Source organism: Theropithecus gelada, chromosome 9 (genome assembly GCF_003255815.1).
Source record: "Theropithecus gelada isolate Dixy chromosome 9, Tgel_1.0, whole genome shotgun sequence".
Lineage (NCBI taxonomy): Eukaryota > Metazoa > Chordata > Mammalia > Primates > Cercopithecidae > Theropithecus > Theropithecus gelada.
Genome location: NC_037677.1, coordinates 54,229,803 through 54,301,598, shown reverse-complemented (window position 1 = coordinate 54,301,598; position 71,796 = coordinate 54,229,803). Strand labels below are relative to the sequence as shown.

General features: G+C 43.7%; 1 protein-coding gene, 1 long non-coding RNA gene and 1 pseudogene across 14 annotated transcripts; 1 reads left to right on the top strand and 2 right to left on the bottom strand.

Annotated features, from left to right (window-relative positions):
- Positions 1-5,481: 5,481 nt before the first annotated feature.
- On the bottom strand, positions 5,482-6,273 carry LOC112631834 (annotated as a pseudogene). Its single transcript, XR_003121207.1, has one exon. The product of XR_003121207.1 is annotated as a nuclear nucleic acid-binding protein C1D pseudogene (transcript).
- Positions 6,274-14,138: 7,865 nt separating this feature from the next.
- On the bottom strand, positions 14,139-39,461 carry LOC112631532. Of its 2 annotated transcripts, none has more exons than XR_003121146.1 (5): positions 39,006-39,461; positions 27,394-27,545; positions 22,194-22,278; positions 18,735-18,924; positions 14,139-14,553 (listed from the first exon to the last, which is right to left on the bottom strand). It is a non-coding gene; the product is annotated as an uncharacterized LOC112631532 (long non-coding RNA). The 2 variants fall into 2 exon arrangements; XR_003121145.1 differs by having other exon boundaries at positions 14,253-14,553; positions 27,422-27,545.
- Positions 38,714-53,188, top strand: TMEM254 (transmembrane protein 254). 11 transcript variants are annotated; one of them, XM_025396830.1, is made up of 6 exons: positions 38,932-39,065; positions 42,125-42,228; positions 42,429-42,488; positions 46,821-46,848; positions 50,670-50,721; positions 51,402-53,188. In XM_025396830.1, the coding sequence occupies exons 1-5, from the start codon at positions 38,976-38,978 to the stop codon at positions 50,700-50,702; spliced, it is 315 nt and encodes a 104-aa protein (XP_025252615.1). In that variant the 5' UTR covers positions 38,932-38,975; the 3' UTR covers positions 50,703-50,721; positions 51,402-53,188. The 11 variants fall into 11 exon arrangements, 7 of the variants coding, with proteins under 7 accessions (XP_025252615.1, XP_025252616.1, XP_025252611.1 ...); XR_003121144.1 differs by lacking the exons at positions 46,821-46,848; positions 50,670-50,721 and adding an exon at positions 41,924-42,025 and having other exon boundaries at positions 38,714-39,065; XM_025396831.1 differs by lacking the exon at positions 46,821-46,848.
- Positions 53,189-71,796: the final 18,608 nt, after the last annotated feature.

Here is a 71,796-nt window from a genome sequence, read left to right as displayed (position 1 = left end):
TTCTACTTAATCCCGTCATTGAATATTTAACACCATTATAAAAGGATTTTGAAGTAATTAGATTAAGGGTAAGTTGAATTTTAAGTAGAAGTACAGATTCTACTAGGTAATTTTGCGTCTATCATGATACTTTTCCAAATATGACTTTGGTTCTGTACTCTCTAGTTTATACATATTTAAGCATTTTCTTCTCTGTGTTCAGGTTCTTTTATCTCTTAATTATTTTGGCTTGGCCATGTTATTTAACAAAAGGAAGTCGGGCACGGTGGCTCACGCCTGTAATCCCAGCACTTTGGGAGGCCAAAGCGGGTGGATCATCCTGGCTAACACAGTGAAACCCCGTCTCTACTAAAAATACAAAAATTAGCCGGGCGTGGCGGCGTGTGCTTGTAATCCCAGCTGCTGGGGAGGCTGAGGCAGGATAATGGCGTGAACCCGGGAGGTGGAGCTTGCAGTGAGCTGAGATTGCGCCACTGCACTCCAGCCTGGGCGGCAGAGCAAGCGAGACACTTTCTCAAAAAAAAAAAAAAAAAAAAAAAGGAGAGTCTTGCCTTACTTTGTACTTTTCACGTTTGCCTCAGCTTTTCCTGAAATATATTTTATTCCATCATCAATGTGGTGGTCTGGCCATGTGTGAAGTTAGCTAGTCTAAGCTCTGCTGTTTATCAATCAAACATGAATGCAGGTGTTGCTATAAATGCATTTTGCACGTGTGATTAATATATAAAATCAATTGGCTTTACCTAAAACAGATTATTCGGCCGGGCGCGGTGGCTCACGCCTGTAATCCCAGCACTTTGGGAGGCCGAGGCGGGCGGATCACAAGGTCAGGAGATTGAGACCACGGTGAAACCCCGTCTCTACTAAAAATACAAAAAAAAATTAGCCGGGTGCGGTGGCGGGCGCCTGTAGTCCCAGTTACTCAGGAGGCTGAGGCAGGAGAATGGCGTGAACCCAGGAGGCGGAGCTTGCAGTGAGCCGAGATCGCGCCACTGCACTCCAGCCTGGGCAACAGATCCAGACTCCCTCTCAAAAAAAAAAAAAAAAAAAAACAGATTATTCAATATAATGTGGGTGGCACTGGAGAACAACTTTAGCTCCTGCCTGAGAGTGTCAGCTCACCTTTCCCTACAAATTTCCTTCCTGCCTAGTCAGTCCCCACAATTGTGTAAGTCAATTTCCTTGAAAACTGATTCTGTTTCTCTGGTCGAATTTTGACTGACAGATATTGGTACTGTTAGTGGCTGTATAACAAAGAATATTATAGATGAGTTTTCTGAATTGATTCTGGGTTTCTAATAAACTTTATTGAAATAATCAGTTGGAAAAAAGGCCTTCAAAGCAGAACTGAGTCTTCCATAAAAAAAATTCTGCCTGTGAACAACAGCATCAGCTCTCGCCCAACCTTTCCTATGGACTTTGGACTTTCTCAAGTGATCGTCCACAATCACATAAGCCAGTTCCTTGCAACACATCTCTAAATATATACTAGTTCTTTTTCTTGGTTGATACGCTGATGGATACTGTCAGGCCTCTGAGCCCAAGCTAAGCCATTGAATCCCCTGTGACTTGCACGGATATGCTCAGATGGCCTGAAGTAACTGACGAATCACAAAAGAAGTGAAAATGCCCTGCTCCGCCTTAACTGATGACACTCCACCACAGAAGTGAAAATGGCCGGTCCTTGCCTTAAGCGATGACATTACCTTGTGAAAGTCCTGGCCGGGCGCGGTGGCTCAAGCCTGTAATCCCAGCACTTTGGGAGGCCGAGACGGGTGGATCACGAGGTCAGGAGATCGAGACCATCCTGGCTAACACGGTGAAACCCCGTCTCTACTAAGAAATACAAAAAACTAGCCGGGCGAGGTGGCGGGCGCCTGTAGTCCCAGCTACTCGGGAGGCTGAGGCTGGAGAATGGCGTGAACCCGGGAGGCGGAGCTTGCAGTGAGCTGAGATCCGGCCACTGCACTCTAGCCTGGGCTACAGAGCGAGACTCCGTCTCAAAAAAAAAAAAAAGAAAGTCCTTTTCCTGGCTCATCCTGGCTCAAAAAGCTCCCCCACCGAGCACCTTGTGACTCCCACTCCTGACCACCAGAGAACAACCCCCCTTTGACTATAATTTTCCTTTACCTACCCAAATCCTATAAAACGGCCCCACCCTTATCTCCCTTCGCTGACTCTCTTTTCGGACTCAGCCTGCCTGCACCCAGGTGATTAAAAAGCTTTATTGCTCACACAAAGCCTGTTTGGTGGTCTCTTCACACGGACTCGCATGACAGATATAATCATCCCATTGCTTATTTTGGTAAAATGACATAATACGAAACCTTATATGGGTAGATTTGTCCCTGGAGATAGGCCATGGGTGATACATGGCCTGTGTCCTAGAATCCTAGAAAGATGGCAGACGGGCTGGGCACGGTGGCTCATGCCTGTAATTCCAGCAGTTTGGGAGGCCGAGGTGGGTGAATCACTTGAGATCAGGAGTTTGAGACCAGCCTAGCCAACATGACAAAACCCATCTCTACTAAAAATACAAAAATTAGCCTGGTGTGGTGGCACATGCCTGTAGTTCCGACTACTCAGGAGGCTGAGGCAGAGAATCACTTGAACCTGGGAGGTAGAGGTCGCAGTGAGCCAAGGTAGAACCACTGCACTCCAGGCTGGACAACAGAGACTCCGTCTCAACCAAAAAAATAAAAGAAAATAAAAAAGAAAGATGGCAGACAATCTTATGCCACTGTAAAATTTTGGTAAATCTATGTCAGTTGTGAATACCTGGAAGGCAGAAGTGAGGAAAATAATGAAAGCAGAATATCACTATCATGACTCACCTGCTCTTAGCTGGTACTGTACATAGGGTACATATTATACATAGGGTATATGAAGAAAGAAATGAGTTCAGAAAGAAATACTTTGCTTAAGAGGGCGAAGGAAATGGAACAGAAAGGTAAGGTAAACCTACAGATATTTTTTTCTCATTTTAAATAAGGAAATTAAAAAAAAAATTAGAGACCCACATCCTAACAACAACCATATATATATATATACTCAAACCTGGGTTATGGCCATCACACCATTGGTTTAAAGCAAAAAGAGGCAACACGGACAACTACAAGCCACTGGAGGGTGCTTCTTCCGCGAAGAGGAACCAAAGTATTGAGGAAGCCTTCACATTTCAAACATCTCTTGAGAAAACACCAAGGGTCAATGGAGAGGCCACGCAAACACCATGGTTTTAGAGGAAGGAAGCTCACAGCCTACTTGGAGTTGCTGGGTGCCAGGAACAGTTCCTGGACCTGGACCAGATCTAAGGAGCTGGTGATGAAAGAACTTCAGGCATCACGTTCCCTGCATGGACCCCTGTGATCCTAGCTACAGGAGCTCCCACGATCCCCATAAACACTTGGACTTCCAGGGAGAGCCGCCTGGAGAACAAGCAGAGGCACAGCTTGAATCTGGGCAAAGCCCAGGCTTCGCTGTGCTGTGCCATGGTAGCAAAACACAACCATAAACGCTGATTTCCGAAGACGCTTTGTCTTGCACTGAGCATGGGACCGAGGTGCATCTGAACCACACTCCCCCTACCACCTCACTCCCACTGCCTCCCAGCACCTCCCAAGACTGCCCACCTGGCCAGTCTCACAGAAGGATGCCCACAGCACACCTCCACTGCACTGCACAGAGAAGAGTGCTGTGCAGGTCCATGTGCCAGCATGGGAGCTGAGTGCCCCCCCCCCTTTGCAAGACTGGACCGGGAAGGGCAGGGCCTGATAGCCAAGGCTTCTCCCCCATGGGGTCTCATGGCTGAGAATACCTGGAATGGCTCAGCAACCTGGATGCAGACAGCTTAGAGCAAGCCTAGCCAGTTGGGCCTGCTGCCAGTGTGGATGCCAGAAGAGACGCACCAGGTCAGGAGAGCATGAGCTGGGCAGGCCTCATGGCCACCTGCAGGACCGAAAACCCCAGGGCACAGGTACCATAACAGTTGTACACCACTGGTGCCACTGCATTGCCTAACTGCCCGCAGACATACCCCACAACCCACTTGACTCCAGCAAGCACAGGGGACCAGAGAGAGGTCACTGGGGAGTTGCGGATCCCTTGGTGTCATAACCCTCAGTGCAGTCCACTCAAGGTTGGGGGAGTGCAGCCCACCAAAGGCCCCTTTGGAAGAAAAGAAACATGGCCGCAGCACTACTCACTGAAGGAGTCACAATAAGAGCCTGGGAATGGACGTGGAGAGGGTGTCATCTCTTGCCTCTCCCCTCCCCTCCCCACTGCACTGTTGCAGATGAGGCAGGAGCACTTCCACCTGGGACCCAGTAAGCCTGTGATGAAAGAGGCTGCTCCAGCCAGGCGTGGGGGCTCATCCCTGCAATCCCAGCACTTTGGGAGGCTGAGGTGGGCAGATCACCTGAGGTCAGGAGTTCGACACCAGCCTGACCAACATGGAGAAACCCCATCTCTACTAAAAATACAAAATTTGCTGGGCGTGGTGGTGCACGCCTGTAATCCCAGCTACTCAGGAGGCTGAAGCAGGAGAATTGCTTGAACCCAGGAGGCGGAGGTTGCAGTGAGCCAAGATGGCCCCATTGCACTCCAGCCTGGGCAACAAGAGCGAAACTCGGTCTCAAACAAACGAGAAAACTAAAAATAGAATTACCATTTAACCCAGCAATCCCACTACTAGATATATGTCCAAAGGAAAATAAATCATTCTACCAAAAAGACACCTGCATTTGAATGCTTATCACAGCACTATTCACAATAGTAAAGACATGAAACCAACCTAGGTACCCATCAGTGGTGTACCGGACAAAGAAAATGTGGTATATATACACCATGGAATACTACACAGCCATAAAAGGAATGAAATCATAGACTTTGCAGCAACATGGATGCAGCTAGAAACCATTATTCTAAGCAAATTAATGCAAAAAAAGAAAACCAAGTATTGCACGTTTTCACTTATAACTCAGAGTTAAACAATGGGTACACACAGACATAAAGATGAGAACAAAAGACACTGGGGACTCCAAAAGAGGAGGAAGAAGGGAGCGGGGAAGGGTTGAAAAACTATCTATAGGATACTAGGTTCACTTTTGAGTGACAGGATCAATAAAAGCCCAAACCTCAGCACCACACAATATATCCATGTAACTAACCTGCACATGAAACTCTGAATCTAAAATAAAAAAACAAAATAAAATAAAGCAATGACTGGATTAAAACTTCTACCAAGAGATCATTTATGTTGTCTACACTACTACAGAGGAAAAATAGTGTGTGCTTTTGCTACAACTGATAAACTCAAAATAATTAAGAGAAAGAAGAAATAGACAATGAATTGGGGAATAACTGTATCTGGAGTTACGTGCAATCAACTACATTAATTGGCCTTTATTGAGTATTTTATATGTGTCTGTGGATGGTATAAGTGTGTTATTTCATTTAAAATAGTACAAATATTTACAAAGAACATTTCACTTAAATTTCACAGTTGCTTAGAAAATGGTACTTGCAAGACTGACCTATATAAAGAAATAAGAGTCTCATCAAAAGACATGGTAAATTGTCAATATAAAATATATCACAATGTTAAAACCCTCACAGTGCAAATCAATAAAGATAACACCCTTTGGAGAGGAAAGTATTTAGCTTTACAAATTTACTGTAAATTTACATATTAATTCAATAAGGACTACATTTAAACCTTGCACTACCACAGAATTATTTTGTGGGAAAAAAAAAGATGTACTTTTTGAATATGTGTACATAAAAAACAAAAAGTTAACTTTTACTTTTTCCTTTATTGGCAACTTTTGATGCATTTTTCGGTTTTGGTTCCCAGAGGGCATTTTTTACAAATCTTGAAGCTGCACCTCTGTCCAGCTTGCCTGCCTTTTTCTTGTCTGTCATTTCCTTGACTCTGTTCATATATACTCTGATTCTTTCCAATTCCTGCTTTACTGGATGTTCCTTAGGATTCACTCCTTGAGTTGCCAGATAAACCCAAAACATTGAATTTAATGTGTATGCAGAAACCAAATCCACTTTTGCTTGTTCAAGTGGGTCCAACTTCTGCAACAACTCATTTCTAGAAACAGACATCATGTTCTCCAGCATCTCATCCACAGCATCAATGGAATTCCCAAACGCTGACAAATATTCGTGAATTTCTACTGGATAGTCCTCATTAATTTCTTCAGCTGCCATTATGGCTGATTCACGGCCTTCGACTCCAGTCTCCTAGAAAGTGGTCCGGCAACGATGACGTCAACGATGCGCCGGATCTGGAACTGAGGCTTTTAAAGTATTTCTCTACATTCCCAGAAATACATTTATTATAATTGCATCTTATGGCCCTTTTTTCAACAGAAGTAAAATTCCTGGAACATTAGAAGAGCACAAAATTTATTTTTTAAATGAAATATTCTAAGACGCTTGTCATTCTCTCAGGCTCAAAGCCTAAAGAGGTACACCAGTAAGACACGATTCATTATAACATCCAAGATCATGGGGAGATGTTTGCTCAGGTGCTCACATGATGTGCAGAAACAGAGGGAGACACAATTGAACTAAATAAAGTCACAGGCTGGGCGCAGTAGCTCATGCCTGTGATCCCAAGACTTTAGCAGGCCAAGGCAGCAGATTGGTTGAACCTAGGAGTTCTACATATACTATATACTATGTAATATATATGTTATATATATACTATATATATGTATATATTATATATTATGGTATGTGTGTGTGTGTGTATAGATATATATATAATGTAATCCCAGCTACTCGGGAGGCTGAGGCAGGAGAATTGCTGGAACCCAGGAGGTGGAGGTTGCAGTGAGCCAAAATCGTACCACTGCACTCTAACCTGGGAGACAGAGCAAGACTCCATCTCAGAAAAATATATACACATTTTTATATAAATATATATAAATGTTGTATAGAAGTATATATATTTTAAATATAAACATAAATATATAAAAAATATATTTATATATAAATAATCAATGTATATTTATATATAAATATATATAAATAATATGTACATATAAGTATATAAATATTTATATATAAAAATTTATAAATATATATATGATCCGGATTAAATAAAGATGTTTCCCAATTGGTTCAGAGGTCCTTTTAGAATCAAGGGAATGGCCGGGCGCAGCAGCTCATGCCTGTAATCCCAGCACTTTGGGAGGCCGAGGCAGGTGGATCACGAGGTCAGGAGATCCAGACCATCTTGGCTAACACAGTGAAATCCCATCTCTACTAAAAATACAAAAAAAATAGCCCGGCGTGGTGGCGGGTGCCTGTAGTCCCAGCTACTCGGGAGGCTGAGGCAGGAGAATGGCGTGAACCCGGGAGGCGGAGCTTGCAGTGAGCTGAGATCCGGCCACTGCACTCCAGCCTGGGCGACAGAGCAAGACTCCATCTCAAAAAAAAAAAAAGAATCAAGGGAAATGTCCCTATTATATGCCAAATCACTACTTAAAGTTTATCTGTTGGGGCATGGTGTCTCATACCTATAATCCCAGCACTTTGGGAAGTTGAGGAGGGAGGATCCCTTGAGCCCAGGAGTTCGAGACCAGCCTTGGCAACACAGCAAGACCCCATCTCTACAAAAAATAGGACAGCTAGCTGGTGTGGTGGTGGGCACCTGTAGTCTCAGCTACTCAGGAGGCTGAAGTGAGAAGACCACGTGAGGCTGAGAGTCAGGGCTGCAGTAATTATAGGCATGAGCCACTGCAACCGACCTTTTTTTTTTTTTTTATCATGTAATACATCCATGTAATGAAATTTATTTCTTACGTGCTGGAGGCTGGGAAGTCCACAGTCCACGGGCTGCAGCTGGTTGGCTTCTGGTAAGGGCCTCATCCTGCATCATAACATGGTGGACAGCATCACAAGGAGAGAGGAGAGGTTTTCAGGAGAGAGAGCCAACCAGGCTTTTATAACAGTACCAGTCTCGTGATAATTCACTCCCTATTATTCCTACTCAGCCGTTAACTCACTCATTTAGGAATGGATTAATACAATCATGAAGGCAGAGACTTCATGATCCAATTATCTCTTAAAGGACCCACCTCTTAATACTGTTACTTTGCAGATTAAGTTTCAGCATGGATTTCAGAGAGGACAAACAAATCACAGCACCATTTTTGTCAATTACACCTTGGTAAGAATTTCACAATTGTACTTAATCTTTTCAGAGAGTAAAGTGTTTGATTTTGCAATTAGATTTTGACTATGGGATATAATGCACAAAGAAATAAACTTTTGTAGAAACCATAATTGTTTCTTTTTCTTCCCCCTATGAGTCTAGGTATTTATAAAACTCAACTCGACTTTTTAAAAAATTATAGAATGGACATGCAAATAGGCAGATATTCCTCCATGAGACTCAGCCTCTCCTATTCTTTTTTTTTTTTTTTTGAGACTGAGTCTTGCTCTGTTGCCCAGGCTGGAGTGCAGTGGCATGACCTCGGCTCACTGCAACCTACACTTCCCAGGTTCAAGCAATCCTCCTGCTTCAGCCTACCAAGTAGCTGGGATTACAGGCACAAGCCACCACGTCCAGCTAATTTTTTTGGTATTTTTAGTAGAGATGGGGTTTCACCATGTTGGTCAGGCTGGTCTCAAACTCCTGACCTCAAATGATTCGCCCATTCGGCCTCCCAAAGTGGCTTCTCCTGTTCTTGAGGACATCAACACATCTACAGCTGACATTTCAACTATTGTGATGGGTTACCAAGGGCATGAAGTGATAGAAGAGCTAAGATCCAGATGGAACACTGTAAGTTGATAGAAACACCAGTGAAATTTCCTATAGGAATTTCTTTTGGCCACATCATATCTGAGCTAAGAACTATAACCCACTTTTCAAGAAAGTGAATATTTTATTCACCTGAAAGCTCTGCATACCTGGACTCCACGTGGACAGGGGAGGCTGCAGAGGGGCAGGCTAGTTCCTTTAAGGAGACACCATGAGATGACCAGGGACTATCCAAACTATCTAAATCCCCACAGCAGGCTCCCCACTGCGCCTGGACTGCCACCTGCCACCCTCCTATTTCTCTCCAACCTTGGTTTGCAGCCGGAGCTGGCTGGAGAGTGGAGGGACTACACTGTGAGCCCTCAATACTCTGTGTGGGGTACAAAGGCCTTTGTTTGAGACCAAACACAAATTATCCACTCCTCTTAGCAAGAGACCATGAAGTCTGTGAAAGAAAAAGAAAAAGGCTTTTTTTTTTTTTTTCCTTTTTCTGAGACCAGGTCTCACACTGTCACCTAGCCTGGAGTGCAGCAGCACGTTCTTGGTTCACTGCAACCTCTGCTCCTGAGCTCAAGCAATTCTCCAGCCTCAGCCTCCTGAGCAGCTGAGATTATAGACATGGACCACCGAACCAGGCTAATTTTTATATTTTTTGTAGAAATGGGGTTTTGCCATGTTGTCCAGACTGGTCTCGAATTATCTAGCTCAAGTGATCTGCCTGCCTTAGCCTTCCAAAGTGCTGGGATTACAGGCATGACCCACTGTGCCCGGCCTAAAGGCCTTATTTTCTATAAAAATAAATAAATAAAAAATCTATGGATCGGGGAGACACAGGCTCCAGTGTAAGACAAAAATTGAGCTCCAAATGACAAAAAGAGGTCCTGGCTTCATTAGGGAAAGGTCCTGCCCTAGACCTCAACATGGTCTGTACATGCAAATGAAAGATTGAAACTGGTTCAGACCCGACTGGTTGAAAATAACTGCATCTCAGTTGGGTAGTTTCTAAGCCCAAAGCCAGTGGTCTCTGTAGGGTGCCCCTTTCAGGCAGCTGGCAGGAGATTTCCAGCCATGTGTCTCGGCTCTGGTTTCAGGAGCCATCTTAGCTCAGAGGTGCAAACGTTGTGTTTGTCTGGAGCTGCCCTCTCCTGGAAAGAGGAATGCATGACTGCTCTTCCCTCGCCCCACCATGGCCACTTGGCTCCCATCATCTTAATCTGTGTGTCTCTTTCAGCCACAAGAGGTGCATCTCCTCTGGAGAGCTTGGGGTCGTCTTTAGAGCTTCATTTCACACTCCCAACTTGCACAAAGTCCCAATTGCCCCTGCCAGGGAATGAAGCCCAACATTCCCACCAGAACCAGGCTCAGACCTTTCTCTCCAGAGCTAAAATACAATCTCAAGTAATGACAAGCCAATCCCAATTCTGCCTCTAGGCACTACCTCCCCATTATTGGCTCCAAAGACAGTGCCACCTTCTGAAACCACCTTTGCAAAATTATAACAGTAATTTTAGTCCGACATAATTGACTCCATCTTGTTTTTAACCTCCAAGCTATCCCTGGTCATTCCTGGACATAGACCAAGCTGCTGACTTTGGGAGAAATGTAGTTTATGGGTTTTTTGATTTGATTATTTTATTATTATTGTTATTTTGAGATGGAGTTTCGCTCTGTCGCCCAGACCAGAGTGCAGTGCACTCAGCTCAGCTCACTACAACCTCCACCTCCCAGGTTCAAGCAATTCTCCTTCCTCAGCCTCCCGAGTAGCTGGGACTATAGGCACGTGCCACCACGTCTGGCTAATTTTTGTATTTTTAGTAGAGACAGGGATTCACCATATTGGCCAGGCTGGTCTCGAACTCCTGACTTCGTGATCCACCCACCTCGGCCTTCGAAAGTGCTGGGATTACAGGCTTGAGCCACTGTGCCCGGCCCTATAGTTGTTTTTTAAAATTGGCCTTTTTAAAACAGGCCGAGTGTTTGTCCAGGCACAGTGGCTCACACCTGTAATCCCAGCACTTTGGGAGGCCGAGGCAGGCAGATCACCTGAGGTCAGGAGTTCCAGACCAGCCTGAGCAACATGGAGAAACCCCATCTCTTCTAAAAGTACAAAATCAGCCGGGCATGGTGGTACATGCCTGTAACCCCAGCTACTCGGGAGGCTGAGGCAGGAGAATTGCTTGAACCCGGGAGATGGAGGTTGCAGTGAGCCAAGACTGTGCCACTGTAATCCAGCCTGGGCAACAAGAGTGAAACTCCATCTTAAAAAAAAAAAAAAAGGCCGGGCGCGGTGGCTCAAGCCTGTAATCCCAGCACTTTGGGAGGCCGAGACGGGCGGATCACGAGGTCAGGAGATCGAGACCATCCTGGCTAACACGGTGAAACCCCGTCTCTACTAAAAAATACAAAAACTAGCCGGGCGAAGTGGCGGGCGCCTGTGGTCCCAGCTACTCGGGAGGCTGAGGCAGGAGAATGGCGTGAACCCGGGAGGCGGAGCTTGCAGTGAGCTGAGATCCGGCCACCGCACTCCAGCCTGGGCGACAGAGCCAGACTCAGTCTCAAAAAAAAAAAAAAAAAAAAAAAAAAAAAAATTGGCTTTTTGAGATGTTTTTTCAGGCTTTTGCATTTCTAACAATTGAATGGGCCTACCTGGACCCGTAACACATCCAGTCCTGTGGCCCCTACCCAGAAGCAGACTCAGCCCAGGAGGACCATTTTCCCACACTCCTATGATTCCATCCCTAATCAGCAGCACCCATACCCCTAGCCCCCTGCCCACCAAACTATCTTTGAAAAACCCCTAACCTTTGACACTTGGGAGAGATTGATTTGAGTAATAGTCTTATCTCCTGTGCGGTGTGGCTAGGTTCACAAAATTCAACTCTTTACCGCAATGCTGTGATCTCAGTGAATTGATTTTGTCTGAGCCATGGGCAGGAAGACCCCATGGGGTAATTACACTTCTTTCTCCTAAGGCTTCCTCCATGTGCCTGATAACTATAGGGTCCAGTTCTATGTCTGGACATGACGTAGAACTGTGATCCAGTCCTGGACACTTCTGGTCCCCAGTTCTCAGGTCCCTGGGATCCTTCCCCTTGGGCATAGATGTCATTGCAGAGAGTCTCCAAAACCCCTAGACTCCATCCCCTCAATCGCACTCTGGCTGCCAAACCGCCTCCAGTTTTGCTTGGATGCTTCTTGTTGCAGGTTGAGGCAGAGAGAGGAGAGGAGTGAGTTGCACAGCATCCAGGGCTTCCCAGGAGTATGCAGATATCACTTGACAGAGCCCTACCAGGATGGGGCAAGATCTACTGCTCAAGACTGAGCCACAAGCCTCCTCTGGGTGCCCCTACCTGGGACCCCACCCCAGCAGAAGCCCTGCTGTCAGCACCATTGTTTGGCCTGCAGAGTGACTGCCCATGAAGAAATTTTATGACCTCCATACTACCTGAGCATCAATTTCAAACACTGATTCTCTGAAAAGAGAAACCTCTAGCAATCTAACAAAGAATAAAGCAAAAGGTGCAAATAAAAACATTAAAATAGTACACTACTACATGTACTCTAGGAATGAGTATTATGAGGATATTTCAAACGGCTTTATGGCAGTAAATTTGAAAATCTTCATGAAATAGGCATATTCTTGTTAAAATTTAACTTCCCAAAACGACTCGTGCAAAAATAAACTATTGTGATTTATAATCATTTAAACTATGGAATCAGTACTCAAAAATCTTCCCATCAAGAAAATGTCAGACCAGCCTGGAAAATTCAACCAAATGTTTAATAAAGGAATAAATGTCATTTTCCACAAGATTTTAAAAATTAGTATTCTCTAAAGTATAGTGTATAGACAGGGTAAATAAAGAGAGGGTACCATAACTGATTCATACTAAAGCTAACATGGGGCCGGGCGTGCTGGTTCATGCCTCTAATCCCAACAGTTTGGGAGGCCAAGGCAGGTGGATCACCTGAGGCCAGGAGTTCAAGATCAGCCTGGCCAACATGGCGAAACCCCATCTCTGCTAAAAATACAAAAGTTAGCCAGGCCTGGTGGCGGGAGCCTGTAATCCCAGCTACTCGGGAGGCTGAGGCATGAGAATCGCTTGAATACAGGAGCTGGAGGTTGCCGTGAGCCGAGATTGCACCACTGCACTCCAGCCTGGGCAACAGAGCAAGACTCTGTCTCAAAATAAATAAATAAATAAGTAAAATAAAGCTAACATGGCCCAAACCCCTAAAGACAGTATGTGCAAAATCTCATTCAGAAACACAGATATAAAAATTTTAATCAAAATATGAGCAACCCTAACCCAGCAATACATTAGAAGGATATATCATGTTACAGTGGGTTTTTCCAAGAATTTTTTCAGGTCATGTGATTTCAGTGGATTTTTCTTATATTCTTTTTTTGAGATGGAGTCTTAAGTTCTTAGGTTCACGCCATTCTCCTGCCTCAACCGCCCGAGTAGCTGGGACTACAGGTGCCCACCACCATGCCCAGCTAATTTTTGTATTATTTTTAGTAGAGATGAGGTTTCACCATGTTGGCCAGGCTGGTCTCAAACTCCTGACCTCAAGTGATTCACCCCCCTTGGCCTCTCAAAATGCTGGGAATACAGGAGTGAGCCACCAGGCCTGGCCTTATATTCTTTAATAGAAAAAAATCCACTGAAATCACATGACAGGAAAAAAATCATGATTCTAGCAATCACTGAAAAAAGCACTTAACTCAAAACCTATACAAAGGGGAGATACAAAGCTGCACTAGGAACCAAAGGGGCTCTTCTGGCAGAAATTTATTAATATAAGCTAAAGATCACGTCGAATTTAGGAAATTCAGACAATGACGCCATCTCTCATTGTTCTGATTCCATATAGAGTGTTACTGGCAGTTTTCAGCTAATGCAGTAAAGTAAAAAAGATGAAGGAATAGGATTGTATAGAAATACTGCCATCTTTGGTAGCTGAGGTAATTAGGTATATATGAAACCTGACAAATCAAAGTTCTAGAATTTTTATTCACATTTACAAGGTATGTTTCATAACATTAAAGAAAAAAATTTTTCTTCATTATCCAAAAGTAACTCTTAGTAATTTAGTGAATGTAAACCCTGTTCATGTTTTTGTATTTTTTCCATATGTGACTGGATATATATATGGAAGAATAATCATTACTTGCTGCTTTATCCTTTATTTTCATGATTATCGTATTATCAAACTATTCAATAACTTGATTTTTTATAAACAGTATGTCCCAGAACACTCACACAATTACACAGATCAAGCCTTTTCTTTCTTTTTAAGCTGCCTGTATCCCTGCATATACCACGAACACAGTGCAAAGGGGAAGGCCTTGCATGCTGGCTTTTCCCCATCTCAGGCTTGTCCATTTCAGAATACTGAGGAGGAGATGCAGAAGGATGAGGAAATAATGCCGATCTACATTGAGAAGGGCCATTATCTGTGTCACCTGGATACTCTAAATCACAGCTTAGTTTCCTTTTAATTCATAAGGCTACAGAGTTATTTGCGCCATCATGTTAATTGGGAATCCCCTGTGTCTCCACGGAAGAGTGGCCAGTTCCACCAGTAGAACTTCCTGGGCACAAGAAGTTCTGCTCAGGGTCATCATTGGGAGATTCCACCTGGTTTCCCTGGATTCTTGTAAATGGGTGGCCTTTGGCAAAGGAATCATGCAGTTTCCCGGCAGCAAACATTGTATGTCTCTCTCTAGGTGGTAGTCTGGCTCTTTTATTTTGAAACCAGTTCTGAAGAGAAAGAATAGTTTGTTAATTCAATCTGTTTGTTAAGTTATATCGTACAATGCATTTCCACAATGTAGGAGAATTTTACAGTTAAGCTTAGTCTCAGGATGATCACTGGCTTGTTTCCTGACTTGAATAAGACACAAATAATGAAAGCAATCCTTTGTGGGGCCACACATTATGGGGGTTATAAATTGTGCACAATTCCAAAATCTCAACTGCCTCATAGTTGCAGTGGCCCTTTTGTACATGCAAACCCGGACCTTTCAAAATCTCCCAGCAACCTGTTTGCAATCCTCCGCATTTGGAAAGAACAGACTTCCAGCCTTTCCCTAACTTACTTATTTTACTCAAGCTGACCTACCAGGAAAAACTTACGATTCAATATCCTCTAAATTATACTCTTAAATTCACTGTATTCAAATGCTATACATAGAACAAGCAAGAGTTGGCCAGGCACAGTGGCTCACGCCTGTAATCCCAGCTCTTTGGGAGGCGGAGGTGGGTGGATCACAAGATCAGGAGTTCAAGACCAGCCTGGCCAACATGGTGAGACCCCGTCTCCACTAAAAAAAAATATAAAAAGTAGCTGGGCATAGTGGCGTGTGCCTGTAATCCCAGCTACTCGGGAGGCTGAGGCAGGAGACTTGCTTGAACCCAGGAAGCAGAGGTTGCAGTGAGCCGAGATTGTGCCACTGCACTCTGGCATGGGTGGCAGAGCAAGACTCTGTCTCAAAAAAAAAAAAAAAAAAAGAACAAGCAAGAGTTTGTAATAACTTGGACAAGGCATTTTATATGTGACTCTAAGCATTCCATTTAACACCTCTAGTCTTCATTCTTTTCCCTTCCCCATAAAGAGAGGATAATTATACATGCCAACCCTAATCCCTAGGGGTTTGGGGAAGGGAGAAATGATCAACATTGTTTTAGACTCTCCATCCTAATAAGCTCTGGTTGTGGTAGGGCGCCTAGAGCCCTACCATACAGGTAAGGATGCATGGGGGTCTTTTAATATTTGATCCCTCCTGGAACCCCTCTGTCTGCAAGTTCAGAATTGCTTTAGGTTAATAGCACTTAAAGTTAGAAAGATCTCTGATCCAAACCTATAATGACTGCTTAAAACAAAGTTGTGTGCCAGGCGTGGTGGCTCATGCCTGTAATCCCAGCACTTTGGGAGGCTGAGGCGGGCAGATCACCTGAGGTCAGGAGTTTGAGACCAGCCTGGCCAACATGGGGAAACCCCATCTCTACTAAAAATACAAAAATTAGCTGGGCATCATGGCACACACCTGTAATCTCAGCTATTCAGGAGGTGGGGGAGGAGAATCCCTTGAACCCGGGAGGCAGAAGCTGCAGTGAGCTGAGATTGTGCCGCTGCACTCCAGCCTGGGCAACAGAGTGAGACTCCACCTCAAAATAAATAGATAAGAAATAAATAAAATTGCGACCATGCACAATAAACCTGGCACCTCCAAACATACTCATTTTCTTCTCACAACACCATCACAACATAATTATACATATTTTACGGAAAGATAAGGTACAAGTCAACTTGCGCCTCTAGAAGTCAGACGTTATACAGCCATTAGGAGGTAGATCTCATGAGGACCCAACCAAAAGACAAGAGCTCACTGTCTCATGACAGAGCCTCCTGTGGCCCTCCCCTCAACCAGGCTTGCTTCCTGATTACGTCATAGGCACTTTCCTTAAGCACATGCAGGTCAGTTCAATTCAGTGTAATTTGACCAGCCATTATCTATGAACTTCCTTTTAGGAATCTATCCGTTTGACAAGTAGGAAGGATAAAAAATAATTAAAAAGCAGTTTTGACCATGAGCAACCCAACTGTCACAAAGTTAGAAATGTAAATAAATGAACAGTATAAGAACGTTTACTTAAATGTTTGACCAAGTCCAGGAGAAATGGCTTATGCTGTAATCCCAGCACTTTGGGAGGCTGAGGCGGGAGGATTCCTTGAAACCAGGAGTTTGAACCCAGGCTAGGCCATATGGCAAAACCCCATTTCTACATTTAAAAAAAAAAAAAAAATAGCCAGGCATCATGGCCTGTGGTCCCAACCACTCAGGAGGCTGAGGTGGGATCACTTAAGCCCAGGGAGTCGATGCTGCAATGAGCCATGATTGCACCACTGCACTCCAGCCTGGGCAAGAGTGAGACCCTGTCTCTTAAAAAAAAAAAAAAAAAAAAAAAAATCGACCAGTCTTTCCATTTCTATCCTGGTTATTTATTTGGATTTTCTACTTATTTGCAGGAAAGCATTGGTTTGAATTTCCCTTGAAATGTTTTCAGTTCACGGAACAGAGTGAGATGGAGTCTCACTCTGTCACCCAGGCTGAAGTGCAGTGGCACCATCTCAGCTCACTGCAACCTCTGCCTCCCAGGTTCAAGCGATTCTCCTGCCTCAGCTTCCTGAATAACTGGGATTACAGGTGTCTGCCACCACTTCTAGCTAATTTTTGTATTTTTGTAGAGATGGGGTTTCACCATGTTGGCCAGGCTGGTCTCGAACTCCTAACCTCAGGTGATCCACCCACCTTGGCCTCCCAAAGTGCTGGGATTACAGGCCTGAGCCACCATGCCTGGCCTACTTCACAAAATTTTTATAAAAATTTCATTATGCAATATTTGCCTACACTTTTATTTTATTCTCCAAAGCTGCTTATATTCTTTGTTTTCACTAACACAATTTTGTCCATCTGTCAAGCAACTAATATATTCAATAGTCAATGGATAATCACAGAAGAGAAATATGAAAGTCTCCTTAAATGTGTATATATAATCTATCAGGGGATTAGAGAAAAGATTGTGTATGTAAATAATATAAATTCAAATACAATAAGATGTTGTGCTTTAACAATTTACAACAATCATACCAGAAAATCCCCAAACAAAATACTGGTTCATGCAATAAATGTGTATGAAGCAACTGCTGATGCTGTGGGGTTCTATGCCAAGTCCCGCGACACTATCAAGCCAATTTATTCCTCCTGCACTTCAGACTTGCATGCTGAACTTTTTACTTACTCTTTGAAGTAAGTAAACCTCTTGGAGGTTTAATTGGCACACCAAACTTAACATGTCCAAAGTAAAACTCCAAATGTCTGACACAAAACTGCTCTTCTCCCAAGCTCCCCTGTTAGTTAAAGGCATCTCCAATCTTCCATTTCCTCAAGCTAAAACTTTGGAGCTATCCTTACCTCTGGCCTGCTCACTGCATCCCCAATAGCTCGGCAAACTATAAGCAGCTCCACCTTTAAAAATTAAAGGTCTTCCCAGTTCTCTAATTCCACAGCCAGCACCCTTGTCAAAACCATCACTGTCTCTATCCTGGAGAATTACAATAATAGCTTTTTCTTTTTTTTGAAACAGAGTATCGCTCTGTTGTCCAGGCTGGAGTGCAGTGGCCTGATGTTGACTCATTGCAACCTCCACCTCCTCTACCTCGGCCTCCCAAGTAGCTGGGATTACAGGCACGTGCCATCACACCCGGCTAATTTTTATATTTTTGGTAGAGGCAGGGTTTCACCATGTTGGCCAGGCTGGTCTGGAACTCTTGACCTCAGGTGATCCACTCACTGTGGCCTCCCAAGGTGCTGGGATTATAGGTGTGAGCCACCACAGCCAGCCTACAATAGCTTAACTGGACACTCGTCCCAAATTTGCCTCACAATAGTCTATTTTTCCATAAAATGCATACATAATATATTCACACCCACACTGAGATGAAAAACAACAACAACAAAAAAAAAGCTCTTTTTTTTTTTTTTTTGAGAATCTCACTCTGTGGCCCAGGCTGGAGTACAGTGGTGCGATGGCCCACTGCAACCTCTGCCTCCGAGGTTCAAGGGATTCTCCTGCCTCTGCCTCCCAAGTAGCTGGGATTACCGGCACATGCCAACATGCCTGGCTAATTTTTGTATTTTTGGTAGAGACGGGGTTTTGCCATGTTGGCCAGGCTGGTCTTGAACTCCTGGCCTCAAGTGATCTGCCTGCCTCAGCCTCCCAACATGCTGGGATTACAGGCGTGAGCCACTGCACCCTGCCTAAAAAAATCACTTTGTGCTACGTGATAAAATGCTATTAAACTTTTTCATGCTTCTTTACATTTTCCATATTAACTATAAAAAGATATACTCATGCAAAGCTTTTAATATTTTACTTACATCAATTACAAACACGGGACAAGAGATTGTCCAGCCAGTTTTTCCCTGGTTGTAAAATTAGGATAAGGATTCTGTGCAAATGACTGCTGAAGCACACTCAGCTTATCCTTGGTAAATTTATGCCATGGTTTTACACTTCCTCTTCCCCGTCTTCTTGTTCTTCCTTCATTATGACTGTCAATGGGAGATCCTGAAAAATGTACAAACAGAAAGAGAAACGCATTGGAGAATACTAGTAGTGTCCAGAGTGCGGGAAAAAAAAGGTCAGTCATTGGCTATTTCATAAAACTTTTTTAAAGTGGAGCCCAATCTCATACCCGTACATAACAATAAAATTACTAATGAGATTAGCCAAGTGTAGTGGCTCAAGCCTGTAATCTCCTTGACTCAGGAGGCTGAGATGGGAGGATTGTTTGAGGCCAGGAGTTCAAGATCAGCTTAGGCAAGATAGCAAGACCCCATCTCTAAAAAATAAAAACTTAGCCAGGCATAGTGGTGCATGCCTGCAATCCCAGCTACTTGGTAGGCTAAGAGGCGAAAGGATTGTTTGAGCCCAGAAGTTCAAGACTGCAGTGAGTCATGATTGTGCCACTGTACTCCAGCCTGGGCATCAGAGCAAGGCCCTGTCAAAAAAAAAAAAAAAATAGGCCGGGCGCGGTGGCTCAAGCCTGTAATCCCAGCACTTTGGGAGGCTGAGACGGGCGGATCACAAGGTCAGGAGATCGAGACCATCCTGGCTAACACGGTGAAACCCCGTCTCTACTAAAAAATACAAAAAACTAGCCGGGCGAGGTGGCGGGCGCCTGTGGTCCCAGCTACTCGGGAGGCTGAGGCAGGAGAATGGCGTGAACCCGGGAGGCGGAGCTTGCAGTGAGCTGAGATCCGGCCACTGCACTCCAGCCTGGGCGACAGAGCCAGACTCAGTCTCAAAAAAAAAAAAAAAAAAATAGTTAAAATAAAAAATTTTAAAAGTTAGCTGGGCATGGTGGCACATACCTGTTAACCTAGCTGCTTGGGAGGCTGAGATGGGAGGATCATTTGAGCAAGCCCAGGAGGTCAAGGCTGCAGTGAGCCATGATCACACCACTGCACTCCATCCAGCCTGGGTGACAGAGTGAGACCCTGTCTCAAAAAAAAAAATTTTTTTTAATTAAGATACAAAGTTATCCTGTGTTCCTAGATTAGAAGAACTAATATTGTTAAGATGTCTATACTACCCAAAGTGATCTACAGCTTTAATGCAATTCCTATTTTTAAAATCCCAAAGACATGTTTTGCAGAATAGAAAATTTAATCCCAAAAGGTATATGGAATCTCAAGGTATCCTAAATAGACAAAACAATCTTTAAAAAGGAGAACACAGTTGAAGGTCTCACACCTCCTGATTCCAAAGCTTACTACAAAGCTACAGTGAAACAATGTGGTACTAGTGGAAGTACAAGTGTATATATATTCTGTAGATATTTTCTTGAGGTTACCATTGCAATTACTGTTTGGTACTAGCACAAAGGCAGGCATGTAGAACAGTGGGATAGACTAGACAGCTCAGAAATAAATCCTCACAAACATGGTCAAATGATTCACAAGGGTGTCAAGACCATTCACTGGGGAAAGGACATTCTTTTCAACAAACAGTGCTGGGGAAACTGGGTATCTACATGCAATATAATCAGGTTGTACCCTAACCTTACACCATACACAAAAGTTAACTCAAAATGGCTCAAAGACCTAAACGCAAGAGCTAAAAGTATAAAATTCTAAAAGAAAGCAGAAGGGAAAAGCAACCTGACTTTGGATTTGGCATGAGTTCTTGGATATGACACCAAAAACGCAAATAACAAGAGAATAGGACTGCACCAAAATTGAAAACTTCTGTGCAAAGGATGCAATGAACAGAGTGAAAAGGCAGTCTGTGGAATGGAAGTAAATATTTGCAAATCATGTCTCACAAGGGGTTAATATAAAGACATATCAAGAAACTACAACCCAACAACAAACAAAAAAAACCCTGATTTTAAAATGGGCAAAGGACTCGAACAGATATTCCTCCAAAGAAGGTATATGAATGGCCCTTAAGCACATAAAAAATGTTCATCATCACTAATCATTAGGGAAATGAAAAAAAAAAAGTCAAATCCACAGTGATACATCATCTCACCCCATTAGCATAGGATGGCTCATGTCAAAAAAAAAAAAAAGAGAGAAAACACACACACACACAAAACCAGTAAGTGTTCTCAAGGATGTAAAGAAATTGGAGTCCCTGAACCCTGGAAATGTAAAATGGTGTGGCCATATAAGGCACAGTGGCTCATGCTTGTATTGTAATCCCAGCACTTTGGGAGGCCGAGGTGGGCAAAACACCTGAGGTCAGGAGTTCAGGACCAGCCTGGCCAACATGGCGAAATCCCGTCTCTACTAAAAATACGCCACTGCATTCCAACCTGGGTGACAGAGTGAGACTCTGTCTAAAAAAAAAAAAAGAAAAGAAAAACAGTCTGATGGTTTCTCAAACAATTAAATGTTATTATATGATTGAGCAATTCCACTTTTGGGTAAATACCCACAATAATTGAAAGCATGGATTTGAACAGCGATGTATACACCTGTGTTCGTAGCAGCGTATTGTTTCCAATAGCCATGACTCAATATAAAATGTTCCCAACATTTCTCAAAAGCAAATGTGCACATCTAACACTCATAGCCTCTGGAGCCTGCCTACCTGTATTGTTGGGTTTTTTTGTTTTGTTTTGTTTTTTGAGATGATGTCTCCCTCTGTCGTCCAGGCTGGAGTGCAGTGGCAGGATCTTGGCTCACTGCAAGCTCTGCCTCCCCGGGTTCACTTCATTCTCCTGCCTCAGCCTCCCGAGTAGCTGGGACTACAGGTGCCCGCCACCATGCCCAGCTAACTTTTTTCTTTGTATTTTTTAGTAGAGACAAGCTTTCACCGTGTTAGCCAGGATGGTCTTGATCTCCTGACCTTGTGATCCACCCGCCTCGGCCTCCCAAAGTGCTGGGATTACAGGTGTGACCCACCGTGCCCGGCCCTCTACCTGTGTTTAAATCCTGGCTCTGAGGCTGACAGGCCAGTGTAGCACTGACTGTCACTGGCTGGCCCTCCTGGGCCACTCTCCTTGTCTCTGGCTGCTCTCCAGGCCCTGGGATGGAGGCCATTCCTATGGCATCTTCTTGGAGGACTTCATGTTCTGAAGGCATCACAGCTGAACCATGATTGCTTCCAGGGCTCTTTGATGCAGATTCTCACCTCTGTAACATAGTGATGGGCCCAGTGGACTTTGGGGCCCACTGTATATAGTTGGGGCAGCTTTGACTTCGGTTATTACTCATAAAACACAATGTATTAAGGTACAAGGCACCACTAGAACTAACCGGAGCCTTCTCTCAACTAGGGTTCATCTAGAAAAATAAAGCCAGAATCCCCATACTTTGCAAGTGCACCTTCCCAGAAAACAGGAGTGTCACTTTTCCATATCCCAGGTTTGAAAAGCTCCAAATTATTTCTGAATTTCATGGAATATCAAATCTGTGAACTAAAGGGAAAAAAATGCCCAGGGCCATTTCTACAATTCTTCCAGTATAGCTCTTTTGCTTTGAGGACGTTTTTGTCTTCAGTATTTATACTGTTAACATTTAACCATACAGGAAAGTAGAGGGAAGCGTATAATTAGCCTGATGATCTTATCACTGAAATGTAATATATAGCAATACATGGCCAATTTTATCCCCTTGACACCTCACCCTCAATATTTTGAAGTGAATCTCAGATATGTCATTCACCCAAAAATACACGTCCATATGTATCTCTAAAATATAAAGTCTCTTTTAATGCCATCATGGGTTAAGATTTAAATACCTGAGCCTCTAGTAAAGTCCTATCCCCAATTCTACCGTACAGCAACCACACACAATTACTTTGATGACATGAGCTGTTCCCACTCTATAAGCTAGCACTTTTAAAAGATGAAAGGCCAAGCACGGTGGCTCATGCTTGTAATCCCAGCACTTTGCAAGGCCGAGGTGAGCAGATTGCTTTGAGTTCAGGAGTTTGAGACCAGCCTGGGCAACATAGCAAAACCCTGTCTCTACAAAAAATACAAAAATTAGCCAGGTGTGATGGCGCACGCCTGTGGTCCCAGCTACTTGGGAGGTTGAGGCTGGAGAATATAGCTTTGAGTCCAGGAGACAGAGGTTGCAGTGAGCCAAGATTCCCCAACCCCAGCCTGGGTGACAGAGTAAGACGCTGTCTCAAAAAAAAAAAAAAAAAATGTCCAAACATCTATTAATACAAAACACTAATGCATCAGCTAAGGAGCCTCTTGCAAAAGAAACACGCTTTGGTCTCCACCAAAGAAACTCACCATTGGAAGTTAAGATGAATCTCTAGTCCAAGTTCTGAAAGATAGAGTGATTAACTCTGCAGCAGCAATCATCAAACATAACCGTGAGACGCCCTCCCTACACATACCCTAGACACAGCCCTGCCCCAGACACAGCCCCCCCTAGGCACAGCCCCGCCCCAGGCACACCTAACTTTTCAAATCCCATTCACTCAATGAGCGCCCAGTGAAAACAATTTGCTTATTTAATCCCTACAACACCCTTATAAAGTGCATACTGTCAGATCTCTGAGCCCAAGCCAAGCCATGGCATCCCCTGTGACTTGCACTTTTACGCCCAGATGGCCTGAAGTAACTGAAGAATCACAAAAGAAGTGAAAATGCGCCGCTCCGCCTTAACTGATGACATTTCACCACAAAAGAAGTGAAAATGGCCGGGCGCGGTGGCTCAAGCCTGTAATCCCAGCACTTTGGGAGGCCGAGACGGGCGGATCACGAGTTCAGGAGATCGAGACCATCCTGGCTAACACGGTGAAACCCCATCTCTACTAAAATACAAAAAAAATTAGCCGGGCGAGGTGGCGGGCGCCTGTACTCCCAGCTACTCGGGAGGCTGAGGCAGGAGAATGGCGTGAACCCGGGAGGCAGGGCTTGCAGTGAGCTGAGATCCGGCCACTGCACTCCAGCCTGGGCAACAGAGCCAGACTCCGTCTCAAAAAAAAAAAAAAAAAAAAAAAAAAAGAAGTGAAAATGGCCAGTCCTTGCCTTAAGTAATGACATTACCTAGTGAAAGTCCTTTTCTGGGTTCATTCTGGCTCAAAAAGTTCCCCCACTGAGTACCTTGTGACTCCCACTCCTTCCCACCAGAGAACAACCCCTCTTTGACTGTAATTTTCCTTTACCTACCCAAATCCTATAAAACGGCTCCACCCTTATCTCCCTTGGCTGACTCTCTTTTCGGACTCAGCCTGCCTGCACCCAGGTGATTAAAAAGCTTTATTGCTCACACAAAGCCTGTTTGGTGGTCTCTTCACATGGACACGCATGACATATACTATTTTAATCCTACTTAGACTTGACAACAGCAGGGGCAGAGAGGTTTAGACCACAGAGTGAGCCTCTGACCCAGGCAGTCTGACCTTGAACCTCGTGCCTGTGGCCATCACTTTCATGTTTATAGACTGCACGTTCTGTGAGGATGGAAGTCTGGTCAGGCTCACAGAAGGTCCAAATCACCTGATATATCATTGCTTACAGAATACTGAGATTGGAGGCAGGAGTGACCATAGATTAACACTGAATAAGGACATTAAAAGATATAAAATGAATGTTTTATGAACATTAGACCATTTGCTAATTCATCCTATTCTAAAAACCACCCTATGAAATAGCCAAAACCTCCATATTACAGACAAGGAAACTGTGGGCTTTTCTGTTTTTTTCACAACTCTAGGACATTGTACGTTCCCAAATGTGTGGGGTAAGGTAATAACACTTGAAGGGTTTTTTGTCCTCTAGGTTTGGAAAATGCAGCTCATGCTCGACAACTGTTTTATATTAATCCCTCTTAATTCAGAGTGATACATATATTCTTCGTTCTACTTAAACGAATTGCTACAATTTATGAAAACTCATTACATGGCCGGCCCAAAGAACAGATTTTTCAGACATTCTCTTACCTAAATCTTACAGTGCCTTACGAGGATATATATTATTAGAAAGATGACTACGGAAGCACAAAGAGATTAGCTAATTTACCTGAGGTCAAACTAAGAAGAGGAAAATAACTAGCAGGAATCAAAGCAGATGAAAATAAAGTTTTAATTGGGCAAGGTAATGGCAGACTTGCAGGAAGGAAAGAGTCCCAAATGATTTCAGTTTCTCAGTTCATTCCAGGGTGGATCGTGCCTCTGCAATGAAAAATAAGAAAAAGCAAGAGGAACAACTCATGGTTTTCTTCATTTCCGTGGTTAACATAATCTCCTTTCATCCTGGGACTTCAGCAGGTCCTTTGGAGCAGTGCCAGATGCTTTGGGGTAGTTGAAGGAATATTTCGGTAGCTGGAAGTCTTGGAGAATATCAACGACTGAGAGAGCAGAGCAAACCAAAATTGGATTGGGCCTATGCTGATTTCTTTGGCTTTTTTGTCTTCCTAGTAATTCGTGCCCGCTTTGTGGTTGATTTGTTGTTGTTTATTTTTTGAGACCGAGTCTCGTTCTGTCGCCCAGGCTGGAGTACAGTGGAGAGATCTCAGCAAACTGCTACCTCCGCCTCCCAGGCTCAAGCGATTCTCCTGCTTCAGCCTCCTGAGTCGCTGGGATTACAAGCATGCGCTACCTCACCCGGCTAATTTTTGTATTTTTTTTTTAAAGACCGGGTTTCGCCACTTTGCGGAGGCTGGTCTCAAACTCCTGAGCTCAGGTGATTCGCCCGCCTTGGCTTCCCAAGCGCTGGGATTACAGGCCTGAGCCACCAAGCCCGGCCCACGCTTTATTTTACTCTCAGTACCTTGAACTCACACTAGGTGGCGACCTTCCCCCTCCCCGTCACTTATCAAGCTGCTTCCGAAAAACATTTTTACAAGGGACCTTCACTTTCTTGCTTTTCATTCTTTTCTCAACTCCAATCTCTCTGTTCTCACTGCATTGTTTAGACATCACTGGTAAAAATTAACAAGCCAACTCCTAATTTGCCCGATCTTACGGTTAATCTTCCTCCCTACCTCATTGAACACTGTTGGCCAATCTTTGTTTTCCTTGAAAACTCCCCTACTTCAGATTTTGTTTTTTCTTTTGAGACGGAGTCTTGCTCTGTTGTCCAGGCTGGAGTGCAATGGCGTCATCTCGGCTCACTGCAACCTCCTCCTTCCGGGTTCAAGGGATTCTCCTACCTCAGCCTCACGAGTAGCTGGGATTACAGGCATCTGCCACCACACCCAACTAATTTTTGCTTTTTTAGTAGAGACAGGGCTTCACCATGTTGGCCAGGCTGGTCTCAAACTCCTGACCTCAGGTGATGCGCCCGCCTCAGCCTCCCAAAGTGCTGGGATTACAGGCATGAGCCACAGTGCCTGGCCCAGATTCTTTTTTTTTTTTTTTTTTTTTTTTGAGACGGAGTCTCGCTCTGTCGCCCAGGGTGGAGTGCAGTGGCCAGATCTCAGCTCACTGCAAGCTCCGCCTCCCGGGTTCACGCCATTCTCCTGCCCCAGCCTCCGAAGTAGCTGGGACTACAGGCGTCCGCCACCACGCCCGGCTAGTTTTTTGTATTTTTTTAGTAGAGACGGGGTTTCACCGTGTTAGCCAGGATGGTCTCGATCTCCTGACCTCGTGATCCGCCCGTCTCGGCCTCCCAAAGTGCTGGGATTACAGGCTTGAGCCACCGCGCCCGGCCCCAGATTCTTTATTAAGTTCGGTTTCAGTGGATGCCCGCTGAGTCCTTCATCCTTTTTCAAAATACCTCATAACAGTAAGGGCCCAGTTTGTACTGAGTGCTGTGTATTGAGACCTGCAATGCAGCTGTGAATAGCACAAATGGAGTCTCCGAAAATCAACATTCTGGTGAATTTTTAAAAATACGTAACTCCCAGACCAGGCACGGTGGCTTATGCCTGTAATCCCAGCATTTTGGGAGGCCGAAGCGGGCGGATCACGAGGTCAGGAGTTCGAGACCATCCTGGCCAACACGGTGAAACCCCTTCTCTACTAAAAATGCAAAAATTAGCCAGGGGTGGTGGTGGGTGCCTGTAATCCCAGCTACTTGGGAGGCTGAGGCAGGAGAATCGCTTGAATCTGGGAGGGGGCCGTTGCAGTAAGCCAAGATCACACCATTGCACTCCAGCTGGGGCCACAAGAGCAAGACTCTAAAACAACAACAACAACAACAATAAAACAAAAAACACATAACTCCCAATTATCACTTGCAAAGAAAAGTCAGAACTTATTAGAATGACTGGCAGGGAGTTTCGTGACCATTCAGGCCGGGAGTGGTGGCTCACACATGTAATCCCAGAACTTTGGGAGGCCAAGACAGGTGGATCACTTCAGGTCAAGAGTTCGAGACCAACCTGGTCAACATGGTGAAACCCTGTCTCTACTAAAAATACAAAAATTAGCCAGGCATGGTGGCACGTGCCTGTAATCCCAGCTACTCGGGAGGCTGAGGCATGATAATCACTTGAACCTGGGAAGTGGAGGTTGCAGGGAGCTGAGATAGTGCCACTGCACTCCAGCCTGGGTGACAGAGCAAGACTCTGTTCCCCCAAAAAAATATTTTTAAAAAAAATTTTTTAAAAATTATACTACCATTCAGCTTCGCCTTTGAGACTCTTACCACCTGCGAAATCTTTGTTCTAAATGTTCTAACCAGCCTTGTCCATCTCCAGGTTCTGAGATACTCTCAGCCCTCCTGGCTTCATCTATCTACTTCAGGTGCCGCAGAAGAGTTCCAAATGACTCTGGAAGAAAAACACTTTGACCAAAAGAAAATTATCAACATGGCAATTTGATTTAAATGGTTATCTGGTTAAAATGAAAAAGACATCATTAACAGGTGAGTTTAAGATTCAGTGTTCTATAAAATGATTTTGTTTTCCTTAAGTGTTTTTTGTTTGTTTGTTTGTTTGTTTTCAGGGTTGGGGGCAGGAAATTCCCAGATTTTGGGGACATTTTCTCCATTTTTGGATATAATGAATTTATTATTTATTTCCCCTATTGCTTTTGGAATGTTAAAAGTTCATTTAACTTAAATGTCCAAAAGCATGTTTAGTCCTTGGTTTCCTTATTTCAAAAATGCAGCATTTGCCTTCTTCATGACCAAAAGTGAACATGTTTGATAAAGCTCTTTAACATTACTATTAAGGCATGACACAACCAGCGAATTTAGCAAACCAGTGATTCAGCAAATTGGCTTTCAACACGCTGTTTTGTTGATGATTTTATGTCAATTGCCTATTCAATGAACTTATATTTTCTCAAACTAAATTTCAGCTACTCGTCTGCCTCTTTCATATCACAAAACTTATTTCACTAAATTCTTACGAAAGTAAGAATAACTAACATTTATTACATTTTTACTTTGCACCATTTTTAAACTAACCACTAGCCAGGCCTGGTGGCTCACCTGTAATCCCAGCACTTTGGGAGGCTGAGGCAGGCAGATCGCTTGAGACCAGGAGTTTGAGATCAGCCTGGCCAACATGGCAAAACCCCGTATCTACCCAAAATACAAAAATTAGCCCGGCATAGTGGCACATGCCAGTAATTCCAGCTATTCGGGAGATTGAGGCACGGGAATCACTTGAGCCTGGGAGACAGAAGTTGCAGTGAGCTGAGATCATGCCACTCCCCCAGCCTGGGCAACAGAGTGGGACTCTGTCTTAAAAACAGTAAATAAGCTAACCGCTTTCCAAACATATAAATATATTTTTAAAAAGTGTCATATAGGTCAGATTTCTGCACAAAACCTAATTATCATCACTATCATTATTTGAAGATTTTTAGGAAGGGCAAACACACCCTGGACTCCTCCCTTCTACCACAACACCCTGGTGGACTATCCCTGCCCCCTCATTCATTAATTCAATGCCCTGAGAACATTTCTGTTTGCAATCTTTGAACACAGAATCTCATAAGTGCAAAATAGAAACCTGTATTAAAACATTATTATGCTGCCTCTAGTAAATCCTTATTGATTATTCCGTTGTCTGTCATATGAACTACAGTATGCTCAACCTGAATTTGTCTTGTTCACAGTTGTGTTGACGAAAAGAGTCAAACTCTGTAAAATATTTGAAGAGATTTATTCTGAGCCAAATATGAGTGACCATGGCCTGTGACACAGCCCTGAGGAGGTCCTGAGAACTTATGCCCAAGGTGGTCGGGGTGCAGCTTAGTTTTATACATTTTAGGGAGACATGATACTTCAATCAAGTATATTTAATAAATATGGCCAGGCGCTGTGCCTTATGTCTGTAATCTTGGCACTTTGGGGAGGCCAAGGTTTGCTTAAGACCAGGAGTTCAAGACCAGCCTGGCCAACATGGCAAAACCCTGTCTCTCCTAAAAATACAAAAATTAGCTGGGCATGGTGGCATGCATCTGTGATCCCAGCTACTCAGGAGGCTGAGGCACGAGAATTGATTGAACCCAGGAGGCGGAGGGTGCAATGAGCCAAGACTGCGCCACTGCACTCCAACCTGGGCGACAGAGTAAGATTCTGGTCAAAAAAAAAGAAAGAAAGAAAAGAAAAAAGAAAAAGAAGAAAATACATTGGTTTGGTCCAGAAAGGTGAGACAATTTGAAGCTGCAGGTGGCTGGGGGGGAGGGGGGAGGGGGGCGCTTCCAGCTTATAGATAGATTTAAAATTTTCCTGGTTAACAATTGGTTGAGTTTATCTAAAAACCTGGGATCAACAGAAAGGAATGCCTAGGTTAAGACAAAGGATTGTGGAGACCCACATTCTTATTTACAGAGGAAGCCTTAGGTAGTAGGTTTCAGAGAGAATAGCTTGTAAAATGTTTTTTATCAGACTTAAAGTCTGTGTTGATGTTAATGGCAGAGATGTACAGTGAGGCATGTCTCACTGCCACTTCCCATCATGGTCTGAAACAGTCTCGCAGGTTAAATTTCAAAAAAGCCATGGCTGAGGAGGAAGTACATTCAGATGGTTGGAGGGCCTTAGAATTTTATTTTTGGTTTACAGTCTCCCCCTTCTGGCCAATATTTACCAGGGGAAACATCAAAGGCCATCAAATCTTTTTTTTTTTTTTTTTTTTTTTGAGACGGAGTTTCACTCTTGTTGCCCAGGCTGGAGTGCAGTGGCATGATCTCTGGCTCACCGCAACTTCCACCTGCTGAGTTCCAGCAATTCTCCTGCCTCAGCCTCCCGAGCAGCTGGGATTACAGGCATGTGCCACCACACCCGGCTAATTTTGTATTTTAGTAGAGACGGGGTTTCTCCATGTTGGTCAGGCTGATCTTGAACTCCCAACCTCAGGTGATCTGCTCGCCTCGGCCTCCCAAAGTGCTGAGATTACAGGCGTGAGCCACTGCGCCGGCTGCCATCAAATCTTTGTTTTGTCTCATAGCATTGCCAGGGTGGCATGGCTGCCTGCCCCCCATCCATCCTGTCCCTTGGTGGGACTTCCTATGGCTGAGGGCCTTAAGAGTCAAAAGACTGCACAAGCGCGGTGGCTCACACCTGTAATCCCAGCACTTTGGAAGGATGAGGTGGGCAGATCACCTGAGGTCGGGAATTCAACACCAGCCTGACCAACATGGAGAAACCCCGTCTCTACTTGAAATACAAAATAAGCTGGGCGTGGTGGTGCATACCTGTAATCCCAACTACTTGGGAAGCTGAGGCAGGAGAATCGCTTGAACTCAGGAGGCAGAGGTTGCGGTGGGCCGAGATTGTGCCATTGCATTCCAGCCTGGGCAACAGGAGTGAAACTCTGTCTCAAAAAAAAAAAGGTCAAAAGACTTATAGCCAATTAATTGTTCTAGGCCAGATAGGAAGGATGTGGACAGGCATTCATTACCTCTTAAATTATTATTTTAAGTAAAACGCCAACAAACAAAAAACCAAAAGGCAAAGTTACAACACTGACTTATTTCAACTTCTATATGTTGAGCTACTGTAAGCTTGGTTTTATATACTTATAGCAATTAGCCATATATAACATTGGCATTGTTCTGAAAGAAATATTTTAAATATGTGTGTGTGTGTGTGTGTGTGTGTATATATATATATGAGAGACAGAGAGATTTATGTTCTCAACTCATAAGTGGGATAATTATACCCAGGAGGCTTTGTTATAAGGTATCTTTATCCTGTTAGTAAATATTTTCCTTTAATTTTACAGGAAGCAAAAAATTATTGGCCAGGTGCGGTGGCTCATGCCTGTAATCCCAAAACTTTGGGAGGCCAAAGTGGGTGGATCATCTGAGGTCAGGAGTTTCAGACCAGCCTGACCAACATGGTGAAACCCCATCTCTACTAAAAATACAAAATTAGCCGGGTGAGGTGGTGCATGCCTGTAATCCCAGCTACTTAGGAGGCTAAGCCAAGATCACGCCATTGCACTCCAGCCCAGGTGACAGTGCAAGACTCTGTCTCAAAACAAACAAACAAACAAAAATTATTTGTGGTTGGGGTGGATGCAACAGTGACACATAATAGTTTAGAAGGCAAAGTTCCTTGTTTTACCAGCTGTTTAGGCATCTTTGTACCCCTCCTTGATTTGGAGGGTTTGACCTTGACCTAATTTTAGCCCTCAAAACCGGCTCTTACAGTCTCATGTGCCCAATTCTTCCACAACCCTGGGTCTAGAGGAAGGGTGCTTGTACAGTTTTAGCAGCAGGGCATTTGCAGTGAAAAACACACTGGGGTCCAGTGAGATGCCAAATGAGGGAGATTCACACCTCTGGTTTTCAGAATACCATGATTTTGGTTTCCTTGGAAATAAAACAAGGAGAAATAAATAACGCTCATAGTTTCTGTCAGGCCTCTGAGCCCAAGCTAAGCCATCATATCCCCTGTGACCTGTACAGATACATCAGATGGCCTGAAGCAATTGAAGTTCCACAAAAGAAGTGAAAATAGCCTTAACTGATGACATTCCACCATTGTGATTTGTTTCTGCCCCACCCTAACTGATCAATGTACTTTGTAATCTCCCCCACCCTTAAGAAGGTTCTTTGGGCCGGGCGCGGTGGCTCAAGCCTGTAATCCCAGCACTTTGGGAGGCCAAGACGGGCGGATCACGAGGTCAGGAGATCGAGACCATCCTGGCTAACAGGGTGAAACCCTGTCTCTACTAAATACAAAAAGAAACTAGCTAGGCGAGGTGGCGGGCGCCTGTAGTCCCAGCTACTTGGGAGGCTGAGGCAGGAGAATGGCGTAAACCCGGGAGGCGGAGCTTGCAGTGAGCTGAGATCCAGCCACTGCACTCCAGCCTGGGCGACAGAGTGAGACTCCGTCTCAGGAAAAAAAAAAAAAAAAAAAAAGGTTCTTTGTAATTCTCCCCACCCTTGAGAATGTACTTTGTGAGATCCACCCCCTGCCTGCAAAAACACTGCTCCTAACTCCACCGCCTATCCCGAAACCTATAAGAACTAATGATAACCCCACCATCCTTTGCTGACTCTTTTCAGACTCAGCCCGCCTGCACCCAGGTGAAATAAACAGCCATGTTGCTCACACAGAGCCTGTTTGGTGGTCTCTTCACACAGATGCGTGAGACAGTTTCACAATCAAAAGAGTATTTGTGTGTCAGAACAGAAAAAGAAACTTACTCCATTAGGACACCAGCTAAAAATATGAAGAAAAATTATCATCTGGTATTCTCTAGAGGATTATTGTAGCCAATAAATAATAATTCAGTCTGAACTCAAAAAAGCAAGGCGTTAGGCCTGAAATCTAGTATTAACTGTTACACTTTTCCTTTGAAACAATTTATCCAGCCTCTTTTTTCTATTAAGAATTTACAGTACAACCAAATTTGTGTGCAAAGTAAGTTTTAGGCTTCCTATACTAGCCTGATTATTTGCATAAAATGCAGCAACAGTTGATTGGCCATATAGGCTCCTTTTAAGTTCGCTTTGATGGAAATTTATTTAAAAATATGCTACTTTGGGCACACTGTTTCACACCTGTAATCCCAGCACTTTGGGAGGCCAAGGTGGGTGGATCGCGAGGTCAGGAGTTCGAGACCAGCCTGGCCAATATGGTAAAACCCCGTCTCTGCTAAAAATACAAAAATTATTCGGGCATGGTGGCGCACACCTGTAAGCTCAGCTACTCAGGAGGCTGAGGCAGGAGAATCGCTCGAATCCGGGAGGCAGAGGTTGTGGTTGCTGAGCTGAGATTGCACCACTGCACTCCAGCCCAGGTGACAGAGCAAGACTCTGTCTCAAAAAAAAAAAAGCTACTTTAGTTAAAGTCTTGGTAAGAAAATGAGTGTCTTCAGTTGTTCTGTTTCAAAAGACTTACTGAACTTATCCAAATAACTACACTGTAATAAAATTACAATCCAAATTTTGAAGAACCTAGATAGAAAGGTAAATTTGCTTACAAAAACATACTTCTCCCGGCCAGGGGCAGTGGCTCACGCCTGTAATCCCAGCAGTTTGGGAGACTGAGGCAGGAGGATTGCTTGAGTACCGCCTGAGCAACATGGCAAAACCCCATCTCTACAGAAAATATAAAAATTATGCCGGGTGTGCTAATTTTTGTATTTTTGGTAAAGACAGGGTTTCACAATTTTGGCCAGGATGGTCTCGATCTCTTGACTTCATGATTCGCCCGCCTCAGCCTCCCAAAGTCCTGGGATTACAGGAGTGAGCCACTGCACCCGGCCGGTCTTCAGAAATATTTCTTGACTATTTGAGTGAATGATTCCTTGGTTTCCCTACCTAAAAAATGTAGCATTTTCCTTCTCCATTCTTATTATACTGTTTCAATGATGTTTCCTCTTCTCCTTCCTTGCTTCCAATTTTACCTCCATTCAATGTACACAAGATATTTTCACTCCACTGATTAAAATAAACAGACCAGGCGTGGTGGCTCATGCCTGTAATCCCAGCATTTTGGGAGGCCAAGGTGGGAAGATAGCTTGAGCCCAGGAGTTCAAAACCAGCATGGGCTACATAGTGAGACTCCATCTCTATTAATAATAATAATAATAATAATAGTTAGCTCAGCACGGTGGCCCAAGCCTGACCTGTAGTCCCAGTAGTTTGTGAGGCTGAGGCAGGAGGATCACTTGAGTCCAGGAGTTCAAGACCAGCTGGGCAACATAGAGAGACCCCATGTCTACAAATAATACATTAATTAAATAAACAATTTTGCTGACTCACCTTGGCTAAGGGATCAAATCAAAACCCCTCAGTTTGATAACAAATGCCATTCATGATCAGGACTCCGTCTTTGCAGCCTCAACTTCCTTCACTCAATTTCTTCACGTTGTTTTTTTCTAGCAACAAAAATCTTCTCCTAATTCCCTGGACACACATTATTCTATTCATATTTCTGTAAATTTGTTTAGGTTGCCCTTCCCCCATCCTATAATCCTGGGAAGGTGTGGGAGTTTTTGCTGTATCTCAGCACATGTCCATCCTATAGCCATCTCATCATAACTCCCCAAGGAGGACTACTTATTAATACCTCTGCATCTCCCAATACTGCATTACTTGTGTATTTGTGTTTGGGAATGGGGAATATTATTTTAAATATTTTTTCTGGAATAGATAACTAATTGCCACAAAGTAATTTGCTGAATAATCCATTATTCCTTCCTTAATATGAAATGTTACCTTTATTATCAAATAAACGCTTGGATATGTATATACCAGATCCATGTCTGGAGTCTGCATTATTTTTTCATTGATCCATTTGTTGATTTCTGCATGTCAAATGCCAAATTTTTAAAATTATTACAGCTCTTTACAATGTGTCTGGATATCTAGTAGGTCAATCTTATGGGGAAAAACAATGTTATTTTTGCTTTATTTTACGTATCCCATAGGGCCATTAAAATTGAACCATCCTTTCATTTTTCTTGGCCTCAAGTTTTCTCTTCTGAAGATGTCCAATTCATATCCTTTAATCATTTGTCAATTACATATATTGGAGAATTCCTTCTTCCAGGTCTTTCAACTTTATTTACGGTGTCATTCATATGAATGAAGCTTTTTGTTTGGATGCAGTTAAATTTTCAATCTTTCTTTCTATGGCTTTTAATTTTAATAACATGCTAAAAGGTTACTTTCCCCTCTCTCAAAAGCTGTAAAACTATTCTCCCAGACTTTCTTCATTGTTTTTCATATGTAGGTCATTAATCCATCTAGAGAGGGGAAAAAAATGTCCAGGGATATTTCTCTGCTGATTCAGATGGGATGGCAGTGGAGGGTGCCTGGACATTAGAGAATTCAGTCACCCCTGCCATGTGTGAAGGGTGACTTTAATGAAGAAAGGAATCCCTTCTGAACATCCAGTGGACTGTAGGTTCTTCATGAATTGACATAAACTACTCACATCTGATTAAAGATCTTCTGGTACTGTCTTCTGGATTCCTTATCTGTGCATGAGGCGCTAACAGTAGATGTTTAGTGCTGTTGGTGGCCAGGTACGGCCTCTAACTATAATCCCAGCACTTTGGGAGGCTGAGGTGGAAGGATTACTTAAGCCTGGGAGTTTGAGATCTGCCTGGGCAACATAGTGAAACCCCGTCTCTATTTAAAAAAAAAAAAATAGTGTGGAGTTGGAAGACACAGGACACTAAGTAACAAGCTGGGCTTCAAGCAGGGTTGTAGAAGACATGAAACTAAAACCTGGCTCCATGTAGTCTGCTGACCCAAGCCATTTTGCCTCTCCCAACATTTATTGTAGCATGAATTATTTCTCCAGTATCTCCCTCATTGCAGATTTAATACCTAAATAGAAATAATGAAAAACAGTAGCCTAAAATTAAGGAAGTTCTTGAAAAGTTTTGGTAGGGTAGGCTGGGCATGGTGGCTCACACCTGTAATCCCAGCACTTGGGGAAGCCAAGGCGGGCGGATAACCTGAGGTCAGGAGTTTGAGACCAGCCTGGTCAACATGGTGAAACCCCATCTCTATTAAAAATACAAAAAATTAGATAGGCGTGGTGGTGCTCGACTGTAGTCCCAGCTACTAGAGATGATATGGCAGGAGAATCACTTAAACCCAGAAGGCCAAGGTTGCAGTGAGTTGAGACTGCACCACTGCACTACAATCTGAGCAATAGAGTGAGACTCTGTCTCAAAAAAAAAAAAAAAAAAAAATTTGGTATGGTAAAGGCTTGATCAGAACTGTACTTGAAAAAGATCCTGTCATGGCCGGGCGCGGTGGCTCAAGCCTGTAATCCCAGCACTTTGGGAGGCCGAGGCGGGTGGATCACAAGGTCAGGAGATCGAGACCATCCTGGCTAACATGGTGAAACCCCGTCTCTACTAAAAATACAAAAAACTAGCCGGGCGTGGTGGCGGGCGCCTGTAGTCCCAGCTACTCGGAGGCTGAGGCAGGAGAATGGCGTGAACCTGAGAGGCGGAGCTTGCAGTGAGCGGAGATCGCGCCACTGCACTCCAGCCTAGGTGACACAGCGCGAGACTCTGTCTCAAAAAAAAAAAAAAAAAAAAGATCCTGTCATTTGTCAGACAGATTCAATAAAGGGACTGCATGTGGGCTGAAGTGGCAGGAAATAGGAAGGAGTGACTGACTCATTGAGACAGTGGGGATTAAACCATGATTTAATCTAGAAGGATTAGATATTGTATTACCCAATCAGTAGAACTCTTGACAGCTGATTAGTCTGCAATCTTTGTATGATATGGGGGAAGTCAAAGCAAGGAATCTGGGTACAAGGTAGAAGGAAAGTGCCGTTAACATAGACAGGGTAGGCCAAGAGAGTTGGCTCATGCCTGTAATCCCAGCACTTTGGGAGGCCAAGGTGGGCAGATCACCTCAGGTCAGGAGTTCAAGACCAGCCTGGCCAACATGGTGAAACCCCGTCTCTACAATTAGCCAGGCAAGATGGCACACACCTGTAATCCAAGCTACTCAGGAGGCTGAGACAGGCGAATCATTTGAACCCGGGAGACGGAGGTTGCAGTGAGCCAAGATCACAACACTGCACTCCAGCCTGGGCAACAAGAGCAAAACTCCGTCTCAAAAAAAAAAAAAAAACATAGGGTAGCCTTGGTGAGGATGGACTCTGGATAATGATAATGGACTTCTTGTCTTTGAGGTGTAATCCTTGGTAAAGGTGACCAACTGGGAAGAGGTAAGGGCTGAAGAGATTGTTTTAGTCATCTGAAGGTGAAAATTGAATCTGAAAGGTACTGAAAACACAAAGAAGATAATAAACAAAACTTATTCTAGGAGAGAAGAAATAAAAGAAAAGCTGAGAAAACAAGGAGTTATTCAGAGGGAGGAGAAGAATAAAGAGGGTAGTGTGATCAAGGACGATAAGGACTAAGAAAACAGCAATTGTTACTGTTAATCTTTATATTCAAGGGCACTGTGGTCTACCTGGGAAACGGATTTCCTCACATATTCTGAAATTCATTCTTTAAGACTTTATATCCCAAGATACTTAGGTAAAAAATGAGGAAAGAGAACCTTGGCTGGTTTCAGAGTGCCCTCTCTGGAACTGGAACGCTCAGCTGCCACTTGGTTTCCAGTATTCCTCACCTACTTGGGCATGACGGGACCCTGTGCTGTTTCTTCTTCTTTGAAATAAGGACAATAGTTTACTGCCTAGGATTGTTTTAAGAATTAAATGAATTAATTCTTGTATAGTACTTAGAACAATGCCTTGAACATAGTAGGTGTTCAATAAATACCAGCTATAGTATAGTAACTTTTTTTTTAAGAGAGTCTCACTCTATAGCCCAAGCCGAAGTGCAGTGACGGATCTTGGCTCACTGCAACCTCTGCCTCCAGGGCTCAAGCAATTCTCGTGCCTCAGCCTCCCAAGTAGTTGGGACTACAGGCACGCGCCACCACCCCCGGCTAATTTTTTGTATTTTAGTAGAGATGGGGTTTCACTATATTCCCCAGGGTGGTCTCAAACTTCTGAGCGATCCATCCATCTTTGGCTTCCAAAAGTGCCAGGATTATAGGTGTGAGCCACCGCGCTCGGCCAGTAACCCATTTTTAAGGCCCAGGTGAAACAGTCTTTCTCTCACGTTTCATCAGACACTTCAGCTCCATATGCCTCCCACAGTTCATTGATGATACAACAGTTCGCACAGGGCCTGGCACACATCCTAAAGGCTCAGCAGTATTGATATTGACCCACACTTACAAAGCACTGTGGGCCAGACACTGCTGTGCTTTCTTTACAGGTATCAACTCATTTCACCCACCCTAAAAACCCCGAGGTTCCAGAAACTGGCATATCCTCATTTTACAGATACAGAAACTAAGACACAGCCGGGCTAATTAAACTAAGCTTACACAAAAAGTCAAGACAGAGCCAGGACTTAAATCTAGGCAGCCTGTTTCACAGTCCCTGCTCATAACCATGGTGCCGTATAGTTCCAAACATCTTAACTAATGAGGACAGCATTGTTTCTCAACATGCACAGCACAGAAAACCTCAAAACTTAGACTCTCAGTAAAACACCATCTATTCTTTTTTTTCTTCTTTTCTTTTTTTTGGAGACAGGGTCTTGCTCTGTTGCCCAGGCTGGAGTGCAGTGACGTGATCTCGGCCCACTGCAACCTTCACCTCCCAGGTTCAAGAGGAGGTGCAGCCTCTGGAGTGGCTGGGACTATTGGTGCACGGCACCGCTACCACCTAATTTTTTGTGTTTTTAGTAGAGACGGGATTTCACCATGTTGGCCACGCCGGTCTCAAACTCCTGACCTAAAGTGATCCACCAGCCTCGGCCTCCCAAAGTGCTGGAATTTATTCCAACATATCATTCATTCATTCATTGCTGGAATTTATTCCAACACCTCATTCATTCATTCATTCGAGACAGAATCTCGCTGTGGTGCCCAGGCTGGTCTCAAACTCCGGGGTTCAAGCGATCCTTCCGCCTCAGCCTCCCAACGTGCTGAGATTACAGGGACATATCACCGCGCCGGCCCCAATATCTTTATCTCAAACCCAGAAAAGTGACAGAGGAGAGTCTCCCCTACAAGATGATGACCAGCCCTCCAGACCTGAGCCCAGGTGGGATTCCAAGGCCCCCGTACTGGGGCCAGACAGAGAGACTCGCTCTCAAGAGAGTTCCGAAACCGCACCACCTTCTCCCTGCGGGGATGGCGGGAGGAGCGCGGGCCCGCCCCGGCCCTGCCTCCTCTCTCGCGCTGGACGGAGTCCAGACGCGCGCTCCCGGGGAGGTGTTGCAGCCATGGCGCCGGCAGCCGGCGCGGCGGCCTACTTTCAGCGAGGAAGTCTGTTCTGGTTCACAGTCATCACCCTCAGCTTTGGCTACTACACAGTAAGGGCAGCCGCTGGAGGGCTACGGTCTGGCGAGGGAGCAAGCGCTCGGTTCACCCCAGGACCTAGGCCCACAGGCGAGGAGCCGGGGGAAGTCGTGCAAGCACAATCCCTACTCCCGCGCGCTCGGAACGCCAGACTCCGGAATGAGACGCAGGCATATCGGTCCGCCAGGGTCTTGGGCCGGCGCCCAGCGCCCTGAGAAACCGGCTAGTCAGGCTTTTCTTATATGGGGGCGGGGACGGCTGGAGAGTTCCCGGTTAACTCTGTGTCTGGGTTTTTCAAGAGGATGGTGAAGTCGGAGGCTAGCAATGCCGCTACCGCCTATTTCCGTCCAGCCAAACCCTTGCCCTCTCTGGTCACAGTCCTGGGGCTGGGGTACTTCGCGGTGAGGCGTAGGGCGGGGCGGGCGTCTGTTTTGGCCCACCGGGCCCTCGTAGGGCGAGGGGCGCTGTGGGAACGAGGCCTGTGCGCACGCGCCTCTGACGGTTGTCTAGGTTACTCATGTAAGCGGAAGTTTGGTGGGCTGTTAGGATGGTTTCTGCTTTGCGGTGTTCCTGTCTTTGGGGCCTCACCTCTGCACGGTTACTAACGGGTTTTCCGAGCTTAAGCCTCTCACGAAGCGGGAAGTCAAGTTGACCGACTGCCATAGGCCTGCCAAGTCAGAATAGGGCTTCCGAAGCAGAATGTTTGAGCCAATAGGAATTGTTTGGAAAACGAGGATAAACCTAAAGGATGGGTAGGATTTAAGTGTTAAGGGGGTATAAAGAGGATATCACTGTTGTGACATAGGTGTGGAAGCAAGAAGAAAGCTGTACCTAGAAAAAGAGCGACGTTTGTTTGGCTGAGAAATAATCTGTTTAAAGGATAACGAGAAAGATGCGTGGAAAAGTAGGTTGGGGGCTAAGGTGGTAATTTTGTCTTTTTGTTTGAGACGGAGGCTGGGTCTGTCACCCAGGCTGAAGTGCAGTGGCGCGATCTCGGCTCGCTGCAACCTCTGCCTCCCAGGTTTAAGTGATTCTCATGCCTCAACCTGTAGCTGGGATTACACCACGCCCGGCTAATTTTTTGTATTTTTAATGGAGACGGGGTTTCACCACGTTGGTCAGGCTAGTCTCGAACTTCTAACCTCAAGTGATAAGGCGGTAAAATTTTGAAGGAAGGCGAAGCTATTTGGATATACCAGTAGATCCTGGAGATTGGGAATGGGAGATTATGTCCACGGTGTTGCTTGTTGGTGTCAAATCTGACCGACTCTGTCTTGATTTCATCATGTGTACAATGGAGGCGTTGAATTGAAAGTTTTCAAAGGTGCATTTCTATTCTACGATTTTGTGTCTGTGACTAGTTAGAATATAGTTGGAGGAAAGCTTTGGGGACTTCAAATTGGGATCTTGTGGAGCTGGCAGATGCTCCCCTTCCCCTTGGTTTGGGAGGATGCAGTGATATTTGTGCATTATTTAAATTTCAGATGTGAAACAACATCGTGAAAGAGATAGTACTGCTCTTTACAAAGATTTGAATGGGACAATACATTTTGAAACTGTTGGCAGTCATTCTCAGAAAAGTCTAAGCTGGCAGAAGTTACAATACAGAGGCTGAGAAAAAGTTAAGATTACGAAAAATTTATGTAATTAAGCAGTTGCTATTAATAAATAAGTGAGATAAACCTTATCTCACTTATTTTCCATCTCAGTGCAGTGGATCATTCTCAGTTTTAGAGGTACAAAAAGGGAAAGCCAAGAAAGGAATTCTAAATTAAACAGAGGTTTGGCTGGAGCCAGTTTCTGCAGTAAAGACATTAGCCAAAGCACATAAACTCAAACTTTGCTAATATCTTTTATAAAATAATGGTTTTGGTGGAATGTATTAATAGGAGTCAGCCAGGCATGGTGGTTCTGTAATCCCAGCACTTCGGGAGGCCAAGGTGGGCAGATTGCATGAGCCCAGGAGTCCAGGAGTTCGAGACCAACCTGGGCAACATGGCAAAACCTCATCTCTACAAAAAAAAAAAATTAGCCGTGGGCGGTGGTTCACGCCTGTAATCCCAGCACTTTGGGAAGCTGAGGAGGGCAGATCACCTGACGTCGGGAGTTGGAGACCAGCCTGGCCAACATGGTGAAACTCCGTCTGTACTAAAAATACAAAAATTAGCCAGGCGTGGTGGCATGCACCTGTAGTCCCAGCTACTCTGGAGGCTGAAGCAGGAGAATCACGTGAACCCGGGAGGCAGAGGTTGCAGAGAGCCAAGATCGTGCCACTGCACTCCAGCCTGAGCGACAGAGTGAAACTCCGTCTAAAAAATAAATAAATAAATAAAAATTAGTCAGTCGTGGTAGCCCATGCCTGTATTCCCAGCTACTTGGGGGAGCTGAGTTGGGAGGATCACTTGAGCCCGGTAAGTTGAGGCTGCAGTGAGCCGTGATCGTGCCACTACACTCCAGCCTGGGTGACAAAGCGAGATCCCTTCTCTACAAAGAAAACAAAAGAAGAAAAGGAAGAATAAAAGACTAGGAGTCATCCACCATGAGCACTGAGTCTGATAACCACATACTTGCCTCAGTATAAATCTCCCAGTAGAGTTTCTTTTAGAAAATAGAAGTCATCCTGGCACAGTGGGTCATGCCTGTAATCCCAGCACTTTGGGAGGCCAAGGTGGGAGAATTGCTTGAGCCCTGGAGTTGGAGACCATCCTGAGCAACACAGTGAGACCCCATCTCTATATACAATTTTAAAAAGTAGCTAGGTATGGTGGCACCCATGTGTAGTCCCAACTACTTGGGAGGCTGAGGTGGGAGGATGGATTGAGCCCAGATGGTGGAGGCTGCAGTGAGTCATGATCATGCCACTGCACTCCAGCCCCAGCAGCGGCATGAGACCCTGTCGAAAAGAAAAGAGAAGAAAAAGAAAGAAAATAGAAGTCAAGAATGGAGGCCCAAATGACTGTTGAGAGTTTCTTTGGTCTGTAGTTACTTTTGTATTGTTTCACAGCCTTTCTCAAAAAAACAAACAGGTTTTAAGTGGCCTAATAGGTATTCTGTGTCTCTGGTTCTCTTTCAGTGGGTTGTCTTCTGGCCTCAGAGTATCCCTTATCAGAGCCTTGGGCCCCTGGGCCCCTTCACTCAGTACTTGGTGGACCACCATCACACCCTCCTGCGCAATGGGTAAGGAGAGCTGCACAAATGGATTGTTGACACTGGAGCTCTGGTCTCACGGGAGACCTGGTAGGCCTGCAGCTGCCTTTTGGTATCTAAGAGTAGTGTTAGTTCACATTAAGGTACTTTTCTTTTTGAGATTGCTGTGTTAGATTTCATCAGCAGATAACTATCACCTTAAAAAATATTCACTTTTTTTTTGGTTTCAGTTACTGGCTTGCCTGGCTGATTCATGTGGGAGAGTCCTTGTATGCCTTAGTATTGTGCAAGTAAGTCTTTGAAGTATCTGCTTCTTGCCTTTCTCTTAGTAGCTAATATAAATTGAGAGTAGCCACATTTAAATAATTCACACACTTGTAGGCTGAGAACATTCTCAGGGTGGAGCAGAATCCCCACGCCCGATACTGAGCCTGGTGCAGAGGGAGTACCCAGTAAATGTTTGATGAATGCATTCATTTTATGTTGGTTAACCAATTACTTAGTTATCTAATTCAGATGACTTTTGTTATTTTATTTTATTTTATTTTATTTGATACGGAGTCTCGCTGTGTCTCCCAGACTGGAGTGCAGTGGCGTGATCTCGGCTCACTGCAAGCTCCGCCTCCCGGGTTCACGCCATTCTCCTGCCTCAGCCTCCCGAGTAGCCGGGACTACAGGCGCCTGCCACCACGCCCGGCTAATTTTTTGTATTTTTGGTAGAGACAGGGTTTCACCGTGTTAGCCAGGATGGTCTCGATCTCCTGACCTCGTGATCCACCCACCTCGGCCTCCCAAAGTGCTGGGATTACAGGCGTGAGCCACCACGCCTGGCCGACTTTTGTTATTTTTTAACAAATTTTCTGGGTAGCCCCAACTAGACCAAAAGACTAGGAGCCTGGCTTCCAGTTTATAGAAGAGCTAAGTGACTGACCTAGGCCGATGACTCACAGTCCTCGTTTTACAATTGAGCCACCTGAGGAGCTTTTTCAAAATACACACATCTGGTTTCCAGACCCAGAGATTCTGATTGGGTAAGTCTTGCCTCAGAGATAGGAATGTGTTCTTTTTAAAAGCTCCACAGATAATTCTAGGATGCAGTGCTAGTTAAAAGCCCCCAAACCAGACCCCACTCGGCAGATGCTAGTGTAGCTTAATACTGTATGAGAATACTAGAAAAAATTATCTTTATATTTGTACTAAAGTATATACAGAAAGTATGGTACAATGAAAAAACACGATTATAGAAATGCCAAATTGCTTTCCAATTAATTTCTGGTCAAGATATTAATTGAATTAATTTCTGGTCAAGATATACTATCTCCTCTATTATTTTTCTATTCTAAAAGTGGAAAATAAGATACTCTATTACTATTACTATGTTTCAGTCATAAAAAAATCAATATTGATTGGGCACTACTATGTCAGAGACTGCTAAGTATGTTAAATAGAATTATCTTACTCTGTTTTCTTGTTTATTAAACAAAGAGGCTAGACTTTTTTTTTTTTTTGAGACAGAATCTTGCTTTGTCACCCAGGCTGGAGTGCAGGGGCGCAATCTTGGCTCACTGCAATCTCTGAGTCCTGGGTTCAAGCGATTCTCCTGCCTCAGCTTCCCCAGTAGCTAGGATTACAGAAGCCCACCACCATGCCCGGCTAATTTTTGTATTTTTAGTAGAGACAGCATTTCACCATGTTGGCCATGCTAGTCCTGAACTCTGACCTCTCAGGTAATCCGCGTGCCTCGGCCTCCCAAAGTGCTGGGCTTATAGGCATGAGCCATTGTGCCCAGCCACAAGCTAGACTTTCTATGAAGAGGGGCAGAAAGTAACTTTATTATTTCTTTCTCACCCCTCTCCAAGTAAATTCGTTTTGTAGATTGTTCCCCACCTTCCACTGTATCTTTGGATGGAATTTCAAGCAGATCATAGGATTTCCAGTCACCATCTGATACTATCCATTCTAGCTCAGTCTATTTTGTTAAAACTATAAACTTTTTTCTAATTCAAAATGTCTGTTCTCATCCAACTGGGGCTCAGGAGCCTGCAATGGGGAGAAGGGTGCAGTTGATGTCTTCTCTTGCACTTCACCTTCTCCTCTATTCACTAATAATCGCTGTTTGTAGTCGCTTGGGATAGTGGGAATAGTTAGGGAGAAGGAGGCTCAGCCTTAAATAGCTGCTGCTGGCTGGGCGCAGTGGCTCACACCTATAATCCCAGCACTTTAGGAGACCGAGGCGGGCAGATCATTTGAGGCCAGGAGTTTGAAACCATCCTGGCCAACATGACAAAACCCCATCTCTACTAAAAATACAAAAAATATTTTAAAAGCCAGGCATGGTGGTGTGTGCCTGCAGTCCCAGCTCCTCAAGAGGCTGAGGCACGAGAATCGCTTGAAGCCAGGAGGCAGAGGCTGCAGTGAGCCAAGATCGTGCCACTGCACTCCAGCCTGGGTGACAGAGCAAGACCCTGTCTCAAAAAAAATAAAAATTAAAAAAATAACAGCTGCCGCCTTGTGATCAGGCAGCTGGGTGCTGTGTGTATTGCATATCCAGTATTGGCTCTTTCTCTCTAGAGGGGATGTGGTAGATTTTTGAGACACTGTTCCTCACCTGGATCTCCCTTCTGCAGTTTCCTTGATGATTCGTTTAGATACCTCCTCCAGAGTGCCACTTGCAGTTTCACCCTCAGAGTGTGTTTGCTGGGAAGAATTACCCTTTTTTTGAGATCACTTCCATCTTTCAGGTGGGCCTGTGGTACAGGGTCCCTTTTAAAACTACTCGTGTCCAGTGCCTTCTTTAGGATCTGTATGGCTCACAGTAAACAACTGCCATATCCCTCCAGTGGGATAATCTGCAAGTGCATGCAGTTCTTAGTGTGGCAGTGCTTCCTTCTCTCCCAGCAAGCAGGCCAAACAGTGTTTACTCTTTGGAATCAGAGATTAAACCCTTCCCCAAATTCCAGAGGACTCATGTCAAGCTCTACAAATGATTCTGTTGAAGCCGTTCTCTGGGCTTGACTTGTGGGAAATGCCACAGTCCACTAGGACCTCTTTCCAATGGCCTCTGCAGCGTCCCAGTGGAATCTGAGATTGGAAGTGTCCGGTCCAGCCCCTCAACTTGGAATGTAGGAGTGCCTGACACCTATTTTGTTGTTAGCATTTGGAGTATCTGATGAAAACCAAAATACTCAAATTTTTATTTTTATTTGTTTATTTATTTTTTTCTTTTTTGAGACAGAGTCTCACTCTGTCGCCAGGCTGGAGTGCGGTAGCGCGATCTCGACTCACTGCAACCTCCACCTCCCAAGTTCAAGCGATTCTCCTGCCTCAGCCTCCCGACTAGCTGAGATTACAGGTGCCTGCCACCAAGCCTAACTAATTTTTGTATTTTTAGTAGAGACGGGGTTTTGCCATGTTGGCCAGGATGGTCTTGATCTCTTGACCTTGTGATCTGCCCACCTCCGCCTCCCAAAGTGCTAGGATTACAGATGTGAGCCACCGTGCCTGGCCCTCAAATTTAATACACAATTTTTTTGAAGGGCAGAGGGAGAACAGGCATAGAGCTTAGGTCACTATTATTATGTTCTTGAAATCATTTCTTTGTAGTCTAACATGTTAGAATGTATCATTAGTCACTAGAAATCAGAATAAATACTCCTTTTGAACTATGAGATGATGACTGGGCGTGGTGACTCCCACCTGTAATCTCAGCACTCTGGGAGGCTGAGGCAGGTGGATCACCTGAGGTCAGGAGTTTGAGACCAGCCTGGCCAACATGATTGAAACCCCGTCTCTACTAAAAAAACAAACAAACAAAAAAATTAGCTGGGCGTGGTGGCACATGCCTGTTATCCCAGCTACTCAGGAGGCTGAGGCAGGAGAATCGCTTGAACCTGGGAGGCAGAGGTTGCAGTGAGCCGAGATCACACCACTGCACTTTAGTCTGGGCGACAAAGTGAGACTCTGTCTCAAAACAAAAAAAAGAAAAAGAAAGTGCCATTTTTGGTGGAGGGGTGGGGGGCAAAAACCCTTTGCTATTTTGGTAGATTAAAAAGGGTATCTAGCCATTTTAACTTGTATTTATTTGATTACAAAGTGAGGTTCAACTCTTCTTTGAAAGGTGCTTGTAGTTCTTGTTACAAATAATATTTTAACAAGAAAAATAGAACCGTTTTTCCTTAGGGATAAATAAATTAGTATCTCTTTGAGGCCAACATTCATGTTCATTGTTACCGTTTTACAGTCTGTAGTTTTCCATTCAGAATATATAACTTATTCTCTTAGTTCAGAAATTAGGTTCTTGCTGCTTGCATACCTCTGTTGGCTCTGCAGCCCTTAGAAAGGTTTTTCAGGTTTTGCAAAAATTTATATGTACAGTGGATTTTATTACAATGGAGAAACAGAAGTTCTTGACAAGTGGAAGTACTCTGTGACAGGGCAGCCTCAAGTAACCAAAACAGATAAATTGTGAAATTTTTCAAGTATCAGAGGTAACATTTTTTCCTAAGGCAGGAAAAATGTACTCACAAAGATATTTTTACATGTGCCTGGGTCTTGGTGGAATCGTTAAGGGACATGTGAATTAAATTAAGAAAACTCTTAAAAGGCTTTTGTCTTTTAAATAGGCAAAATGAGCTAAGAATACAGATAAAGGTGTGTGAATGAGAACAAGTTATGAAGACCCCAGGAAAACCCTTCTCCGGGTTACCTAGCCACCAACTGTGACCCCTCTGAAGGAGGGGGAAACAAGCACTACTGTTCAGTGAGCCTGCTCTTCCAAGATGGCAACTCATCTTTATTTTTCTTTCCTAAGTATCTTACACATTTACAGGATCATATAAATTTACATTCCACAACAAAATATTTTTGTTGTTTTGCCTATTTCAAAACAAACATGTTTGTTTTTAAAAGTTAATAATGTTGTGCTAAAAACTCAGCTAATAAAATTGAAAGTTGGCCAGGTGCGGTGGCTCACGCCTGTAATCCCAGCACTTTGGGAGGCCGAGGCAGGTGGATCATGAGGTAAGGAGTTTGAGACCAGCCTGGCCAATGTGGTGAAACCCTATCTCTACTAAAATACAAAAATTAGCCAGGCGTGGTGGTGGGAGCCTGTAGTCTCAGCTACTCGGGAGGCTGAGGCAGAAGAATCACTTGAACCTGGGAGGCGGAGGTTGCAGTGAGCCGAGATTGCGCCACTGCACTCCAGCCTGGTCGACAGAGTGAGACTCCATCTCAAAAAAAAAAACAAAAAAATTGAAAGTTGCTGGGCGTGGTAGCTGACGCCTGTAATCCAATTATATATATACATATAGTTATCATCTCTTTTATAATTGGTTTCCATGGTCATCTGTGCCTATTTTAAATTTTATTTTATTTTTTTAGAGATGGGTCTTACTGTGTTGCCCAGGCTGACCTTGAGCACCTGTGCTCAAGTGATCCTCGTGCCTCAGCCTCCCAAGTAGCTGGGACTATAGGTGTGCCACTGCACTGGGCTAACATATCCCTATTTGTCTATGTCTATACATATAAACCTACCCATCCATTAATAATAGTGCCTAGCATTCTATTATACAGATGTGCCTTAACGTATTTTAAAAATCCCCCTTCTGATGGGCTTTTAAGTCTCTACTTTTTTACTATTATAAGCAATACAGCAATGAACATGAATTGCATGTATTTGTCCCACTTTGGTATTTGTTCTCTTAGAAAAAATTCCAAGATCTGGAATTTGAAGATTAAAGAATGAATACTTTTGGCTGGGTGTGGTGACTCATGCCTGTAATTCCAGCACTTTGGGAAGCTGAGGCTGGTGAATCACCTGAGATTAGGAGTGTGAGACCAGCCTGGCCAACATGGTGAAACCCTGTCTCCACTAAAAATGCAAAAAAAAAAAAAATTAGCAGGGCATGGTAGTAGGTGTAATCCCAGCTACTCAGGAGGCTAAGGCAAGAGAATCACTTGAATCTGGGAGGCAGAGGTTGCAGTGAGCCGAGAACACATGACTACGCTCTGGCCTGGGCGACAGAGCAAGACTCTGCCTAAAAATAAAACAAATGAATGAATACTTTAAATTATGATATGTATTGCTATATTGCCTTCAAAACTATGGGACTAATTTATGCTTCTAACATAAGTAAATGATAGTGCCCATTTCCCCACAATCTCACCAATACTCTTCAAATGGGCTGGCTTTTCTTACCTGTTTATAGGCACTCCTTGTTTTTTCTGATCTTGAGTACTTTGTCCTTTAGGTATCTTGTAAATATCCTTTCTCACGGTCTTTTTGTTCTGTTGGGTCTTTTGATAAACAGAAGTTTATCAATGTAGTGAATTTTATTATTTATATTAAAGTTATATTCGTTTACAGCATCTTCTAACAGTTTTAGAATTTTTTTCTTTCACATTAAAATTTTCAGTCTACCTAGAGCTTATTTTTTGTAAGAGAGAAGTTTCCAACTTTACCTTTTCCATCTGGATGCCCAGTTATCCCAGAGCTATTTATTGAGACATTCAGTCTTCACTGATGTGCCCTACTTACATCATACATACTTATATGTATAGATCTGTTCCTGAACACTCTATTCTGTTCCATTGGCCTGTTTGTCCTTGGGCTAACACAAGACTGTCTTAATAGCAGCAGTTTTGTAATCATTGTTATCTGACAAAGCATGTCCTCTCGTCTTGTTCAATAGGATTGTCTTTTCCTACACCTTTCCATATTCTATGCATTGTCTTGTGCTACAAAAACAAAAAGTAAAGATGTTGAGATTTTCATTGGATTGACCATGTGAACGAATTTGGAGAACATTGGCATATTTCCATTATTTGTTTTTTCTTTTTTTTTCTTTAAGGTCAGGAAAGCATCAAATATTTCTATGATTGAGTCTTCTAAATGATGAAATGGTCTGTTTCCATTTATTTAGATCTCCTTTAATATATATATAATTTTAAGAGGTTTTGCACATTGTTTGTTACATTAATTTCCAGCTACTTCTACTTTGAGATGTTATCATAAGTGCCTTTAAAAAAAAAAAAAAAAAAAAAAAAAAGAAGGGGGCTCCCAGAGGCTGAGGCAGGAGAATGGCGTGAACCCGGGAGGCCCCAGAGCTTGCAGAGAGCCAAGATCGTGCCACTGCACTCCAGCCTGGGCGACAGAGCGAGACTCCGTCTCAAAACAAAACAAAACAAAAGATGGGGTCTCACTATGTTGCCTAGGCTGATGTCAAACTCCTGGGCTCAAGCGATCCGCCTGCGCCGGTCTCCCAAAGTGCTGGAATTATAGGCCCGAGCCACCACACCTGGTCAACTTTTGTTATTGTTGTTTTTGTTTTTTGAGATGGAGTCTAGCTCTGTCGCCCAGGCTGGAGTTCAGTGGCATGACCTTGGCTCACTTTTTTTCATTTTCTAACTGTTTGGTGGTAGTTTGTATGAATATAGTCAATTTTTTATATTGACCTTATACCCAGCACCTTGCTAAATAAATTGATTAATTGTAACAGTTTATAGATTATTTTCAATTTTTCAGGTATAAAACTGTCCAGAAATACAGTTTTATTTCTTTCTTTCAATTCTGTCTACTTTTATTTATGTTTCTTCCCTTATTCTACTGGCCAGAACTTCCAGCAGTGCTGACTAGAAGTGTGCCTTCTTGTTGACCTCAAAGGAGAACTTTTAACATTTTGCATCATGTTTGTTATAGAGTTTTGTAGATCTCTTTTATCAAAATTAGGAAGTACCATTGTATTTCTAACTTTGCTGAGAACTTTTATTAAAAATGGATGTTGGGTGTGGACGTAGGTGGCTCACACCTGTAATCCCAGCACTTTGGGAGGCTGAGGCGGGAGAATTGGTTGAAGCCAGGAGTTCAAGACCAGCCTGGGCAACAAAGCAAGACACTGTGCCTACAAAAAGCAAATAAACAAACAAAAAACCTAGCCAGGCATGGTGGTGCATGCCTGTGATGATCCCAGCTACTTGGGAGGCTAAGGTGGGGGGATAGCTTTAGCCCAGGAGTTTGAAGCTGCGGTGAGCTATAATTATACAGTACACTCCACGATAGGGGACAGAGTGAGACCCCATCTCTGTGGGGGGGCGGGCGGTGGAAAAGGAACGGATGTTGAAATTTGTCAAATGCCACTTCTGTACTTATTAAGATATTCGTATGATCTTTCCCTTTTAATCTGTTACTATAGAAAATTATATCATTTTTACATATATTGTTTTTAAAGTTTGTTTTAAATAAAAGTCATCCAAGTGAGACTTATTTATATACAGATGAGACTGTAGCAAGACATTCACTTCCATTGGGTCATCTTTTTTTTACACTTCGTTTTAGGCAGTTAAATTTGAATGACGATATAAGCAGGTGTTTATCATGACTGTGTGCCAGGCTCCTTCCTGAGCATGTTGTGTGTATTAGCCCATAAATCATCTCAACACACAGTGAGATAGCTACTGCTATTCCTGTTTTTCAGATGAGAAAACTGATTCTGAGAGATACTGAGTGATTTGCCCAGGTCATAGCCGGTAGGTAGCCACGCTAGGATTTATATCTGGTCTATTTTCAAAACATTTGCTCTGAAGCCATACCAGTGCTTTTTACTCCATCCACTCATCAGAATCACATGAGAAACAGTCTTATAATACTGTGCCCTAGACAGTAGCCTGACTAGTTCTCAGGGAATAGTGTACCATCCAAAATACATTTATTAGAAAACAAGAAAGATGAAAAATAAACGAACCATCCAAGATAAGAAGCCAGAGAAAAGCAGCAAAATAAATCCAATGAAAGTAGTGGAAGGTATAATTTTTTTAAAAACTATATAGAAAAGGCCGGGCGTGGTGGCTCAAGCCTGTAATTCCAGCACTTTGGGAGGCCGAGACGGGCGGATCACGAGGTCAGGAGATCGAGACTAGCCTGGCTAACATGGTGAAACCCCGTCTCTACTAAAAAAATACAAAAAACTAGCCGGGCGAGGTGGCGGGCGCCTGTAGTCCCAGCTACTCGGGAGGCTGAGGCAGGAGAATGGCGTAGACCCGGGAAGCGGAGCTTGCAGTGAGCTGAGATCTGGCCACTGCACTCCAGCCTGGGTGACAGAGCGAGACTCTGCCTCAAAAAAAAAAAAAAAAACTATATAGAAGACAATAACTCCCATGAAACTGTAAGATTAACATCTGGTGTTTAAATTTTGTTTTTTCTTTTTTAGGCATAAAGGCATCACAAGTGGTCAGGCTCAGCTACTCTGGTTCCTACAGACTTTCTTCTTTGGGATAGCATCTCTCACCATCTTGATTGCTTACAAACAGAAGCGCCAAAAGTAAACTTGAAGATGTCTGAAAGTTTGTTCTACACTTTTACATTCATTCTCACCTTTTTTTTTTTTTTTTTTTTTGTGGGCTAGGGGAGGTGCAGTAGTTACTCAGTGATCTTTCTACTTTCTAGAAACTGTCTGTCCTTCGGAGCTATTTAAGACCCCCTCATTAGTCATTTTTTTCTCCTATATGCTCTTGTTGAGCTTGAATAGACCAGTTGTTACTTAAGAAACAGAGAAAGATTTTAACTTTTCAGTCCTATTTGGCAGAGGACTTCAGCTACCTTCCTAAGGTCTTTAGCTGTGTTGGCGCCCTTGTGTGCTCTGAGCTAAGTCACATACTAAATTGACTTTTTGATTTGTATACCCTTGTTCCCGCCTTCTGATGAAAACACCTTACCCTCACAACCACCCTCACAACCACCATCTTTCCTCTCCTTTCCCAAAGCTCTTTCCGCCTTGCTGCACTAAGATAAAGTGACACTTCCACTATATGTCAATTCCACACACATTTATTAGATACCTGTGAGGTAGGATCCTATCCTCTCAAACTTCCATTTCTCACGCTACAGAGAAAGATAAGGAAGATGAGCAAGTGCCTGGAATGGGGCAGGCTGAGCGGTCACACAGGCATAGAGGCACGCTAAGAACCTGGAGGGGAGACTGCAGAGTGCCTTCCCTGATGCTGCAGCCAGAAGTGATCCTTCCCTCCACCTGGCCCCTGGGACACTGTGCTTTGTAGTGTGCAGGGTCTGATGGCACTGCTAGATTGCTCCTTCAGCTCAGGGCCATGGCTTAAACAGCTTCACCTTTCCCCTCAGCACCTGTCCCACTACCTTGCACACAGGTGCTCTAACCATATTTATTGAACAAAGGAGGGAAACTGATTTCACTTTCACCTGTTCATTATCATTCCAATCTTTATGTGAAAATAGCACAACCCATTTGGGATACCCTCATCCCAAAAGAAAAGTCCAAGTCTACCTTCGACTCATACCACCTTCTTTGTGGGTTCCTTGGTGAGAAACCTGTATCTTTTTCATACCTTTCTATTATCAATCACTTCTCCAAAAGTGTCTCTTTCCAGCTCTGATTTTTTCAAAAATACACAAGCATTCCTGTTTAGAGATTCTAGCCTATGGGTTATCTGGCTAGTTACTACCTCTCCTGTTCACTTAGTTATACTTTATTATTGCTCACAGGTTGGGGAGGCAGAATGACTCTGTCACCACTAGGAGCCGTTAGGGCTTCTTCCCTGGAGGACTGCCTGCGTGCTCTCTGGGGACTAGCCCTCATTTCCCTTCTGTGGTACAGTGGGGCAAGTTATTTGTATTAAACAAACATTTATGAGAAACAACCTCCTCCCCAAAATGGAACCCCCAAGTAAAGCACAAGCCTGAAAGATGATGAACTATGAATTGTCTCTAATGGAGATAAATTTTTGCAGATATATCTCAGTCTTTCCCTGTGTTTTTCTGGTGATTAAGAAGTTGCTTTTTGGTAAGGAAAAGGATTTTTGACCATAGAGTTAGGCATCATGGAAATTCAAACCAGATTTCTTAATACCTGATCTTCCTCAAAGAGAAATAATAACAGTAATAGTGGTGCTGGGAACAATACGGCAGATTATTGAATGAAATGGATTAACTTGAATAAAATGCTGTGAATTATCTCCAGCTGAATGCTTTTCTTGTATTTGTCAGTTTTGACATATTTGATTCTTCTTCTGAAATAAACTGTACTAGGGAACTGTTTATACACTTCAGATATGTTTGTTTTTCACTGATAAAGAAATGCAAAACACAGTGGTTGTTGGGTATATACGTATTATATTTTAGAACTGTCCATGCCCCACTTACCTCCTCCACATACAAGGAATCACTAGGGTAGACATGAGTGTCTCCTTTTCATTGTAGGATTGTCTCCTTTTTGTTTCTGTTTTTATTCAACATTTGATTAAGTCTATGCACTAAGTAAGGAGTGTTCTGGCATTTTTTTAAATGCACGAAGTCCAGTATGCATCATTTAACAATAGGGATGCATTCTGAGAAATGCACTATTAGGTGAGTGCATCGTTGTGCAGATGTCATAGGGTGTACTCACAAACCAAATGGTAGAGCCGAGTACACACCTAGGCTATATGTTACAGTCTGTTGCCCCTAGCTACAAACCTGCATGGCATGTAGAGTAGTACTGAATACTGAAGGTAACTGTAACACAGTGGTAAGCATTTGTGTACCTAGCTTTTCTTTAGGATGGGATTAAATATATCCCCGTCTCTACTAAAAATACAAAAATTAGCCAGGCGTAGTGGCGGGTGCCTGTAATCCCAGCTACTCGGGAGGCTGAGGCAGGAGAATTGCTTGAACCCGGGAGGCGGAGGTTGTAGTGAGCCGAGATTGCAGCATTTCACTCCAGCCTGGGCAATAGAGTGAGACTCCATCTCAAAAAGCAAAACGAAAAACAATAGCTAAACATAGAAAAGATACTATAAAAATGTTTTGTTCTAATCCTATGGAACCAGCATCATGTGTGCTGTCTGTCATTGATCAAAACATCAGTATGCAGGCACGCCTGTATAAAATCCTATCATCTTATTTGGGGTATTATCATGGCTTAGATGCAAAGCGGGATCTAGTCAGCAAATGGTGCAGATCATTCCTTTCATAGACCCATAAACATCTCAGCGAGGTGAAGTAACTTGCTCAATATCACACAGAGAGGTATGATTCTGGGCCTTGTGTTGCCCACCTTCCCCATCACCTCTGAGTAAAAGTAAGTCTGTGAAGCAAAAAAAAAAAAATTAAAAATGGAGACATACTGGCTTTGTGTGGTAGTCATGGTGGTGATATGGGAGAAACAGCTTTATGTTGAGTTTGGATGAGAAAAGACCAGAGGCATCTCGGTGGAAGCAACCATGGAAAAAAAAAAAGACTAAACTTTTCTTACCCACCCCTTAGATTTCCAAAGCACATATAGTTTGGAAAAATAAGAAAGGACAAAAAAAAAAAAAAAAAAAAAACCCTCAAATTAATGACCTCAGAAATTAATAGCAGGCCCAATTTATAAACTAACGGTGTTTCCTACATTCAACATGTTTATGATTCCACGCAATCTAAGCATAGTTTATGAGCCACGTTGTTAACATAAACCTGGGTTAGGTTTAAGAGGTTATATTCCAGATATGTGTAAAGAGGCTTCTTAGAAAAACAACTTGCTATCTCAGAGAGTCCTTATATCTTTACACTGAAGGTCTAAGAACACAAAAGAGAAGTCAGATAACCTGCACTTGAGGTCAGAGAACACGGTGCAATCACATTTTTATCTTGCTAGGTCCCTTTCTGGTGTCTCATTAATTAAAGCTCTTAGTTTAGCAACTTGGTTGTGAATATTTTTCCTTTCCTTTCTTGTCAGCACAGTGAAAAAAATGCTGGTGGGGTAGCTGGGTAATACACTTGTAAGACCATGGAAACATTCTCTCTGCAAGGCTCCTTGTCTGCAACAAATTGTGAATTATGTTTCTATTTTCATCCACACTGGATGATAAGAGTCTTTAATGTTCATAGTTCTCTTCTTGAAAAGGAGATTTGTGCTCTGAATCCACAGTAAACATTTGAAAAATCTACTCAAAATACTGTATTTGCAATTTCTGTGAAACATTTTAAGATAACTTCTAAGCTTTTATAAAGGATTAAGTACACCAATTGCCTCATTTCTATTTGTAGTAAGTCATAATGTTGGATTAAGGGAAATATTTTTGGTATACAACAAATACTGTTCAGTTACATTGGTGTTGTGGGAAATGGAAAAGTAATTTTCAAAAGTAAAAAAGAAATGCTGTTGAGGGAAGTATTCATGAGAGAACTTTTACTTACTTTTTCCTTATATTAATACATTGCACAGGATGAATTGCTACTAAAATTGATGAAATCTTAACATTGTTGTAAATGAGAGAAATGGCATCTATAATATAAGGTAGGGAAGAGTTCCCTAACTCTCAAGCACATAGAGGCCACCTCCACAACTTTAATCATGTCTACACTCCATCTAAATTTATTATTTAAAGCAATTCACTTTTTTTTTTTCTTTAGACTGAGTTTCGCTCTATTGTCCAGGCTGGAGTTGAGTGGCATGATCTCGGCTCACTGCAATCTCTGCCTCCCAGGTTCAAGTGATTCTCCTGCCTCAGCCTCCCAAGTAACTGGGATTACAGGTGCCCGTCACCACACCCGGCTAATTTTTGTATTTTTAGTAGTGATGGGGTTTCACCATGTTGGCCAGGCTGGTCTCAAACTCCTGACCTCAAATGATCTGCTGGCCTTGGCCTCCCAAAGTGCTGGGGTTACAGGCGTGAGCCACTACACCTGGCCAGAAATTCACTTAAAAAAAAAATTTCCTACACAAGATTAACTATGAAGTCCCAGGCTTGGTTTCTTCATTATATTTTTTCTAATGCATATGAGAAGAAAGGATAATTATTACCTAAAATACCGTGCGTACTAGTGATGTATTTGACACACTTAAAAATCAGAAAGTGTTGCCCTACTAGTTGAGACTGAAGCATGGGGTTTAACCTGGCTCTAGCCACAGGATTTTAGACAAGTTTGTCGCCTTTCTGGATCTCAGTTTCATCATTAAAAGAATTGATGTTTTAGACATGAAGCCTTTGCCCATGCCTATGTCCTGAATGGTATTGCCCAGGTTTTCTTCTAGGATTTTAATAGTCCTAGGTCTTACGTTTACGTCTTTGATCCATCTTGAGTTGATTTTTGTATAAGGTGTAAGGAAGGGGTCCAGTTTCAGTTTTTTGCATATGGCTAGCCAGTTTTCCCAACATTTATTAAATAGGGAATCTTTTCCCCATTGCTTGTTTGTGTCAGGTTTGTCAACGATCAGATGTGTGGTGTTGTAGATGTGTGGTGTTATTTCTGAGGCCTCTGTTCTCTTCCATTGGTCTATATATCTGTTTTGGTACCAGTACCATGCTGTTTTGGTTACTGTAGCCTTGTAGTATAGTTTGAAGTCAGGTAGCATGATGCCTCCAGCTTTGTTATTCTTGCCCAGGATTTTCTTGGCTGTGCGGGTCTTTTTTGGTTCCATATGAAGTTTAAAGTAGTTTTTCCCAATACTGTAAAGGAAGTCAGTGGTAGCTTGATGGGGATAGCATTGAATCTATAAATTACTTTGGGCAGTATGGCCATTTTCATGATATTGATTCTTCCTATCCATGAACATGGAATGTTTTTCCATTTGTTTGTGTCCTCTCTTATTTCCTTGAGCAGTGGTTTGTAGTTCTCCTTGCAGAGGTCCTTCACATCCCTTGTAAGGTGTATTCCTAGGTATTTTATTTTCTTCGTAGCAATTGTGAATGGGAGTTCAGTCATTATTTGGCTCTCTGTCTGTTATTAGTGTATAGGAATGCTTGTGATTTTTGCACATTGATTTTGTATCCCAAGACTTTGTTGAAGTTGTTTATCAGCTTAAGAAGATTTTGGGCTGAGACAATGGGGTTTTCTAAATTATACAGTCATGTCATCTGCAAACAGACAATCTGACTTCCTCTTTTCCTGTTTAAATACCTTTATTTCTTTCTCTTGCCTGATTGCCCTGGCCAGAACTTCCAATATTGTGTTGAATACAAGTGGTGAGAGAGGGCATCCTTATCTTGTGCCGGTTTTCAAAGGGAATGCTTCCAGTTTTTTCCCATTCAGTATATTGACTGTGAGTTTGTCATAAATAGCTCTTATTATTTTGAGATATGTTCCATCGACACCTAGTTTATTGAGAGTTTTTAGCATGAAGGCTATTGAATTTTGTCGAAGGCCTTTTCTGCATCTATTGAGATAATCACATGGTTTTTGTCATTCGTTCTGTTTATGTGATGGATTACGTTTATTGATTTGCGTATGTTGAACCAGCCTTGCATCCCAGGTATAAAGCCGACTTGATCATGGTGGATACGTTTTTGATGTGCTGCTGGATTCAGTTTGCCAGTATTTTATTGAGGATTTTCACACTGATGTTCATCAGGGATATTGGCCTGAAATTTTCTTTTTTTATTGTGTCTCTGCCAGGTTTTGGTATCAGGATGATGCTGTCCTCATAAAATAAGTTAGGGAGGATTCGCTCTTTTTCTATTGTTTGGAATAGTTTCAGAAGGAATGGTACCGGCTCCTCTTTGTACCTCTGGTAGAATTCAGGTGTAAATCCGTCTGGTCCTGGACTTTTTTTGCTTGGTAGGCTATTAATTACTACCTCAATTTCAGAACTTGCTATTGGTTTATTCAGGCATTTGACTTCCTGGTTTAAACTTGGGAGGGTGTATGTGTCCAGGAATTTATCCATTTCTTCTAGATTTTCTAGTTTATTCATGTAGAAGTGTTTATAGTATTCTCTGATGGTAGTTTTTATTCCTGTGGGATCAGTGGTGATATTCCCTATATCATTTTTTATAGCATCTATTTGATTTTTCTCTGTTTTCTTCTTTATTAGTCTGGCTAGCAGTCTATCAACAAAAGCCAACATTGACAAATGGGATCTAATTAAACTAAAGAGCTTCTGCACAGCAAAAGAAACTATCATCAGAGTGAACAGAAAACCTACAGAATGGGAGAAAAATTTTGCAATCTAGCCATCAGACAAAGGGCTAATATTCAGAATCTACAAAGAAATTAAACAAATTTGCAAGAAAAAAACAACTCCATCAAAAAGTAGGCAAAGGATATGAACAAACACTTCTCAAAAGAAGACATTTATGCAGCCAACAGACATATGAATAAATGCTCATCATCATTGGTCATTAGAGAAATGCAAATCAAAACTGCAATGAGATACCATCTCACACCAGTTAGAATGGTGATCATTATAAAGTCAGGAAGCAACAGATGCTGGAGAGAATGTGGACAAATAGGAATGCTTTTACACTGTTAGTGGGAGAGTAAATTAGTTCAACAATTGTGGAAAACAGTGTGGCAATTCCTGAAGGATCTAGAACTAGAAGTAGCATTTGACCCAGCAATCCCATTACTTGGCATATACCCAAAGGATTATAAGTCATTCTACTATAAAGACACACACAGACGTATGTTTATTGCGGCACTATTCACAATAGCAAAGACTTGGAACCAAACCAAATGTCCATCAATAATAGACTGGATAAAGAAAATATGGCACATATATACCATTGAATACTATGCAGCCATAAAAAGGATGAGTTCATATCCTTTGCAGGGACATGAATGAAGCTGGAAACCATCATTCTCAACAAACTATCACAAGAACAGAAAACCAAATACCGCATGTTCTCACTCATAAGTGGGAGCTGAACAATGAGAACACATGGACATAGGGAGGGGAACATCACACACTGGGGCCTGTCGGAGGGTGGGGGGCTAGGGGAGGGATAACATTAGGAGAAATACCTAATGTAGGTGACGGGTTGATGGGTGCAGCAAACCACCACGGCACATGTATACCTATGTAACAAAACTGCACGTTCTGCACATGTACCCCAGAACTTAAAGTATAATAATAATAATAATAAAAGAATTGAAATGCCACCCAATACCTGTTAGAACTTATAGACAAATTCAATAAAGTTGCAAGATACAAAGTCAAAATACAAAAATCAGTAGCATTTTCATACACTAACAACAAGCTATCCACAAAAAGAAAGAAAGAAAGCAATCCCATTTACAGTAGTTAAAAAGAAGTTAAATACCTAGGAATACATTTAACCAAGGAAGTGAAAGGTTTCTACATTGAAAACTACAAAACATTGACAAAAGGAAGTGAAAACACAAATAAATGGAAAGACATGCCATGTTCATGTATTGAAACATTTAATATTGCTTAAATATCCATACCACTCAAAGCAATCTACAGATTCAGTGCCATCCCCATCATAATTCCAACAATATTTTTTCTCAGAAATTAAAAAAAAAAAATCCTAATATTTATATGGCACTTTGGGAGGCCCAGGCAGGTGGATCACTTGAGGTCAGGAGTTCGAGACCAACCTGGCCGATATGGTGAAACCCCATCTCTACTAAAAATACAAAAATTAGCCAGGCATGGTAGCGCCCACTTGTAATCCCAGCTACTCGGGAGGCTGAGACAGGAGAATCGCTTGAACCCAAGAGGTGGAGAGAGAGAAAGAAAGAAAAAGAGAGAAGAAAGGAAAGATAGAAGAAAGAAAAAGAGAAAGAAAAAGAAAAAGAAGGAAAGAGAAAGAGCGGAGGGAGGGAGGGAAGGAAGGAGGGAGGGAGGGAGGGAAGGAAGGAAGGGAGGGAGGGGGGGCGGGCGGGAAACTTCGTAAACTGTAATGTGTAAAGCAGGAGTAGTTTTCCTGGAAAGTTTGGGATTGCCCACTATGCAGCCTGTGCTCCTCAAACTTGACCACACGGATGGATCACAAGGGATCTTGTGAAAAGGGGAGTTCTGATAAAAAACGGAGCCAGTAGGAGATTCTGCATGCCAGTGTGTCAGGAATCGGTTCCTTCCTGTGGGTTCTTGGTCTCGCTGACTTCAAGAATTAAGCCGCAGACCCTTCCGGTGAGTGTTACAGTTCTTAAAGATGGTGTGTCTGGGGAGGCCGAGAGGGGCGGATCACGAGGTCAGGAGATCCAGACCATCCTGGCTAACACGGTGAAACCCCATCTCTACTAAAAAATACAAAAAACTAGCCGGGCGAGGTGGCCGGCGCCTGCAGTCCCAGCTACTCGGGAGGCTGAGGCAGGAGAATGGCGTAAACCCAGGAGGCGGAGCTTGCAGTGAGCTGAGATCTGGCCACTGCACTCCAGCCTGGGCGACAGAGAGAGACTCCGTCTCAAAAAAAAAAAAAAAAAAGATGGTGTGTGGAGTTTGTTCCTTCAGATGTTCAGTTGTGTCCGGAGTTTCTTCCTTCTGATGGGCAAGTGGTCTTGCTGACTTCAGGAGTGAAGCTGCAGACCTTCACAGTGAGTGTTATAGGTCATAAAGATAGTAGAGACCCAAAGAGTGAGAAGCAGCAAGATTTATTACCAAGAGCGAAAGAACAAAACTTGCACAGCGAGCAAGGCACCCCAGCAGGTTGCCATTGCTGGCTCAGGTGGCCTGCATTTATTCCCTTATTTGGCCCCACCCATATCCTGCTGATTGGTCCGTTTTACATAGTGCTGATTGGTCCATTTGTATTACAGCATGCTGAGTGGTCCGTTTTGACAGAGTGCTGACTGGTGCGTTTGCAAACCTTTAGCTAGACCAGAGCAGTGATTAGTGCATTTACAATCCTTTAGCTAGACAGAAAAGTTCTCCCAGTCCCCACCTGACCCAGAAGCTCAGCCAGCTTCACCTCTCACTAGCAGGCTCCCTGGTGATGTTAATGCTGCTGACCTGTGGAGCACTTTGAGTAGCAAAATAGAGAAAATTTAAAACTAGAAATCACATGGTTCGGCCTTGATTTCTGAGTCTTAGGGTTAATTTCTGTATGTACCAACACTGTCAATAAGAAAAACTGCTAGGCACTGTTCCTGGGAGCTTAGTAGTTAATGCAAATAGTATTTGGAGTCATAACACAATCTGGCAAAGAGCGTTGTTCCAGGGCTGAAAATGCTGATGGAATTAGCCAACTGACCTATCTGCATACTCCTCCCTCCTGGAGAAGAAACATTAGGGATTGGGTCTTTTGAAAGTAAAAATAACTCAATACGTTTCAAATATTTATTTTGTTCTAGACACTGATATTAAATATCCAAAATGCACAACTGCTCTTTGAGGTAACCATTATCCCCACTTCATAGTTGAAGATACTACAAAATACTATAGATGAAGATACTGGCAGGGGGCCGTGACTCACACCTGGAATCCCAGCACTTCAGGAAGGTGAGGCAGGAGGATCGCTTGAGCCCAGGAGTTCAAGAAAAGCCTGAGGCAACATGGCCAGACCCAGTCTCCGTAAAAAAATTAGCCAGGCGTGGCAGTGCATGCCTGTGGTGCCCGCTACTGGGGTGGCTGAAGTGCGGGGAGCATCTGAGCCCAGGGAGGTCGAGGCTGCAGCGAGCCGTGATCACGCCACTGCTCTCCAGCCTGGGCCACAGAGTGAGATCCTGTCTCAAAAAAAGAGGGGGGAGAAAAAGACAATAACACCCCACCTCATTTATTCGTTCTAAATAAATACATATAAATAAGATACTATATGGCGGCCTGATGCGGTGGCTCAGGCCTGTAATCCCAGCACTTTGGGAGGCCGAGGCGGGTGGATCACAAGGTCAAGAGATGGAGACCATCCTGGCTAACACGGTGAAACCCCATCTCTACTAAAAATACAAAAAATTAGCCGGGCTTGGTGGCAGGCGCCTGAAGTCCCAGCTACTCGGGAGGCTGAGGCAGGAGAATGGCATGAATCTCGGGGGGACGGAGCTTGCAGTGAGCCGAGATCACACCACTGCACTCCAGCCTGGGCGACACAGCGAGACTCCATCTCAAAAAAAAAATAATAATAAGATACTATATGGCAGAGAATCCCTGCCAAGATCCTCAAAATCAATCCTAAACAAATAGTGGAAGGACAAGAGAGAGACACATGAATTCTTAACACTAGGCGGAGGAAATTAGGGAATACCTCACTCCCGGCCTCTGAGACTGAAGACTACTGAAATTGGTGTGGGGGTGGGGAGGGCTAATGGCTGTAGCCTGGGCATCATGAAGAACTGGTTGGGCAGCCTTTACATTGTGCTTTTGTTCCCTCAAGTTGCCTTGAGAGAGACAGTCATCAGCCTGACTCCTTCAGCATGACAGTTAACAGTGGCCGGAGCAGTGTTCTCCCATATCAGCAACACAAACTCTGCGGGGGTATGGGAGAGAGTTCACAAAAATAGAGGCTGACAGCCCTCAGGTGGTTTCCCCGCACCGTGCTTCCAACCAAATCGCCAGGACTGTGGATTATCTTACTTTCTCCTAAGGGTTTAAAAGTGAAAACTCCAGTCAAAGGAGCCACTGGTGGATTGGTGGTCCCTGGATCCTTACATTGCAGGGACCAACACAGATGAGGCTGGCCTTGGCCCCTCCCAGTACGTTTTCCCAAGGGAAAACAAGCCCACAGCCAAATAACCGGACAGCTGGGGAGGACAAGTCTACACGAGCAACATGTGTCATCTGATCACACATGTTGAAGCAGAAGGACCCAAAATCTAAAAATGCTCCTTAAATAGGAGGTAAGAGAAAATGTCAGTAACATGTCTTACCAAGAGCAAGACATCCTAAAAAAAAAAAAAAAACTAAGTGAAAATGTTAGGTAGGAAAAATAAAATAGTTAAAACAAAGAATTTGATAAATGGAAATAACACAAAGGAAATAGAATGGATATAGTTGAAGAAATAATATGTGAACACACGATTGTGGCAGTCTCACAATAAGACTAAAACATATGAAATAGAAAAGAAAAGCTTGGAAATGTAGATGATTAACATAAAAGTGCAAACACCTGAGCAATTGTTCCAGCTGGAGTAAGAAATACAAATAAAGTGGAGGAAATACTTGAACAAATAATGGAGCTACATTTCCAAAAAATGACCTTATTTGAAAGGACTTATGAAAAGCCAACAAAAGATAAGGAAAAATCAATTCCTAGGTGCAACTATAAAATTTAAAAATAATAAGTAAAATAATAATAATAATAAAGAGACTGGGCACAGTGGCTTATGTCTCTAATACCAACACTTTGGGAGGCCAAGGCAGGAGGATCACTTGAGGCCAGGAGTTCAAGACAAGCCTGAATAACATTTTGAGACCTTATCTATCACTACAAAAAAAATGAGGCCAGGAGTGGTGACTCACGCCTGTAACCCAGCACTTTGGGAGGCCGAGGCAGGCGGATCACAAAGTCAGGAGATTGAGACCATCCTGGCCAACACGGTGAAACTTCGTCTCTACTAAAAACACAAAAAATTAGCCGGCCATGGTGGCACACGCCTGTGGTCTCAGCTACTCAGGAAGCTGAGGCAGGAGAATCGCTTGAACCTGGGAGGGGGAGGTTGCAGTGAGCCAAGATCACACCACTGCATTCAGCCTGGGAGACAGAGCGAGACTCTGTCTCAAAAAAAAAAAAAAAAATAGCTAGTTACGGTGGCACTTGCCTGTAGTCCTAGCTACTCCAGAGGTTGAGGCAGGAGGATCACTTTAGCCCAGGAGGTCAAGGCTGCAGTGAGCTGTGATCACGCACCACTGCACTCCAGCCTGGGCCACAGAGTGAAACCCTCTCTCAAATATAATAGTAATAAAAACAAGGAGAAAGTTCTAAAAGCTTCCAGAGAGAGAGCAGATCACCTCCAAAGGCATGACAATGAGATAGACATCAAATAACTACATGAGATGCTGGGAGACAGTGTAGTATAATGGTTAACTGTAACTACGTAGTAGTTATTAAATTATTAGGAGACAGTAATTTTGAGGGTAGAATTTTATTTTTACTTTTTATTTTTTTGAGACAGAGTTCCCCTCTGTCGCCCAGGCTGGAGTGCAGTAGTGAAATCCCAGCTCACTGAAACCTCCACCTCTCGAGTTCAAGTGATTCTCCTTCCTCAGCCTCCTGAATAGCTGGGATTACAGGTGCCTGCCACTATTCTCAGCTAATTTTTGTATTTTTAGTAGAGACGGGGTTTCACCATATTGGCCAGGCTGGTCTCGAACCCCCGACCTCAGATGACCAACCGCCTTGGCCTCCCAAAGTGCTAGGATTACAGGCATGAGCCACCACACCCAGTTTTGAAGGTAGAATTTTATATTCAGCCAAATTATCATACAAATGGGAGAGAGTGATGGGAAGAATCACCTGCATTCAAGGACTCAGAGCACTTGCCACACCCAGACCCACATTAAAAACACTTTCAGAAGAAGATCTCAAAAAATAAAAGGAAAAAAACTCAGGTAATTCTGCAGGAGGCATAGGGGAAGAAGAGAGGAGAGAGTCATCAAAGAAAAATAAAAAGTTAATGTTTTCAAAACAACCCTGGTTTAAAACTGTATTTGTTCTATATAACTTCCATGGTGGCACATGTATGTGTGTATGTGTGTGTGTGTTGGGGTGGTGGGGGATAAATTAACTGGGCAGGAAAGTAACGCTGAACTAGCTGCATTTATTTATTTATTTATTTATTTATTTATTTATTAGAGACAGAGTCTCACTCTATCTCCCAGGCTGGAGTGCAGTGGCACAATCTCAGCTCACCGCAGCCTCCGCCTCCCGGGTTCCAGCAATTCTCCTGCCTCAGCTTCCCAGGTAGCTGAGATTACAGGCACATATTACCACTCCTGGCTAATTTTTATATTTTTAGAGATGGGGTTTCACCACGTTGGCCAGGCTTGTCCCGAACTCCTGACTTCAAGCGATCCTCCCGCCTCAGCCTCTCAAAGTGCTGGAATTATAGGCGTGAGCGGCCATGCCTGGCCTGTACTGGCTGCATTATTAAGGGCAATATAGATGCTAATAAATGTAAGAAAGCAACTGAAATAAATAAACATGAAATGAAGAATTCAATGCAACTACCATAAGAATAAAAATAGAATTATGTATAATTGTTTCTATTTGGAAAAAAATATTTTTCCTTTACTTCTTGACAATTTTCCAACAAGAGCTAAGTTGTCTACATTCCACGCTGCTCTCTTGGAGGGGAGAAATCTGTCTTCAAGAGAGCGTGAGAGCCAACTGGATCTGCATGGTGTGTGAACAAGACGGGTAACAATAGAAAAAGAAAGTCCAGGCTGGCCACTTAGCGTAGCTCATCTTCGATGCCTCCAAAAATCTCTTAATGTTGCTCAACTTAGCTGGAATTGCATTAAACAACACAGGATAAGAGATGAAATCATGTTTGAGCTCCACTTGTAATCAGAATGCTGGAAGGGATGGTAGAAATCTCCTCCCCCAACTCCCACCACGGAGGGAACTAGGGCATGTGAAGGAAGACAACCACGAACGCCACCCAGCTAGCTAATTTGATGGCAGACCTGGGTCCCTGACACCTCGATATTTCACCAAGCTGCCTGTCAGCGGTGTTGGATGAAACATCCAAAGTAATGTTCTCAACAGCATGCCTTACCTCCCAAATAAATTACAAATATTATCCAAGAATGATGTATTAAGAATGAGAGTAGTTTCTATGATTGTTAACTGCCTTAAACCCCCACATCCTGTTCATGTTACTGGCATCTGCCTTTGATACTGTATCCATAGCAATGTGCAAATATTGTAAACACTCTGCTGACCCAAGGGTTTTCTTGCCATTGGCTAAAGGTGCAGCACTAATATGTTGCACATGTACACAGAATGGCAGTATTTACAGCATTTCTGAAGCTTTAACATCTGCACAGCCAGAGAGCTTGCTGGCTTATGTTCTGCATATCAGAGTATTTCCTAGGAAACTGAAAATAAATACATTATGAAATTTCAATTTTCAATGTGTCACTGGTGTTGTTCTGGCGTCCTGTCATGTCTGCTGCAAAACACACTTTGACCAGGAAGGGATGCCTTATGAAATCTCATTATATCCTTTCAATCTGCAGGAGTCCACAGAATTCCTTCTGTGTCAATAACAGGAAGATCAAACATGAATTAAAAACTCACTATGAGCCAGGTGTTATGCTAAGAGCCTTGTTTGCATTCTTTCATTTAATTATCACTTTAAACCCTAGGAAGTAGGTGCTGCTAACCCGTTTTTCCCAGTTAGAAAACGGGGGCCGGCCAGGTGTGGTGGCTCACACCTGTAATCTCAACACTTAGGGAGGCCAAGGCAGGCGGATCACCTGAGGTCAGGAGTTCAAGACTGTCTCTACTAAAAATACAAAAATTAGCTGGGCATCGTGGTGCATGCCTGCAGCCCCAGCTACTTGAGAGACTGAGGCAGGAAAATCGCTTGAATCTGGGAGGTGGAGGTTGTAGTGAGCCAAGATCGCTCCACTGCACTCCAGCCTAGGGGACAGAGTAAGATTCCGTCTCAAAAAAAAAAAAAAAAAGAAAAAGAAAAGAAAACTGGGGCCAAATGAATTGAGTCCCTTGTTTATAGTCATAACTAGTGAGTGTAAAAACAAAAACAAAAAGAAAATCTAGTGAGTGGTAGGAACCAGGAATCAAACCTAGATTTCAAGGCCTGCATTTATATCATGTGTTCACAGCCTAACTATTGTACATGGCAGAGGTGACTGTAGCATAAAATCGCTCCCCAGTATTAATATATTCACAGTGAAATAGGTTTTCCTGTTGCTATGGTCTGAATGTGTTCCCGAAAAGTTCATGTGTTGGGAACTTTGTTCCCAATGCATCAGTGTTGAGAAGTGGGCCATTGGGAGGTGATAGGGTCCTTCATGAATGGATTCATTCATTCATGGATTAATGGACTAATAAGGGAATATGTTAGTTACCACAAAAGTGAGTCTGTTATAAAAGCCAATTTGTTTGCCCCCATTAAAGTACAGAAAAAAAAAAAAGAGAGAGAAAGAGAAAAGAAAAGCCTGTTTGGCCATCTCTCCTGAGCCTCCTTGCCATGTGATGCCCTGTATTGCCTTGGGACTCTGCAGAGGCCCCACCGGCAAGAAGGCCCTCACTAGATGTGACCCTTCAACCTCGGACTTCCCAGACTCAAGAACTGTAAAAAATAATTTTTTTTAAATTTATTTATAAAGTACCCAGTCTCAGGTATTCAGTCATAGCAACAGAAAACAGACACCTGTAAAAGACATATTTAAAATGGACTCTACCATTTCATTCCTTATGTGGAAATTATTACATTTCTACCTCATGATTCTCCTCCTTTCTCATCATAAGGAGTTAATTTAAGAGGAGGAGGAGGCTGGGTGTGGTGGCTCACGCCTGTAATCTCAGTACTTTGGAAGCCCAAAATGAGTGGATTACCTGAGGTCAGGAGTTCGAGACCAGCCTGGCCAACATGGTGAAAGCCTGTCTCTACTAGAAATAAAAAAATTAGCTGGGCATGGTGGCAGGTGCCTGTAATCCTAGCTACTCAGGAGGCTGAGGCAGGAGAATCACTTGAACCCGGGAGGTGGAGTTTGCAGTGAGCCAAGATTGCACTACTACACTCCAGCCTGGATGACAGAGCAACACTATGTCTCAAAAATAAAATAAAGTAAAATAAAATAAAATAAAAAGAGGAGGAGGGGGCAGCTCAAGGGTATAGGGCTGGGTAGGGAGGGTTGACATGGCCACCAGGTGTCAATCCAAGTTCATGTCAGTGGCCCTGAGGGCTTCTGGGAGAGGTGTGGCCAGGCGCCTCCCCTGAGCAGGTACACATGCCATTCTCCCATGGTCACTATGGGGGAAATGGCCCCAAAAAGATCAGCTATAACTGCCCACAGGGTACCACTTCTAGTATCAAGTTACGTACAGACTAAGTGGAGCAGATCAGTAAATGGATACTGGCCTTCTGGGGCTGTGAACCAGAGACCAGGCATCTTCAAGCAGGTGGGATTAGAGAGGGCTGGGTAATCCAAGAAGTATGCCCAGGTGCAGGGCAGAGCTGAATCACCCCTATGATATTGCAGGGGGTAGGGGCAGGATTGTATTGCAGAATGTAGCAGGGTGAACTTGGTCTTCATCATTTAGAAGTTCTGAACAAAGGGTCTTTTCCTGGGGTCCACAGGTGAGTCAGTAAACTTTTTTTTTTTTTTAATTTGAGACAGAGTCTTGCTCTGTCACCCAGGCTGGAGTGCAGAGGCACGATCTCGGCTTACTGCAACCTCTGCCTCCTTGGTTTAAGCTATTTTCCTGCCTCAGCCTCCCAAGTAGCTGGGATTGCAGGCACCCACCTGTTGGCAGAAAAGCTGAGTGTTGGGAGAGAAGCTGAGGCAGGGCTTGGAACATGTCCAGGGTCCAGGGTAAAACCCCTTGTGGCCTTTGGAATGTGTCCAGACTTGCTGGCTCCTTGCTTCTAGCATTCCCATTATCTCAAGTAGCCATATGTTTCAAAGAAAATGCTAAACCATCACAGCTGTATCTCACTGGCTTGACACACTGCTTTCTTTCAACACCCATATCCTCACCACCTGTTTCTTTGTTTGATCACCAATAAATAGTGTGGGCTCCCAGAGCTCAGGGTCTTCACAGCCTCCATACTAGCATTGGCCCCCTGGTCCCACTTTCTCTCTCAACTTGTCTTTTCTCATTCCTTTGACTCTGCTGGACTTTGTAGCCCCCACAGCCTGGTGTTGGGTCCAATCACCCCAACACCCACCACCATGCCTGGCTAATCTTTGTATTTTTAGTGCAGATGGGAGGGATTTCACTATGCTGGCCAGGCTGGTCTCGAACTCCTGACCTCAGGTGATCCACATGCCTCAACCTCCCAAAGTGCTGGGACTACATGTGTGAGCCACGATGGCCAACCATCAGTAAACCTTTAATATTGTCTGGGATCCAAACAGGCCCAGCAAACAAACAGCCTTGCCAGGAATTGTTCTTCATGGGCGGGGATTTGTGGATGCAGCGCCAAGGCTCTCAAATGGAAAAAAGTAAGGACTTAGAGAGCAAGATTAGAAGGCAGAAGATGTGGCACTTCACTAGCTACTCAACCTTGAACAAATTATTTCACCTCTTTTTCATTTTGAGACAAAGTCTCTATCACCCAGGCTGGAGAGCAGTGGCACTATCTCAGCTCACTGCAACCTCTGCCTCCCAAGTCCAAGTGATTCTCATGCCTCAGCCTCCGAGTAGCTGGGATTACAGGCATGCACCACCATGCCCGGCTAACTTTTGTATTTTTAGGAGACATGGGGTTTCACCATGTTGTCCAGGCTGCTCTCAAACTCCTGACTTCAGGTGATCACCCGCTTCGGCCTCCCAACGTGCTGGTATTATAGGCATGAGCCACCATGCCTGGCCTCATTTCACCTCTTGAACTTGGGTTTTCTTGTGAGGCAGTTACACTTGATTTATAAGATTCCTCTCAGTTTTAAAATTCCATAAAACTCCAGAAGCACTATCTGGGAGAAGTAGTGAGTCCCCTGTCTCTGGAAGCATTCAAGCAGAGTGAGAATAGTCAGTTATCTGATACACTGTAGACAGAATTCCTACATTAGGTAGGAGGCTAATATTTGATTTGAGTAATTAAGTCAATAATAAAAAATAGCATTGAGTATGTAATATGTGCACAGCACTGTTCTAAGCATTTACACACGTCTCATTTATTTGATCCTTTCAGTAATTACAAGACGGGGTGGATACTATCCCCATTGTACAGAGGATAGTCTGATCAGAGGCAGCACTAACCAGAGATCTCACAGCTAGAGAGAGATGGAAATTGGAAATCAGGTTGCTGTGGCCCCCACCAAGTCCTAATCACCACCCAATTCTGTCAGCAGCCTTGGGGCTCTGGGGTGGGCATGTCTTCCCACTGGCCTGGGATCTGGGTGCAAGGTGACCTGCCTGTCTCCTACCCGTCTCCCTCTGAGTCAGGGAATTGAGCCTGGAATGCAGACAGCAGGCTTGCCAACAAAGCTGCTTTCCCACGGCCTGCAGCAGAAAGCTGCCTACTGCTGCTTGGACCCGCAAATGCTGTGAGCCCTTCACCAGCAGCCTTATTTTACAGAAGGCGAAACTAACACCCAGAAACGCCAAGCTACCTACCCAAGGTCACAGAACAAACAAGTGGCACAGTTGGGAAACATCTGCCTGGAGTCCTCACTTCCAGGACAGTGCTTGATGTCCTGTTTTGTTTTTATCTCAATCACATTACTGCAATCGCTTGCATGTGACAGTCCCTCGGTTTTCTGTTCTGAATATACATATTTTCTTTTTTTGTTTTTGTTTTTGTTTTTTTCTTTTGAGACAGAGTTTTGCTCTTGTTGCCCAGGCTGGAGTGCAATGGCGTGATCTCAGCTCACTGCAACCTCCACCTCCCCGTTTCAAGCGATTTTCCTGCCTCAGCCTCCCAAGCAGCTGGGATTACGGGCATGTGTCACCACACCTGGCTAATTTTGTAGTTTTAGTAGAGACAGGGTTTCTCCATGTTGGTCAGGCTGGTCTCGAACTCCCGACCTCAGGTGATCTGCCCGCCTCAGCCTCCCAAAGTGCTGGGACTTTGTGCGTGAGCTACCGCTCCTAACATGAATATACATATTTTCTAATCAAGGCCAATGCACCAACTACAGCAAATTGGAGATTCATAACAGCAGCAATTATTCAAAATGAAACTCTCTGCCTGTTATATTCTAAAAATTCTAATCTAACCTCACCCCTGTACAATAAGATATTTATCTCTTGTTGGTCCTGAATCCACACTTGTGCTCCTTTGAGGCAAGTTTCCTCACTAACATTGACCCCCGCAATTGCATATTAACCTTTGCCCCAGCTGTCACCCAGCCAAGAATTCCCTCCGCAGTCCTCTCTGCTTATCTGGCCTGCTGGGAACTCTCAGGATCAAACAGCACTGATAATTCAACAATTATTTCTTTCTTCTTCTTTTTTTTTTCTCAAGATCTGCTTTTAGGAGAAGCAATCATTTCAATACTGCATTGCAAATGAATTTATACCTCAGTCAGAAACAAGAAACCCCACACCTGACTCCCACATAAGTTTTTTTCTTTTTTCTTTTTTCTTTTTTATTTTTTTGGAGATGGAGTCTCATGCTGTTGCCAAAGCTGGAGTGCAGTGGTGCCATCTTGACTCACTGCAACCTCCGTCTCCCAGGTTCAAGCAATTCTCCCTCCTCAGCTTCCAGAGTAGCTGGGACTACAGGTGCATGCCACCATGCTAGGCTAATTATTGTATTTTTAGTAGAGACAGAGTTTCACCATGTTGGCCAGGCTGGTCTCAAACTCCTGACCTCAAGTGACCCACCCACCTCGGCCTCTCAAAGTGTCAGGATTACATGTGTGAGCCACTGCACCCGGCCTCTTTTTTTTTTTTTTTTTTGAGACGGAGTCTCGCTCTGTTGCCCAGGCTGGAGTGCAGTGGCCGGATCTCAGCTCACTGCAAGCTCCGCTTCCCAGGTCTACGCCATTCTCCTGCCTCAGCCTCCCGAGTAGCTGAGACTACAGGCGCCCACCACCTCTCCCAGCTAGTTTTTTGTATTTTTTAGTAGAGATGGGGTTTCACCGTGTTAGCCAGGATGGTCTCGATTCCCTGACCTCGTGATCCGCCCATCTGGGCCTCCCAAAGTGCTGGGATTACAGGCTTGAGCCACCGCGCCCAGCCTCTTTTTTGTTTTTAATGGGCAATATGTACTTTCAGATCACACATTGGTTTGGGGATCAACCTCAGTGTAAGATGCACTTTCACGTTCTGGAGGATGACACAGTTAGGAACAGG

Bases quoted from the DNA above. Each gene is read 5' to 3' on its own strand.
- TMEM254 (XM_025396825.1), top strand. From the start codon at position 39,294: ATGGGGGCGGGGACGGCTGGAGAGTTCCCGGTTAACTCTGTGTCTGGG. The intron at 39,453-42,124 runs GTGAGGCGTAGG...GTTCTCTTTCAG, and splicing joins TGGGGCTGGGGTACTTCGCG to TGGGTTGTCTTCTGGCCTCA. The intron at 42,489-51,401 runs GTAAGTCTTTGA...TTTCTTTTTTAG, and splicing joins TATGCCTTAGTATTGTGCAA to GCATAAAGGCATCACAAGTG.